Source organism: Triticum aestivum, chromosome 7B (assembly GCF_018294505.1).
Source record: "Triticum aestivum cultivar Chinese Spring chromosome 7B, IWGSC CS RefSeq v2.1, whole genome shotgun sequence".
Lineage (NCBI taxonomy): Eukaryota > Viridiplantae > Streptophyta > Magnoliopsida > Poales > Poaceae > Triticum > Triticum aestivum.
Window position 1 is genome coordinate 700410699 of NC_057813.1, and position 72089 is coordinate 700482787.

A 72089-nucleotide genomic window follows, 5' to 3' on the forward strand; every position below is an offset into this window, starting at 1 on the left:
GCTGCATTCACGTTTAATAGGGCAACATCTAAATCCGTTGAGACGACACCGTATGAACTATGGTTTAGCAGTAAACCTAAGCTGTCGTTTCTTAAAGCTTGGAGTTTCGATGCTTATATGAAAAAAAGGTTTTCAACCTGATAAGCTCGAACCCAAATCGGAGAAGTGCGTCTTCATATAATACCCAAAGGTAACTATTGGGTACACCTTCTATCACAGATCCGAAGGCAAGTTATTCGTTGCTAAGATGGATCCTTTCTAGAGAAGAAGTTTCTCTCGAAAGAAGTGAGTGGGAGGAAAGTAGAACTTGATGAGGTAATTGTACCTTCTTCCTTATTGGGAAGTAGTTCATCACAGAAATCAGTTCCAGTGATTCCTACACCAATTAGTGAGGAAGTTAATAATGATGATCATGAAACTCCAGATCAAGTTGCTACTAAACCTCGTAGGTCTTCCAGAGTAAGATCCACACCAGAGTGGTACGGTAATCATGTTCTGGAAGTCATGTTACTAGACTATGATGAACCTACGAACTATGAGGAAGCGATGATGAGCCCAGATTCCGCGAAATGGCACGAGGCCTAAAATCTGAGATATGATCCATGTATGAGAACAAAGTATGGACTTTGATTGACTTGCTCAATGATCAGCAAGCCGTGTTAAATAAATGGATCTTCAAGAGGAAGACGGACATTGATAGTAGTGTTAGTATCTACTAAGCTCGACTTGTTGCGAAAGGTTTTCGACAAGTTCAAGGGGTTGACTACGATGAGACTTTCTCACCCGTAGCGATGCTTAAGTCTGTCCGAATCATGTTAGCTATTGCTGCATTTCATGATTATGAAATCTGGCAAATGGATGTCAAAACTGCATTCTTGAATGGATTTCTGGAAGAAGAGTTGTATATGATGCAGCCAGAAGGTTTTGTTAATCCAAAAGGTGCTAACAAAATGTGCAAGCTCCAGCGATTCATCAATGGACTGGTGCAAGCATCTCAGAGTTGGAATATACGCTTTGATAAGTTGATCAAAGCATATAGTTTTGTACAGACTTACGGTGAAGCCTGTATTTACAAGAAAGTGAGTGGGAGCACTACAGCATTTCTGATAAGTATATGTGAATGACATATTGTTGATCGGAAATAATGTAGAATTATTCTGCAAAGCATAAAGGAGTGTTTGAAAGGATTTCTTTCAAAGAAAGACCTCGGTGAAGCTGCTTACACATTGAGCATCAAGATCTATATAGATAGATCAAGACGCTTGATAAGTTTTTCAATGACTACATACCTTGATAAATTTTTTGAAGTAGTTCAAAATGGAACAGTCAAAGAAAGAGTTCTTGCCTGTGTTGCAAGGTATGAAATTGAGTAAGACTCAAATCTCGACCACGGCAGAAAATAGAAAGAGAATGAAAGTCATTCCCTATGCATCAGTCATAGGTTCTATAAAAGTATGCCATGCTATGGACCAGAACTATAGTATACTCTGCCCTGGTTTGGCAAGGGAGTACAATAGTGATCTAAGAGTAGATCACTGGACATTGGTCAAAATTATCCTTAGTGGAATAAGGAGATGTTTCTCGATTATGGAGGTGATAAAAGAGTTCATCGTAAAAGTTACATCGATGCAAACTTTTACATTGATCCAGATGACTCTAAGTCTCAATCTAGATATATATTGAAAGTGGGAGCAATTAGCTAGAGTAGCTCCGTACAGAGCATTGTAGACATAGAATATTTGCAAAATACATACGGCTCTGAATGTGACAGACCCGTTGACTAAGCTTCTCTCACGAGAAAAACATGATCACACCTTAGTACTCTTTGGGTGTTGGGCACATAGCTATGTGAACTAGATTATTGACTCTAGTAAACCCTTTGGGTGTTGGTCACATGACGATGTGAATTATGGGTGTTAATCACATACAGATGTGAATATTGGTGTTGAATCACATGATGATGTGAACTAGATTATTGACTCTAGTGCAAGTGGGAGACTGAAGGAAATATGCCCTAGAGGCAATAATAAATTTATTATTTATTTCCTTATATCATGATAAATGTTTATTATTCATGCTAGAATTGTATTAACCGGAAACATAATACATGTGTGAATACATAGACAAACATAGTGTCACTAGTATGCCTCTACTTGACTAGCTCGTTTATCAAAGATGGTTATGTTTCCTAACCATGGACAAAAGAGTTGTCATTTGATTAACGGGATCACATCATTAGGAGAATGATGTGATTGACTTGACCCATTCCGTTAGCTTAGCACTTGATCGTTTAGTATGTTGCTATTGCTTTCTTCATGACTTATACATGTTCCTGTAACTATGAGATTATGCAACTCCCGTTTACCGGAGGAACACTTTGGGTGCTACCAAACGTCACAACGTAACTGGGTGATTATAAAGGAGTACTACAGGTGTCTCCGAAGGTACATGTTGGGTTGGCATAATTCGAGATTAGGTTTTGTCACTCCGATTGTCGGAGAGGTATCTGTGGGCCTTCTCGGTAATACTCATCACCTAAGCCTTGCAAGCATTGTAACTAATGAGTTAGTTATAAGATGATGTGTTACAGAACGAGTAAAGAGACTTGCCGGTAACGAGATTGAACTAGGTATTGGATACCGATGATCAAATCTTGGGCAAGTAACATACCGATGACAAAGGGAACAACGTATGTTGTTATGCGGTTTGACCGATAAAGATCTTCGTAGAATATGTAGGAACCAATATGGGCATCCAGGTTCCGCTATTGGTTATTGACCGATAATAGTTCTAGGTCATGTCTACATAGTTCTCGAACCCGTAGGGTCCGCACGCTTAACGTTACGATGACAGTTTTATTATGAGTTTACAAGTTTTGATGTACCGAAGTTTGTTCGGAGTCTCGGATGTGATCACGGACATGACGAGGAGTCTCGAAATGGTCGAGACATAAAGATTGATATATTGGACGACTATATTCGGACACCGGAAGTGTTCCGGGTGATTTCGGAGAAAACCGGAGTGCCGGAGGGTTACCGGAACCCCTCCCGGAGAGTTAATGGGCCACATGGGCCTTGGTGGGAAGAGAGAGGGGCGGCCAGGAAGGGCCGCGCGCCCCCTCTTCCTCTGGTCCGAATTGGACTAGGAGGGGGGGGGCGGCGCCCCCCTCTTTCCTTCCCCTCCTCTCCCCCTTCCTTCCCCTCCTAGTAGGAGTAGGAAAGGAGGAGTCCTACTCCTACTAGGAGGAGGACTCCTCCTCCTGGCGCGCCCAACAAGGGCCGGCCGGCCTCCCCCCTCCCTCCTTTATATACGGGGGCAGGGGCACCCCATAGACACACAAGTTGATCTACGGATCGTTCCTTAGCCGTGTGCGGTGCCCCCCTCCACCATATTCCACCTCGGTCATATCGTCGCGGAGTTTAGGCGAAGCCCTGTGCCGGTAGAACATCATCATCGTCACCACGCCGTCGTGCTGACGGAACTCATCCCCGAAGCTTTGCTGGATCGGAGCCCGGGGATCGTCATTGAGTTGAACGTGTGCTGAACTCGGAGGTGCCGTACGTTCGGTGCTTGGATCGGTCGGATCGTGAAGACGTACGACTACATCAACCGCGTTGTGCTAACGCTTCCGCTTATGGTCTACGAGGGTACGTGGACAACACTCTCCCCTCTCGTTGCTATGCCATCACCATGATCTTGCGTGTGCGTAGGAAAACTGTTGAAATTACTACGTTCCCCAACATGCCGGCCTCAGAAAGCACCACAATTCATGCTGGCGCACTTGCCAACCGGCCGGCACACATGCCAGCACACAAAAAATGGTGGAACTTAAGGTCAACCACGGCATCACGGCTCCTGTGGTCATGCCGGCACACCTGCCGGCATACAAAAAAGATGGCCCCTCGACGCCATAGATCACTCATCGTTGAACTTGAGCATGTCGGCCTGCATCTTCTCGAACCACGGCCTCTTCCTTGGCGACAAGGCGTTGAGATCCACCTTCATGATCTCCACCCCGGTCATCATGCTTGCAAGAGACACTTCTTTCGCCTTTGTCTTGGCGTTGGCGGCCTCGATCTCTAGCATCTTGGCTTGCTTCTCCGCCTCGAGCTCGAACATCTTGGCTTTCTTCTCGGTGTCAAGATCAAGCCTCCTCCTTTGGATCTCCATGAAAGCATTCATTTGCTACGCCTTGAAACGCCGGCGCTCCTCCTCTCTTGAGTCCTTCTTATTCATCATGCCGTCCATGCTTGCGATCAAGGCGTTGGTGGCCGCATCTCGCTTGTCCTCCTTCTTGGAGTTGGTCTTCCCCTGCGGCCGTGCCGGCTCGCCCTCCCCAACATCCTCCACGATGCCCTTCCCTCCACGTGCCTTGAGCGCGGCATATTGTGCCTTGAACTTCTCTTCGTCCTTGATGACCCGATAGCAATGGGAGAGGTTGAAGCACTCGCCATTGTGTTGAACCTTGAATGCCTCCAAAGCTTGAAATGCCTACAAAATATTTCCATGCAAAATGAAGACGTTTCCTCGTGCCGCCGGACGACGAGCCACCAACCACTGGGTGGCGTTGAGGTCGATGGGCGTGGGCGCAGGCGTGGCAGGCGCGACCACGCTCACGTCGGGTGAGCACTCCTTGGAGAGGCGGGAGGCCTGCGGGGAGACGCGGAAGCCAGGGACCGGGTTGCAAACCGATGCGCGGGGTAAGTCGGGCATCACCATCCGAAGAAATGCCGACGAGCCGGTGCTGGCCGCGGCGACGGCGGCTTGGACGAGGCCATGCTGGCTAGGGTTTACCCCAAGCATGTAGACCGCCTCCCTCGTTGCAGCGGCGACGCGGGCATTGGTGAACTCCTACTGCGCGGCGGCGACAGCGGCGGCCTGCGCAACAGCCTTATCCCTCGCGTCCGCGGCGTGCCTCCGGCCCTTCCTCTTGGCCGACTCCCTTGCCCACTGTTCGGGCATCAGCGCCTTCTTCGGCTTGGCCGCCGCGGCGGTCTTGCGCGGGGCACGAGGCTTGCCCTTCCCGGAGGGGGCGACGGCGCCGGACGAGGCGAGGGAGGCGAGGCCAGCGGCGGCGTCGAGGTCGATGGCGTCCTCCCTAGCTGGTTGGGGGGCGGGGGCGCGGACGGGCAGGAGCGATTTTGGGGAAAATGGAGGGAAATAGTGATGGCTGCCACCGACAGACGGGCCCGAGGAGAGGAGTAGGCGCACGCGCGTCCGTCTCGTGTCTGCGTCGGCGCAAATCCAACTCAAAACTGGGCCTGAAATGGATCGCCCGCGGACGAAAAATGGACGCGCGTCCGTTTGGGTCGACGCGTTGGGCCGCCACTTTTGTTCGCGCCGACCCAAACGGGCACGGGCGGACGAAATGGGTCGCCCCATTGAAGTTGCTCTAACACAAACTCACAAAAAGGAAAAGACGTTGAACAGAAGTGACTGTTTCTTAATTGTCGAACGGGCCACCTTATGTACACATCTTCTTCCTTCGTCATTCATCCATACAAGTAGTAGCCAATTAGCTCACCCTAGCGAGCGAGCAAACCGCAAGATGGGTGACATCAAATATATCATTGCTGCCGAGGCCGACAATGGCGAGCGTACAAGATTCCCGTGCCCAGCCGTGGTGCGCTGCGTGGCGGCCACGGGGGTGACCGTCCTCGCCCTCGCGGTGATTGCGATGGTGATCCATGCCGCGCTGCGCTCCGAAGACATCCGCCTCTCCGTCAACGACGGCTATATCGGGGCGGACAATCTGTTTAGCCAGACCTATGCGCCCAAGTCCAAGACTACCGGCGGAGAGCTTGTCGGAGTAGGCAGGCTTGGTGAAACTCAGCGTCGCACCGTTCCTGTCTCCAACAGAGACTACGGGCCCATCGGCACCATAGGTGCCGGTCTTGGTCTCGGTGGAGAGGGGGACGACCTCCTCCCAGCAACCCCCGTGGGGACTAATTACGGCAATAATGGTGCAACTCAGGTCACGTACCAGCGGGCTAACACGACGAATCTCCGGGTCATCTTGGTCGCCAACAATCCCGGCGGCCGCACCAAGATCGACTGCAACGAGACCACCGTGAGCCTCATCGACGTGCAGTCCCCAACTGCCAGATACGAGATCGGCAGGCTGGAGCTGGGAAACTTCACCGTGCCGCCGCAGACGACTATCACGCTGCAGAGGCGGCTGAAGATCACCGACCCGGTCAAGCTGAGCTACATCTGGGACAACTACGGCTCCGGGGACAGTTTCAGCGTCGTGGTGCGGGTGAGCGCAAGCGTCACGTCCTATCCGCTGGGGAAGAAGACGCAAACCGAAGCGCGGACCTACATGTGCCCGCTGGTCACCGTCGGCATGATAGACTACGAAAAGTACCTTGCCGACGCCGACAGAGACTGCTTCTCTCAGCCGAGTCGGACGCTGGCATCGGCACCCGCTCCGGCACCTGTGCCGGCCAGGTGATCGTTGGACTACGGTCTGCATGTTAAGCTGGCAGAAGGCCAACCACCTAGCTGAATTTCATCAGCAACTTTGTGTTGCGTATGATCTTTCCATTTTAATCCCGCTTGTTTGCTTGCCATGCGTGCACTGTAATTTTTATTTTATTTTTTTGCGGGAAAAAAAAACTGTATGATAGTGTGATTTGTGTAAGTTTCTCCATGTTTTTTTTTTCTTCAACTGTATGATAGTGTGATTTGTGTAAGTGCCTTACTTTTCATCTGGCCGGCCCCTGTTTCAGCACAACACGGGTGTGGGAGAATTAATCATGTATGCATGCACGTACCCATTGTTCAGTATTTGCAGTTTGATAGATGTTTCTTTGTCTGATTTAATCCGGTCTGCGATGGTTACCGATGTACGTGTTCAATTTTTGATTGGAGTAGCTCTCGAGACAAGACTTTTTTTTTGAAACGGAGGCAAAAAATTAACCTCATTAATTAAGGGTTTAGAGTTACTTTTACAAAAGCAAAAAGAAGATTACATGGCCACTACTCACATAATAGTAAAATTAATTATTAAAATAGTGCTATTAGTTATAAAATATTACCTTGACTATAAAATGCACTCTATCAAACGCAATAAAGTGATGTTTAATTGTTTAATATTTAATATGAACGCATCTCAAAATTATTTGGTTAAACCAAATTACTCTAGGTGCAAAAAGAGTTAAAATTGCATGCCTTTGTAGAACAGTAGAAGTCACTTAGATGAATTTCAATATATGTACATGTCGAGGTCATTTTGTTCCTTAAATATCGTGACAGAGAAATCCAAAGCTGATAGAGATTTCTAGAATGCTTCTAAGAACTTCCGGCCTTAAAGTTACTGCAAGGAAGAATAGGACCAGGATCAAATGGGTGCCTGACCTGATCTTGAGTGAACCGAGGAGATGGGATGAGAATTTGGATAGGCACTTGTTTTATCCATATGATGTCGAGGGGATTCTTTGTTTGCGTCTTCAGTCCACAGGGCATTGGTGATTTTGTTTCTTGACACTTTGAGAAGAGTGGGTTGTTCTCGGTTAAAAGCGTGTACAAGCTGGCGCTTACTCTAAAGGAAAATAAAGAAGACGAGGGGAAATATAGTGGTGCTGTGTTGGGGGAGAAAAAAATTGGAATATTATCTGGAAGGCCAATGTTCCTTAGAAGATCCGTATTTTCACGTGCCATGTCCCTACCAATAGCTTGGATGTCCAGGTAAACCGAGTTTTGCACCACCAAGCCACTATTAGTACTTGCTCTATTTGTGGAGAGGAAGATGTATTTTCTTTTCATGCACTAATTACGTGTCCAAAGGCATTTGCGTATGGCCATCAAGGACATATGGGATTTAGGGTGACAAATGATTTGCGTATGGCCATCAAGGACATATGGGACAGGCGACAAATGATGACCAATAATTATCAATGTACTAAACAGAAATTTCTAGTATACAAACTATAAACCATGATTTGTCCTTCAATTGTTGCATTGGTCTTTTTTTAATCGTCAAATATGTTTTTCAGGTTCCTGGATTAAAAAAAATTCCTTGGAGGCATGCTCGCTCTGAACTTGGTCTTGAAATAGCCTCATTCGGATCAGGTCACACTAATGTCGCACAACAACGAAAAGTGCCGCACTATGGAAGCGAAACTCCATATCTGAATTTCCCTCTAGATTTGGTAGTTCGGCCTATCGTTATTGATCTGGATCAGCTGCTAGCTGAATTCAAGAAAGAAAAAGTTTGCTAGCTGAATTCAAAGGACAACCGAACTTATGTGGTAATATTTTACATTAATTTGAACGATTTCACATGGTTGGAGCATTCTTCATCAAAGAAGCGAAATAGGATCAGATCCAAAGGTGAGGTGTGGTAAGCCGGTAACATATGTAGATAGCCGCAGTCGGTCAGTGAGCGCCCGGACAGCTTCTTGCTCCCCAATCTCCACATTCTGGTGCATGGACATCAACACGAAAGCGGCGGAGGATCTGCAACTGCTCCTAGATACATGTCATTTTAGTGTTGAAGCAGGACACCAGACTGATAACTTTATTAACCTTGTATTTGGGGTGGGGGGGGGGGGGGGTCTGGCGAGAAGAATAATCGTTTTTACTATGCTGTGCGTTAAAAGTTCAATTTTCTTTGGGCGATGGTACGTGTTTGTCGGCGGATACAGTTAAAAGATCGGATGCCTCCCTGACCTTTGCAACAAATGTGTTGTTGCAGTATTTTCTGCAAAGAGGTCTAGTTGCAGAAATTATTCGCAATAAAGGCCATGTTACAAAAAAATATATCATTTTTCCCTTTAACCTGTTGCAACAAAAGCCTTTTTGCTACAAGAGTCTTGTTGCAAAAACATGTTGTTGTAGAAGACAAAAATCAATTGCCGATCCCACTCCACGCCATCCAGCAGCAACGTCATACGCAGGCGATGTTGAGCACGACCGAGGGGTGGAGGCTGCCAACGCAATGTGGCGTCTATCTCGCCAGAGTGGCGCAGATCTGGTGGGAGGTGACTCGGATGAGGTCATCGGGCGGCCATGGAGAGGCGACCAATGACCGAGGAGATGGAGCATGAGAGCGGGTCAGGCCCATCGACGAAGGAGAGAAAGGAGGAGGATAGAGGGGAGAGCTGATGAAGGAGGAGAGCATGCTCGTCTACACCGGTGTCGACGTGTCCAGGGGCACGTGTGTCTGGAGGCTGTGGGGATCCAGATCTTACAACAAGCTAGTTCTTGCAGGGGCGAAACTTGCAACAAGGCTCCAGTTGCAAAGTTAGACTGGAAAAAAGATACCTTCGAGTCATCCAATTAAAGAAACATCGGACGGCCATAAAAGTGATGGATGCATGCAGAAAAATCGGTCGGGTGAACAGGAGAGTTTCCATTTTATTTAGCTCGGTTTTTACCCTGCACTCTTTCCTTATCAACGATGCCACGTGGGCGGGTGGTTATGTTGCTGAAGGTTCAGCATATTACTTGGTTCGTGAAAACACAAACATGGTACCCGCAACAGAAAAAAAAAACATGGTACCTGCAAAAAACACACAAACACGGCACATAAGGGAAATTGTTGATGACTTGATGTTGTTTGTAAGAATGTTCGTCGAGTGCTTTGAAGTGCCATTTGTTTTTTCAGAAAACGAAGTGTCATGTTAATGCTATGTGATTTAGACACGGACACGACAATGGCAAGATGGCGGGCTGTCAAAGTGCGAACCCTGACATAAGCTTCAGGAACCAACACTCTGACCGTGAGGAACTATATGCAAAGGGATATATTCCTTCCGTTTCAAAATAGATGACCCAACTTTGACTAACTTTATACCACCCCAGATTGCGAGATCATGGTTCCTGCGACGACCACATTTGGGTCAACATCCAACACCCCGGATCGCTCGTCAGAATGATGTCGCGTGGTATGTGTTGTGTCCATGTGCTACCGTTCTAGTAGGCTTCAACAGCCAATGTCGTGTACAAGAGAGGGCAACCGATGTGTGGTTTTCCTTCACTTCAGGCTTCTAGTTCGATAATCGCCATGCATTTCGTGTGGAAGCTCTAAAGACACCTGTACCGTACTTCATCTGGCAACTACCTACCTCCCCTATGAGCAAGACCTCTTCAGCCAATCCTTGAGCACGGACCGTCAACCACTGCATAGCAGAAATCAGAGACTGGTGGTATCTTAACTAGGCATATAGTAGAGCAGAACAGATCATTCATGTTATCCAGATCAAATCTAATGACAAACAAACTACTTGGGGAAAAGGCAGCATCTAGATATGTCTCCCATACCCTGCCATAGCAACAACGTTGGAGTAAAAAACCATGTCACGCTACAGTGACATTCTAACAATGTGATTTTCAAGTGGTAAATAAATCTCAAGGTTACAGATCTCTGCATATATGAAAATTCTAATCAAGAATAAATTCAAGTAACCATACACAAATATTGACGGCCCTTTGCAAGATCAAAAAATGGATCCCATGTAGTATATATTCGAAATGGCAGGATTTTTGCATTCATTAAGAAAAAAGAGTTACTCAGTTAATTAGGGAAAACCGAGCGAAAATCAGATCGTACAGTTTTTATGGAAAACCGGACGAAATCATCACAACCGCTGAGTGGCACACATAGAAACCCCACGCACACCACTTCAAAGAGGGCCTAGTCGAGACTGCATGCAAGCGTCATCGTCATCACTCCTCCTCTTGAGGCGTCATCGTCATCCCTTAACCGTGAGAAAATGACTCCGACTTCGCCATAGGTGATCGTCGACTCAATCCGCACTGCAGAGGCCGTGTGGAGTTGTATGAAGATCCACATCAAACTCAGCAACCTACGACCATACAACGCAGCTCCGACTCTAAAGAAGAGCTATGAAGGACAAAACCAGGCATGGCTGGCAACACGGAAGATCGCTGAATGGGCTACCTGTAGCCAGTCATCGTATACCACAGGGCCCTGCAGCAGTAGCTTTGACTTCACATCAACAAATAAAATGAGACAATGCCGCGGACACCTCGGAGAAGAGCCGATACCTTAACCATTTCCATGTCGCCGACATCGCTTCCACCATCATCATTGCCACAGAAGTCTCGACTTCACAACCGACACCATCCATCGGCCCCGCTCGCCGATGCAGAGCTCCCAAGATGAAACCCCCGAGAAGGAATACGACGCCTAGGTGCCACCATTGTCCGACCATGGCTCAAGGGTTTTCCCCCGGAGAGGCCGAGATGGCTGGATCCGCACGAGAGGGGTGCAACAATAAACAAGGGTGCCTCCAGAAAGGTCAACGATGGCCACAGCCGCCGCCATCGCTAGTCACAGCACAGGGCCGAGACAGGGTCTTCACCCAAGCTCCCACACCACGTCAGCCGCACATCATCGCACACTGACGCTGGCAAGTCCACCAACCACCAACACCACCACCATCGGAGCTGCCCATCAACGAACAAGAAGCATCGAGATCCGCCGCATCCAATCGCACCTCGCGGAGACCACCGGCGGCCAGCTCCAGAACGAGGCACCAGATCCGTCAACGATGGTCCAGACGCAAAACCACTAGACGCAGCGCAAGTCGTCATGCCCAACCGAGCACCATGCTGACAAGGGACAGAGGAGCACTACCCGAAGCCAGGAACTACCACAACCGCAGCCAAGCATCAGAAGCCCTGACGCGCCCCATATGCGCCATTGCGGCCACGGAAGCCAGATCTGTAGCACCCACCGCCGAAGGCACTCTTTCTCGCCATCTCGGCCCACCAAACCGTGTACCACCAAGGGCGTCCACGCGACACCAGATCATGCAGCCACGCACCTGTCGCGTCGCGTCCCTCATGGACGAATCCACCACCCGAGCCCCTCCGCCACGCACCCGGCCAGGGCAAGAGCACCACGACAGGCCCACCACGCTGGAGCAAGCTATCTGGACCGCACAGCCTCCTGCGCACCCCGCCAAGCCACCCTATATGGCCACACCCGAGCCGCAGGTCACCTCGCCCGCGAAACATGCAATTTTTTAAACTTACTCTCAGCCAAGACATGCATAGGACTAGCTTGGGACTGAAGTTGAGACACTTATTTTGGGACTGAGGGAGTAATATATAGCAAGTCCCAAGACATGCAATTTTTTAAACTTACTCTCAGCCAAAAGATCTCCGGTAACTTAAAAAATAGAGAAACTAATCTCAGATTGCTAGTCTCAACTGATGTAACTACACTGAAGCTGAACAAGAATTACAGCACCCCACTGTGCACACAGCAAAGACCCAGGAAACAACAACAAAAGGAAGAAGAAGAATTGGACCGCCCAAGGTACATAGATTCCGGAGAGAACAAAACGACCTGAAGAAATCAAAGCAAAGGCAAAACATCAATGATTCTTCTGATCAATCAATCAATCCCTTGACCATCTCCAGGAACTTCAGTACATATAGCGAATTCAGTTCAAACTAAGTTGTTTCCAGCATTCCTTCTACCCCAGGAAGACGCTTTGACACGGTGCACTCCAACATAAAGGACACTGAAGAAACTACACTAATAAAGCTATAACATGGCTATCATACTACTGTATTCTGCGAGTCTTCGCAGCTTTCTCCCACATATCAGCAAAGACACTAGGACATGCTATTTTCAGGTGCTGATACCCTGTACTAGTCATCACATCATCCACTCTATCTAAAGAGTTGATAAATCCAATGCAAGCATCTTTGAGCTTGCTGCAATGATGCTGGTCAGCAAGAGCCAACGTGGTCGCCACATTACTGGCCTCAAGAAACTTGCAAAGTTTGCTCTCACACATCAACTTCATCCTCTCCATGCCATATCTGTCCGCAGCCACGAGCAAATGCTTGACCATTTCTTCTTTGTCATCATCATTGAGATCGTCCATGGGATTGGGAGGCAACTCATCTGAGTAGATGAAGTGAAGCAATGCTTTGAAAACAGCAGGCTCCATATCTTTGATGGTTATACTTTGCTCACATTTGTCCCTCATTGGCCCGTAGAGTTCGGCCTTGAAGACCGGCGAGCGCATTGCAAGGACGATCTTGTGGGCAGTGAAAACCTCGTCTTTGACCTTGAAAGACACATCCGATCCCTCCCCCTCCTCCAGCAAACTTCTAAGATTTTCCGACAAGTCCGAAGGAGGCACTTGGATGTGAAAGTTCCTTGTGGTCATTGACATCTGTGCTACCCTTGGCTTGATAACAGTGAGCTCGCACTTAATGAGAAGGACATCGTCGGGGATGTACCAGTGCGAAGACGCTTCGAGGTCGCTCCTCGTCGCGAACGTGGCATAGCCCCAGGACCAGGTTATACTACCAATGGAGCTGCTGAGCAGCACAGGCGCCATTAGTTTTGGCAATGCAAATTGTGCCGGCGACCCTGTAGCCTACTGGACCAGCGTCAGATGGCACAGCGCCAGCACCTCCACATCTCTGTTCATGAGCTCGAGGTAGACTGAGACGTAGTCTCTGTAGGCCTCTGTGACACCGTCGGGGTAGTAGCGGACACACCAGTCGTGGCCCCCGACGGAGAAGGTGGCCGACCGGATGAACTTGCCGACGCCGAAGCCCTTGCACACGCTGTAGCCTTCAATTTTGAACACGTGTTCGCCCCGCTTCCTCTCCGGCGCGCAGGTCGAGGTCGTCGAGATCACGGGATCTTGGATCAGGGATGCCGCCATTGGTGATCTCAATCTGTGCTGGGTGGACAAAGAAATTAATTGCTGCGGATAGGAGATTTTTTTTCTGAGAAATCCGCGGATAGGAGGTGTTAAGGTTAAGGGCGACGTTAGGCGCCGGCGCACCGGCCCAACAGTTGGGCCGGTCACTGCGTGGCCGTTCGATCCGGCGGACATCAACCGTTCGATTCGCCAACCAGTCATCGTCTTCTTCCTGTCGTCAGTTTTCAGATCCGTTCGACACGGGATGTCTCTGCCCTGGCCATTGCATCCGTGCGCCCCGGCGAGGCGAGGCAGCACCCACGTCCTCCTCATCCATGCCGCCGCTCGTCGCAGCACCGTCACCTCGTCCCCGCACCTTCCCTCATGCACCACCATTGTAGCATCACCGTTGCAGCTTGCAACCTCGCCGTCGTAGCCTAGCCCTCATCGGATAGAAGCCTCGCCGTTGCAGCTTGCAACCTTCACCATCATAGTCTCGTCGTCGTCGTTTAACGGCCTCGCCGTTGCAGCTTGCAACCTCGTCGTTGCAGCCTCGCCATTGCAGCCTCCCCGTCGTCGCCGTTGAAGCTTTTTGCAAGGCCGGTTGAAGCTTTCTACGTCGCAGGTTGCAGCTTTGTGCTGTTGGCAGTGACCAAGGTTTTGGTTACCAGTCAAAATTTCAAGATTTCCCATGGTTACCACGTATTTCCGTGCCCCTCGGTAAATCGTCATACCGAGCAAAAAATACCATTTTTTTGAAATTTTTGAATTTAAACACTCGATTTACAGTAAGGTATGTAGGGTCTAATTAATGCAATGAAAGTTGGTTATGGCATGTTGGTAGCAACCTAGTTCCTGTTTTGAGAGGTCTCTGGTTTGAATATTCGTTCATTTTCTTATTTGAATTCAAAATTCAACTATAAAATTCGCTCGAAATATTCTCGGTATTTGTCGGTATTTCTCGGTAACCGTGGTAACCACATTTATCAATCCCCCTCGATAAAATTACCTCATTCGGTAACCAAAACCTTGGCAGTGACTAGCTACAACATCTGTCGTCATGGATGAAGCTTTTTGCGACACCGGTTGAAGCTTTTTGCGACGCTGTTTGAAGCTTTTTTCTGTTGGCAGTGGCCAGCCCCGGCGTCTGTCAACCACTGTTGAAGCTTTTTGTCATGCCGCTTGTAGCTTTTGGAGACGATGGTTGTAGCTTTTTGCTATGACAGTGGCCGGCTCCAGCATATGTCCCCGCTGGTTGAAGCTTTTGCCGCGCCGGTAGTAGCTTCCTTAAATGCAGGTTGCAACACTGGTGGTGTCTCTGGGTGCTTGCTGCTCCGGTGAAATTGCTCCCTGTAGCAAAAACGCGACAGCGCCGGCCATAGCAGCTTGTAGTCGCCTCAAACGTCGTCCGCCCCAAGCTCATAAGCCATGGCCGCCCCTGGCCTATGACTATGAGCTCGCAGGCCATGGCCCCCTGTCGTAGCAGCGAGCAAGAAACCTTGAGATTCTCAGGGTGACGACGCATGCGAGCAGCACGCCATGGAGGAGTTGCGCGTGATGTGAGAGGGGAGGAGTGCTCGCTGGGGCTATGGCAGAGGAGGTGAGGCGGAGCGCTGTGGAAGAAGGACGAGGATAAGGTTGAGATGCGGGGCGGGAGCGTGTGGCGGAGAGGGCGCAGACGCATGTGCACGGTTGGATCACGTTTTCATCCTACGCGCGTCGTGCGTCCGGCCGAATCACTCGGCCGGCGTGCCGTACGCAAGCGTTTCCCTAAGGTTAATCACAATGGTCAACGTGGACGACTCGTGAACCAACCTGTGGTTGGATGGTTAGAGGGACTGTGGTATTTCCAGCCCATCAGGGTTCAAATCCTCGTGCTCGCATTTATTTCTGGATTTATTTCATGATTTCCCGGCGATGTGCATTCAGTGGGAGGAGATGCTCATAGGGATAGGGTGTGCGTGTGTGCGTTCATAGGGGTGAGTGTATGCGCGTGTATATGAGCGCTTGTGTCTGTACTGATGTTCAAAAAAAACGTAGACGACTCCAACTGTGATCAATCACCGTGAGATCAGGGGACAAAGAATGCAGGAGTCCTGGGCTAATGGAAGCAGCTCTCGCCTCAGCCGTGGACCAGCTCATTAGGGCATCTCCAGCCGTTGGCCCTCCAGGGGGCGTCTAAAAGCGCCGCCTGGGGCGAGCCGGCGACACAGTCGGCGCTGGGGGCGGTTTTGCGCCCAGTCGTCGCCCCCAGCCCGCCCCCAGGCGCCGAAATTGGCCCACTTTGCAGCCCAATTTCGGCGAATAAACGGCCCATATGGGCGAGAATAGGCCCATATTCAGCGTGGTTTCGGCGTTCAATTATCAACACACACATATTTCATCACAGAAAAATCAAATACTTCAACAAAATACTACAACAACAAATAGTTCAATACAAATTATATAGTTCAACAAATAAAAACTCGTATTTCATCACGCGGCGTCCCCCTTGAGCCTCCATAGGTGCTCAATCAGATCTTTCTGCAGTTGATGATGCACCTGTGGGTCTCAGATCTCCTAACGCATACTGAGATAGGCAGTCCAAGTTGCCGGTAGCTGGTGATCAACTTCGGGTAGAGGACCCTGCCTGTAGTATGGTTCAGTGTCAAACACTAGGTCTTCTTGCTCGCTCTCGATGATCATGTTGTGCAAGATGACACAGCAAGTCATGATCTCCCACACTTGATCTTTCGACCAGGTCTGAGCGGGGTACCGAACAACAGTGAATCGAGATTGGAGCACACCAAATGCCCGCTCGACATCCTTCCTGCAAGCCTCCTGAACCTTCGCAAACCAGGCGTTCTTGCCTCCTGCCACAGGGTTTGAGATCGTCTTCACAAATGTCGACCATCTCGGATAGATGCCGTCAGCTAGATAGTACCCCTTGTTGTATTGGTGCCCATTGATCTCGAAGTTCACCGGAGGAGAATGGCCCTCAACGAGCTTGGCAAAAACAGGAGAGCACTGCAACACGTTGATGTCATTGTGAGTTCCTGGCATACCAAAGAAGGAGTGCCAAATCCAGAGGTCCTGTGTGGCTACCGCCTCAAGCACCACACTGCAACCGCCTTTGGCGCCTTTGTACATCCCCTGTCAACCAAATGGGCAGTTCTTCCATTTCCAATGCATGCAGTCGATACTTCCAAGCATCCCAGGAAATCCTCTTGCTGCATTCTGGGCTAGGATCCGAGCAGTGTCTTCCGCATTGGGTGTTTTCAAGTATTGTGGCCCAAACACTGCCACCACTGCCCGATAGAACTTGTAGAAACACTCTATGCCGGTGGACTCGGCCATGCGCCCATAGTCGTCGAGTGAATCACTGGGAGCTCCATATGCAAGCATCCTCATCGCTGTCGTGCACTTCTGGATGGAGGTGAATCCAAGAGCGCCAGTTCAATCCATCTTGCACTTGAAGTAGTTGTCGAACTCCCAGATGGAATTCACAATCCTGAGGAAGAGCTTTTGGCTCATCCGATAACGGCGCCGAAATGTTCTCTCGCCATGAAGTGGAGCATCGGCGAAGTAGTCGGAGTAGAGCATGCAGTAGCCGTGCAGACGATGCCGGTTCTTTGCTTTCACCCGCCCCGGCGCCGAGCCACCTCGACGTGGCTTTTCATTGCTCGCCAGCAGCTGGGCGAGGGCGGCGAGCACCATCAGATGCTCTTCTTCCTGGACGTCGGCCGCGGCTTCCTCCTCCAGCAGCGTGGCGAGCTCTTCCTCCTCATCCGAGTCCATCACCGGCACAGTCAAAACGCCGAACACCTTGCGCTCGGTGTGCGTGTACCCGCCGTTAAACCGCGCCTCCGCGGCCGGAAACGGCGGCCGGAAACGCCCAGCTGCTGCGGGAGGGGCTGCCGCGGCGAAGCGCTGCTATTTTCCGGCGGGGAATGGCTATCTAGCGGAGTAGGCCGGCGGCCGTCACCGGGATATAGCTAGTGGTGGCCGAGGGCGCGGGGGTGCGAGGCGAGTCGGGGGAAGAAAACCTTGACTTTTCCCCTGTTGGTGTGGGCCAGGCGTGCTTTTCCCTAGCGCCGGAGCCCCCAACGGCTCCCCACCGTGCCGGGTTCGGCCTGTGACCGCCTGGCGGAAAAAAGATCCGAACCGGCGATTTTCGGCATCCTGGGGGCGCGACTGGGCCGTTTTTTTGGCGCCGGCGCCGAAAAAGTGGCCTGGGGGGGCCTGTTGGGGGCGCGGCTGGAGATGCCCTTAGCCCTGGACTCGTTCGCAACAGGATCTCATGCAGAAGTTTTTCTCCGGGTTTTTTTTTTGTTTTCTTATGTTTTTTCATTGGGTTTCTTCTCCAGTTTTTCTTTTTTTCTTCGTTATAACTTAGTTTGCATTTGTTTTTCACTAGTTTTCCTTCGTTTCTTTCTAGATTTTCACAGATTTTTTACAGCCTTCCTTTTTCTCTTTGTATTTTTTATGGTTTTCTTTGTTCTTTCTCGGGTTTTCTCCGTTTTTTGGGTTTCTTTTTTTGTTTTTTCTTGTTCTTTTTTCTGGTTTTCCTGTTTCCTTTTTCTCTTCGGTCTCCTTTCATGTTTTTTTTATGATTTTCTTTGTTTTTTCCCTTTCTTTTTTCACCACATGTCTATATTTCTTCTACATATTATACATTCTTTGTACACGCCAAGAGACATTTTTTAATACATGATTAAGATTTTTTTTCAAAAAAAATATTATGATGTCTGTTCTTTTTCATACACCGTGTACATTTTTTCTATACAAAAAATATTTTTTAATACAGGGTTAACAATTTTCATACATAAGATTAATATTAAAAGAAATATGTTTTGATGTCTATTTTTCCAACACATCATTTTTCTTATACATCTAATATACATGTTTAAAATTCTATATATACATGTGTTCAAAAAAGCATTATATGTATACATGTTTAACATTGTTTAAAACATATATTTTTCATATCTATTTTCTAATACACGTCTAACATTCTTATACTACTGTATGTTGCGGGTCTTAGCAAAGATAGGACATTCTCTTTTCAGGTGCTCATACCCAGTACTAGTCATCACATCATCCACTCTATCTAAAGAGTCAATAAATCCAATGCAAGCATCTTTGAGCTTGCTACAATGATGCTCGTCGGCAAGAGCTAACGTGGTCGCCACATTCTTGGCCTCAAGAAACTTGCAAAGTTTGCTCTCGCACATCAACTTCATCCTCTTCATGCCATACCTATATGCAACCACGAGAAAATCTTTGACTGTTTCTTCTTTGTCATCATCATTGAGGTCGTCCATGGAAGGCAACTGATCTGAGTAGATGAAGTGTAGCAGTGATTTGAAAACTGAAAGCTTCATATCTTCAGTGGTTATACATTGCTCACATTTGTCCCTCATTGCCCGTAGAGTTCGGCCTTGAAGACCTGCGACCGCATTGCGAGGACAATCTTAGAGCAATTCCAATGGGGGCGACCCGTTTTGTCCGTTTGGGTCATCCGGATATAAAACTTGGCCCAACGGGGCGACCCAAACGAACACAGCGTCCGCCTGCTGTCCGTTTGGTGTCCGCTCGGACCCATATTCGGCTCAAATCTGGGACAATTTAGGTCAAAAGCGGACACTCTTTGTGCCCTCTTCGTCCCCCTCTGTCCGGCTGCATGTGGCTCTTAGCCCACTTGTCATCCACCATCTGTCCCATCCCATCTCTCTCCTCCTTTTCCTCTTTTCTCTCCCACCCACCTGCCCACCCGACTCGAGAGCTGGAGCAGCTCCTGGCCGCGGACGCTCCCCCGCGCACAGCAGCAGAGGACAGGCGGGCTTGTCCTCCTCCGGCGCCGGTGCTCCGCCGTGGTGGGCTCGTGCTCCTCCGGTGCACGTGCCCGGCCGCGCCCGTCGACTCGCCTTGCCCCGGCCTTGCCTCGCCGTGCCCGGCTGCACCCAACCTCGCCTGCGCCTGCGGCGTACGGGACGGCGGCGGGACGTGCAGCTCCTCGCTCGACGACTCAGCCAGCGCGGAGGCCGAGGAGGTGGAGCTCCCGTCCTCGCCACCCCATGCCCGACGCGGCCGTCGACTGCTTCGACCGGTGCGCCGCCGCCAACGAACACGCGTGAAGGCCAAGGAGGTGGAGCTCCTGCTCGAGGTGGCGAGGCGGTGAGCTCGTGCGGGGCCGGAGCTGCAGGGAGGGTGATGTGCGCGGCCGGGGCAAGAGCTGCTGCATCCCCGGCGAGGCGCGGCGGCGAGGCAGGGCGGGAGCTGCAGGCGGGGCGCGGAGCAAGGCGCGGGGCGCTGTGGGCGCAGGGCACGGAGCAAGGCAGGGCGGGAGCTGCGAGCGCGCGACCGGAGCAAGGCAGGGCGGGAGCTGCGAGCGCGCGACCGGAGCAAGGCAGGGCGGGCGCCACGCGCGCGAGCGGGAGCTGCGAGCGCGCGACCGGCGAGGCAGGGCGGGAGCTGCGAGAATGGGCGTCGGCGAGCAGCAAGGCGGGGAGATGGGGCGCGCGCGACGGGCACGTCGAGCTGCGGCTGGGACCTCACGGGCGAAGCGACGGAGGTGAGCTCGCGACGGGCGCCCCCCCACCCCCCCCCCCCCCCCCGCGCGCGCGGGAGCTGCGAGCGCGCGACCGGAGCACGGGTGCGGCAAGCAGCGAGGAGGGCGGTGGGGCGCGCGCGACGGGCACAGCGAGCTGTGGCTGGGACCTCCCGGGCGAAGCGGCGGAGGTGAGCTCGCGAGCGCAGGGCGAGGTGGCGCGGGAGCTCGCCCACCAAGTGTTTGACTTAATGCCGACGCAGACATGCATAAAATGCATCTGGCTTCCGTTAGACGCACCGGCCAATCCAAACGAAAAAACGGATGCGGACGGGTGGACGGGCGATCCAAACAAACAAAAGCAGACAAAATCCATGTCCGTTTAGGTCGCCCCATTGGAGTTGCTCTTATGGGCTATGAAACCCTTATCTTTGACCTTGAAAGACATGGTCGATCCCTCCCCTATCTCCAGCAAACTTTTAAGATTTTCCAACAAGCCCGAAGGAGGAACTTGGATCTCAGAGTTCCTTTTGATAACATTGAGGTCGCACTTAATGAGAAGGATATTGTGCGGGGTGTACCAGGGCAATAATGCTTCGAGTTGGCTCCTCCTGGGGAACGTGGCATAGCCCTAGCTCAAGGCGCTGGTGAGCACCGTAGTCCGTAGGCACTGTTATTGTTGGCAACGCAAATAGCGCTAGCGGCCCTGTGACCTGCTCGACCAGCATTTGCCCTTACCTTATTTTGAAAAGTGGAATATATTAATATCAAGTAGATACTAATTACACTCAGTCTCTGCACCAACAAGATGCCTAAGAACATTCATGATGCACACAGCCAAAAGATATAATAAAAAGAGGGGAAAGGGAAAGACCCTGTCATGATGATCAATCATCCGCAGTAACAACACTCTAACCACCACCAAAGACTGCACCCGGACTAGAAGAAGGTTCTCCAAACGCAACGCCTCTAGGAAGAATGCACAAGGGTTGTCGTTGCCCGATCAAAAATCGTAGGTTTTCAGCGTGGAGAAAGAACGTTTTCCCAAAACAATGCCTTCAACAAGGCCACTGCCAGGCACAATTAATAAAGGCCGGATTTTGGGTTTTCACCTTGGAAATCATGACTCGGTACTCAAAGAAGCACCACCAACAAAGAAGTCCTCCTATGCTGCCGCCCCACTCGCGCAGGCTACTGTTACAAGTCACGTACCACCAAGCTCACAGGAACTAGTGCTCGGTATGGACGGGAACATATCCCGCAAGCCAAGTCTGAACAACTGCATGTGAAGCAAAGTCTTCATCGCATCCAAGACCCTGCTTTCGCCACTTGCAGGTCCCCCAAACACGCCATGGCATTCTTCGCTTGTGTTGATCCCTTGAAAATCGATGAAAACGATAATGAAACAAACTAAACCAATAAAAACTGAGAAAGAAACAAAGTAAACCAAAAGAAAAAGAAAGAAAAAAACCAGTGAAAACAGAAAGAGAAATGAAGAAAACCGGTAACAAAACAAAACCAGATAACCAGTGGAAAATCGGCTCTTTTCTACCTCACCTTGTTCGCGCCCTACCAGTTAACACAAACATGTCTATGACCTAGCGATATGCAGCGCGACCTAACATCCAGGAGACCGCTGTTCGATCCCTGCCTCCTCTCCTTTTCTCTTTTCAATTTCATTTCAGTTTGCGCTAATGGGCCGGTCTGTTACTGTGGACGCTTCAGGAGAGAGCTCCTTCTGTCTCACTATAAGCGAGATATAGCTCTCGCGCGCTGGAGAATCGTCCGATCTCTTCCTGAGCCAGTCGTTCGCAACATGATTGTGTTGCATCTAGGACTTTGCAACATGAACCATGTTGCACTTCGTCGAACCATTTTTCTACTCTTCATATAAATAACTTTTCTATTGCGACTGCCTCTGCTGCTTCCCTTGTTACCACCGCAACATGACCCTTGTTGCCACTACAACATGGGTCATGTTGCAATCCCAGGCCGAGCTTCCACGGACACATGTCACGTGCCTCATGTTGCCCTCGTCCTTTTGCAACATGGGTCATGATCCCGACTGAGATCCTACAGGGACATGCATCACATGCGCAAGGTGCTACACAGCACATCAGAAATCAGTCGGTTGAACGCTAGCCTTTCCTTTATATATTTCTGGTAAAGGAGCCCCATATAGTCCCCTGGTTTCAATCACCAATTCACGACAACAACAGGAGAAGGACAAAACCCAACTCTCCCCAAACACAAGGCTTCTCCCTCAAATGGGGAGCAAGAACTAATCAAAAGAAGACAACTACAATGATGAAAAAGCTTAGACAAAGTTCAGGCAGAACTGCTACCAGCTAGTCCACATTAGGGAAGACATCAGCCTTGCCCCACCACCGTACCTACCTGATGCTTCCCCTCTCCTCATCACCACTGGAGGTGGCTGTCGGCTCACAACCAGGCCGCCGGTGAAGGTGGTGGCGAGGATCTGGTCGCCCATCCTCCCGCGGGGATAGGGGCTCTGGAATCATGCCGGTGGTGGGTCGTCCATGAGTGGCGGTCACTGGTTCTGGTCGTTGGCCTTGGCTGCACGAGCAGTGAGGCCCGCGCCCCCTCCCCCGCGCTGCCCCATACTGCTTGTGTGCTCGTCAGCATGAGATCATCCTCGGTGGTGCCGGTGCGACCGCCTTGGATGTGGATCTATGGCCTATGGGTCGCGAGGCCTCCTGAGGTGTAGCGGCGTCGCCCTGCCTGATGCACTACAACAAAAACGGCTTGTATGGTCGCTTTTTCTGAGACACTATTTGTCTACGTCTCTACGCCCATGAACACTAGAAAGCTAAAGACGCTTCTTAAGACATTTATAGGGCGTCACAAACTTTTGCTTATAATTGGCCATTTAGAAAATAGCTATATAATTTTAGTTAACTTAGAGACGATTTATGAGACGTTTTATATGCGACTATAATCCTTCAGCGTGTGGGTGAGCTCATTGCCGGCCATTTCTCTTTTTAGGCGTGGACTAACAAAGAGTTTTGTGCTAGCTGAAGGTGTTCCCTTCCTCGATTCCAACCTTTTCCCCAACCTAGCGCTAGCTGAAGGCTCTGGCGGCGGCGGCCGGCCCTCTCCTGCCTCTCCCTCGGCCCCTCCCCTCCCCTCCATCCGGCCATCTCACTCCCCTGCCTCGGCCTCCGGCGCCCAGCCCTCTCCTCCGCGACTCCGCCAGGCGCCAGGCCACCAGTCCGCCTCCGGCCTCCCAAGCGCGGAGGCAGCTGATAGCCGGCAGCGCCCTCCAGGCTCCAGCCACAGTCCTCGGGCCTCTTCGGGGTGCGGCGGCAGCACCATCCAGCAGTCCGGCCTCCATTCCTCAATAGCCACAATGTACTGCATCTATTCTTTCCCTCCGTTTCTATTTTCTAAACAAATCTGAAGATTATTCTATGATTGCTTGTAAATTTAAATTGAACTTGATTCATTTGCTGTGTATGATCATAAATGATTGTTGCTTACTAATTACTATGTGATTCATTTGCTGCTTACTATGGAAATTGAAATGTTTGTGCAATGTACATCAGACCCTGACGCCGGTTGGCCCCGGCACAACGCCACTCCCCGCCAACGCCCCTCTCCCTCAACTGCTGACCTCGGCAACAAGCTCACCCACACGCCTCTGCTGCCAGAAGATTGCCCGTAGGTTGTTATTTTCTTTTTTTATATCTCTGCATCATGTGAAACATAGCTCGAATTGAGATATATCACTTGTGTTTTCCCTTTCTATCTTACTGTGATGCAATGTATTATTGCAATTTGAAATTTTTTGTTAAAAATCGGTGAACCTTTTTGGTGGTTGAATGAAAATTGTGTTAAAAACAGTAGTACTGTTTATTAGATAGCACTCATTTATGACATAATATTCTTAAGTCGATCTGGTTAGGGGAACTGCCTACGAATGCCAGAAAAGAATATTCTGCAGTGTGATGCAAAATTTGAATTACCTAAGTTGTGTGTCATCTCTATTTTTCTTGATTTAGCAAAGTGAAACCAGTTGATATTACTTAGATTTTTAGTTACACCAGCTAGCCTTCTGCTGTTTGTCACTTGAATGCAGAAAAAATCAAGCATTGGAGACATCCATTTTTTGTCATCGATGAAAACTTCTTTATGTACTTCACTTCTTCTAGTAAAGACACATCTCGATTTATGTTTTGTAATGTAAGGTGAATGAAGTCGGTAAATCATATTATATAGTTTGAACCTAAGTATCGAATGCATAGTTTAAAATATTCATATAAACCTATGCTTAATGTAAAAGAGCATATGGAAAATTATAAAATGATCTATTTTGTTTTCATTACTACAACTAGCAAAGGCTAATGGATCGAGGTTGGATGAGTAAACCAAGATCAACTACTTATTATAAAGAAGGTGTCGAGCAATTTCTATCTTTTTCCTTCCATGATGTTCCACTCGGTGATAAAATTATCTGTCCCTGTGTAAATTGTGGAAATAAGGCAATGCAGAATTGCGACGAAGTGAAAACCCACCTAAGATGTGATGGTATTCTTCAGGGTTATACAAAATGGGTTTGCCATGGAGAAGAGTATGATTCACCGTCATTTGCATTTGCTCCCATGTCAAATAACAACAACAATTTTCATATTCCGGGTTTTCCAGTGAATTCTGATGTAGAAGGCAGTAAGAGATTGCATGACATTTCTGGGCTCTTAAGTGCCATTTTCCCCATGGCTGACTGTTAGGAAACATAGTAATTTCAAAATTTTCCTACGTACACGCAAGATCATGGTGATGGCATAGCAACGAGAGGAGGAGTGTGTCTTCATACCCTTGAAGATCGCTAAGCGGAAGCGTTTATCAATGTGGTTGATGTAGTCGTACGTCTTCACGATCCGACCGATCCAAGTACCGAACGCACGGCACCTCCAAGTTCTGCACACGTTCAGCTCGATGACGTCCTCGCCTTCTCGATCCAGCAAGACAGGCGAAGTAGTAGATGAGTTCCGGCAGCACGACGGCGTGGTGACGGTGTTGGTGAAGAACAATCTCCGCAGGGCTTCTCCTAAGCACTACAGAAACTATGATGGAGGATAAACTAGAGGGGACGGGGTTGCCGGCACACGGCTTGGTGTTTCTTGATGTGTCTTTGGTGCTAGCCCTGCCCCTCTATTTATATGTTGAGCCTTGGGGTCGAAACTTGGAGTAAAAGCCTCCACAAAGTCGGTTTCACCCGAAAGGCAAGAGTCCTTCTCGGACTCCAGGGCCAGACGCCAGGGTTCCCGGCGTCTGGACCCAGACGCCAGGGACCCTGGCGTCTGGCCCCTGGACTCCGCAAAACTTCCTTTTGCACTTTCCAAAAACCTTGTGGGCTTTCCCTTTTGGCCCAAATAACGTGTTCTCGTTCCCAAACATTTCGGGAAACATCTGGAATCCCTTCCGGTGAATTCCGGAACTCTTTCGGAGATCAAACACTATTATCCCATATATCAAACTTTATCTTCGGACCATTTTGGAGTTCCTCGTCATGTCCATGATCTCATCCGGGACTCCGAACAACATTTGGTTACCAACATACATAACTCATATAATACTATATCGTCAACGAAACGTTAAGCGTGCGGACCCTACGGGTTCGAGAACTATGTAGACATGACCTAGAACTTGTTTTCCGGTCAATAACCAATAGCGGGACCTGGATGCCCATATTGGCTCCCACATATTCTATGAAGATCTTTATCGGTCAAACCGCATAACAACATACGTTGTTCCCTTTGTCATCGGTATGTTTACTTGCCCGAGATTTGATCGTCGGTATCCAATACCTAGTTCAATCTCGTTACCGGCAAGTCTCTTTACTCGTTCTGTAACACATCATCTTATAACTAACTCATTAGTTACAATGCTTGCAAGGCTTAGGTGATGAGTATTACCGAGAGGGCCCAGAGATACCTCTCCGACAATCGGAGTGACAAAACCTAATCTCGAATTATGCCAACCCAACATGTACCTTCGGAGACACCTGTAGTACTCCTTTATAATCACCCAGTTACGTTGTGACGTTTGGTAGCACACAAAGTGTTCTTCCGGTAAACGGGAGTTGCACAATCTCATAGTTGCAGGAACTTTGTATAAGTCATGAAGAAAGCAATAGCAACATACTAAACGATCAAGTGCTAGGCTAACGGAATGGGTCATGTCAATCACATCATTCTTCTAATGATGTGATCCCACTAATCAAATGACAACACATGTCTATGGTTAGGAAACATAACCATCTTTGATTAATGAGCTAGTCAAGTAGAGGCATACTAGTGACTATATGTTTGTCTATGTATTCACACATGTATTATGTTTCCGGTTAATACAATTCTAGCATGAATAATAAACATTTATCATGATATGAGGAAATAAATAATAACTTTATTATTGCCTCTAGGGCATATTTCCTTCACTGACAGCTTCCAATCACTATCAAACGCATCTGATGGGGAACTAGATGGTGTTCAGTCTGAATCTGAGAACTTGGAACCTGGTATGGCTGAGAATGTCAATACAACATCTGCACATGATGATGCAATGAGAGAACAAGACATATACGCTAGTTTCCTCGAGGAACCAAACATAGATTTATACCCTGGATGTGCAACATATTCGAGGTTGTCATTTCTTGTCACTTTATATCACATGAAAGTCTTGCATGGATGGTCACAGGAATCATTCACACAGCTACTTGGTGTATTATCGGTTGCATTTCCTCAGATAAACCTACCCAAGAAATATTATGAGGTGAAAAAAATCATACGCGGATTAGGGCTGGACTATGAGAAAATTCATGCATGCCCAAGAGACTGCATGCTTTTTAGAGGCGAAAGAGCTAACCAGGAGTCTTGCCATGTGTGTGGTGCCTCTCATTGGGTTACCAATGAAAATGAGAAGAAAGATTCGGCAAATGAATCTAAAAAGAAGAAGAAGAAGAAGAAACCAGCCAAGGTGTTGCGATATTTCCCATTGATTCCAAGGCTCCAAAGGTTATTTGCAACCAAGAAGACATCAACTGACATGCGTTGGCATGATGAGGGTCGTACAAAAGATGGATTGCTGCGATGTCCAGCTGATGGAGAGGGTTGGAAAGATCTTGATGGCAGATATCCTAAATTCGCCAAGGATTCCCGTAATACGCGGCTAGGCGTTGGGTCTGATGGGTTTAATCCTTTCCGACTCATGAGTGCAAAACATAGTACTTGGCCAGTGATGCTTATTCCATACAACCTACCACCTTGGATCTGCATGAAGCAAACATCTCTAATTTTATCAATGATTATTCCTGGACCAAGTCCCCCTGGAAATGACATTTGTGTATATTTGCAGCCGTTGGCGGATGAGCTGCAACAACTTTGGAAGGGCATGGATACTTTTGACTCATGTACTCAGGAGAAATTTTCTCTTCGAGCTGCACTATTATCGACTTTAAATGATTTTCCAGCATTAGCTTACCTCTATGGGTGGAGCACCAGCAGTAAATATGCTTGCCCATCTTGTGGTCTTTTCACAAGATCATATTGGCTAAAGAAGAGTAAGAAATTTTGTTATATGGGTCATTGCCGATGGCTACCACAGAATCATGTATTTCGGAGACGAAAGAAGGAGTTTGATAACACTGAAGAGATGGAACTTGCACCTATAACAACGAGTGGTGGCTCAGCTTTGAGAATGTTGCAGGGCAGAGTGTTTGTCTTAGGGAAAAAGATTGTTGTGGCAAAGAAAGGGAAAGGGAAAAAGAAGGGCAAAGACAGTGAAAAAGGAACCGGAGGTCCTGAAAAACAGAAGCATAAAAGAGCGCCTAACAAGAAATCAGGTAGCGTCGCACGTAAACCTGAAAAGAAACCTGAGGATTGTTTCAAAAGGAATTCGATATTCTTTGATTTGGAATACTGGGAGCACAACAAGTTAAGGCACAATCTATATGTAATGCATATTGAGAAAAATGTCTTCGAAAATTTAATTGGAACCTTACTGGATATTGATCCTAAAACAAAGGGTGGCCTTAATGCACGACTTGACTTAGGAGAAATTGGAATTCGATCTTGCCTTCAACCTCATGAAGGTGATAAGGGTAAAACTGAATTGCCGCATGCACCTTTTAATATGTATAAAGAAAAGAAGGAGATTCTTTGTACAGTGGTTAAGAATTGTAGGACACCTGATGGTTGTGCATCAAACTTTTCGAGGTGTGTGAACATGAAAGAATTGACATTGACTGGCCTCAAAAGCCACGACTGCCGTGTTATTCTACAAGACATCCTTCCTATGGCACTTTTACATTGTTATCCCAGTAAAGATGTCATGATAATAGTTGTTGAGCTGGCTAATTTCTTCAAGAAGCTATGCTCCAAAGTGTTAGATGTCTCTGAGCTTGACAAACTGCAAGAGAGTATTGTGAAGACACTTTGTAATATGGAAAAGGTTTTTTCTTCCATCGTTTTTTACTGTCATGGTACATTTAGTTGAAGAAGCTAAACTTGGTGGTCTGGTGCATTACAGGTGGATGTACCCTCTAGAGAGGTATGCATAAACGTCTGATTCTTTGTCAAACAATGTCTATGTTTTGTGTATGTTTACTTACAACTGAACTAACCTCAACTGTAGAAAGCGCGCATTGAAAAAATTTATAGGATAAATCAAGGTTGGGTAGAATCAACTTTACCGGACAAGACTAACCAGGAATTGCATCCTAGCAATTGCGCAAGAACCAAAGAGGGTTGCACTAGTTTATTCTCACCACATGAACACACAATTGCTAAGGTGCGTGTGCATGCGCGCATAAATTTCTGTTATGTTATCAAACAATGTCTATGTTTTCTATAAGTGTACTTACAACTAACTGAACATCAACTGTAGAAAGCACACGATGATCCTGAAGCAAAGAATGGTCATGCTGAAAATAACAATGCGACCAAGCAAGGTGGTGCTGAACCAAGTGTACAACTTCATCGCATCACTAAGCGGGTATATTATATATATATATATATCTGAATGACAATGGTTAGAATAGTTAGTTGGTCTAATTCCATGTGCAATCGTCTCTTTGTGTGTAAAGTGAAATCTTCCATGGTTTGTGATAATGAATGTTTCATTTCTTGAAAAATAGGATAAAATGAAAGTCACCTTGGTTTCATTGAACCCGAGATGCAAAGATAAATTTGTGGTCGAAGGAACTTTAGTGAGTAGAGATATGACATATGTGGTTGGAGGAAACATGCTTCGAGAGCAATATGTAGCGATCTCCGTTTGTGCTGTTTCAAAACTTGGAGATCAGACATTGGTTAGACCATATGGAAAATTGCAAACAGTAAGGGATGCTATTGGTCATGTTATTGCGTGGCATCTATCACATGTAAGTGCACTTCCATGCAATCATCGTATGCTCCAATGCGCGTGCTTAAGGCTTTTTTACTTATGAAGGATCTTTTTGATTTTTAGGTTAAAGAACCGAAATTAACCATTCCTACACAACCTCAAAACAAGCCACCAAACACTGGTATGGTACATCATCAAAACACATTTCTTCTCACAATAGTCCTAAAGCTATGTTCTAAATTTTTCTCTATTATCTTTCTTTTTCAGGGCAGCTCAAGATTTAGAAAAGGAGTGCATTTCAGGAGCCAGGAGCAACTATAGAAGAATTAGTCTTTAGATGGACAAATATTATGTTTCATATACAGATTTTAGCTTTATAGGGAAACTTAGTTCAAGTTTGTATCATCTCTTCTTAATTATTTGCATATTTTATATGAAAATCTTATTTGATTCAGTTGTGAACCTAAGGTGTTTGTTCCTACTAATGAAATTGTATGAATGGGATGGTTGTGTATACAATCGGTGATATGGGTGGATCCCTTCATATAATGATATTTGTTGCTTATGAATGCGATTGGTGATATGGGTGGATGTTGTTATATACAATATTTCTTGATCATTCTGCACAAGCATATGGCATGATAAAGTTACTGGATTTGAAATGGCGAAGTAAAAATTTGGAATAAATCAAATATTATTTAAAGTCAAATTTTATGTGGTTAAAGCTTTTGTATATTTAGAGACGAATATAACGTCTATACATAGAGTTTATAGGAATGGGCCTAGGGCCTATGACAAATCAAATGACCCTGTTAGTACAGACGTACGAGCGCGCCTAACAGAACGACATATCAGAGACACTTTTGAACGTCCAAATATAGCGTGTCATATCTAGAGACGCCTTTGGATGTCCCAATATAGCGTCTTATGCCATGTACAGACGCTTTTGACAGCGTGTCTATATGTTTTGAGACGGTCCGTGGGGAGACGCTCCAAAGAGGCTTTACTAAGTCGACTCTACGATTGCCTAGAGATGAAATAACAAGTCTCTAGCTTTGGAATATGACGTCTCTACATGCAGTTTTTGTTGTAGTGATGATACGTCCATTTTGCATCATTATTTCCTACTATAATTTATCATATTTCAATGATAGATTTCACAATACGATGCAACCCTTAAAATGCAAGGAATACAAAGAGAGGGGGGTTGCCAAACAACTGGAATTCTGGACCTAAAATGCAACAGAAGAAAAAGGAATTCTTTGGAGCTCAAAATGCGGCATGGATTTTTGAAAACTTATTTTAAAGTATATATAGAATTATGGAGCTGATGGATCAGAGCGGACCCATCAGGCAGCCGCATGGCTTGGTGGTGTGCCCTACCCCTTGGGTGCGCCACCTGCCTGTGTGGGGCCCTGATAGCCCGTCTCTCGATGCCATTTTGGCTATAGAATCATAAATACCCTAGACAAAAATCATAAAATGTCATCGGGACTTCTCGCCGCCGTCTGTGAGGCGGAACTTTGGCATGGAACTTTTACTCTCGGGTGGAGCAATTCTGTCAGGGAAACTTCCCTCTGAAAGGTGAAAATCAAGGCCTTCATCATCAACAACACTCTGTTCATCGTGGGGATCATCGTCTTCATCAACATCTTCACCAGCACCATCTGTCTTCAAACCCTAGTTCTTTCTTTGTGTTCATCTTTGTATCAAATCTCATATTGGTATTGTGAGTACTTGTATATGTTGATTACATCTTGTAGTTGATCTTCCGGGCAAGCGTGATGCTCGGATCCTCCACCACCTCCGCCTCTGACGGCTGAGTCTCCTCTGGGTCCATACGTCGGCGGTGGGAGGGAAGAAGAGAGTGTGTGGGGGGGGGGGGGGGGGAGGGCGGTAATTTGGTGGAGAGTGGCCGGATGGAAGAAGAGAGAGGGGGGTTTTGCCGTAAAAATAGTGCGGCCAGCTACAAAAGTGCGGGCTCCGTCTAAGTTTTGGGTGGGATGGGGTCGTACGTGGCCCTTGCCATGTGTTCTTTCTGTACCAATGAGGAGGGGGGGGGGGGGTATGTGACTGAAAGTTCGGGCATGTTACTTGCTGAAATGCACACACACACACACACGGAGTACATAAGGCGATTTTTTTTTTTTTGCGAGGACATAAGGGGAACTGTAGATGTTATTTCGTCAGAATATTATATGAGCATTAAAGTGCCATGTTAGTGCTATGTGATTTATACACTGACAAGACACTAACAAGCCAGTTGGCTGTCAAGACGTGAACTCGACCCTAAGCTTCAGTCGGACTGCAAGGCCGTATATGACATCGAAACTACTAGACGTACGACTACGGCTTATCCGATTTGGTACGATGCAGCATCCGGCCGTAGCTGGACTTCTAATCCAACTCACGTACGGTTTGATCTGCTCCATCGGATAAAATTCGTACGTCAATTGTCGTACGTATAGCACGGTTGATATGACATATATGATACGACATTATAAAATTTGAGCAGTGCTCTGCGCCGGCCCAGTTTTTCGGCCGGTCACATCTGTGGCATGGTAGATTCTATGATTACCCATCGTTAGATCAGGCCCTTTGCTTCTTCTTTTTTTCTTAAACAAAATGGCATCCAAATCAGAGCAACACCGCTGGACATCGGGGATGCTCGAGGCTGGACCATGAACCCCCGCCGCCGGTCGCCGTCCCGTTGAAGCATCACCATCTCGCCGCTAGTCATCGTCCCCGCCGCCGGTTGACGTCCTTGCAGCACCCGTGCTCGTCGGTTCCAGCAGGACCTCGTGGCAACACCCTGTCATCGTTCTGTAGCAATTAGTCGCCACCATCGTAGCACTGCCATGCCGCTGGCCGTAGCTCCCGGTGTTGCCGCTCACACCATCGTCACCATGCCGGCGCCCAGTAGAACCTCTTTTCCTTGCCGATTGAAGCTTTTTCCTTGCCGGTTGAGACATTTTCCATGATTCAAAGTTTTTCTTCCACACCCATTTGAAGCTTCTCCATGGTTGAAACTTACTCCTTTGCCGCTTGAAGCTTACTCCTTTGCCGATTGTAACATTTTCTTCTGCGGGATGCATCTTCCTGGTTTCCGGTAGCAGTCGTTTGCCCCGCCGGCCAAAATATTCACCGTCCCCGATGCAGCAAAATCGGCTGCTGGTTGTAGCTTTTTCGCGGGCGGTTGTAGCTCTGGCACATGAGGTTGCAACTTCCACGCCTCACCGCCCGTCGTCGCGGCCCCGATGCTTACCGTCATCATCCACAGCTTCACCTTCGCCGCTTGCAGCAAAATGGTCAACAAGTTGTAGCTTTTTTGTTTGCCGGTTGTAGCTTTTTTCTTCTGTGAGATGCATCTTCACGGGCGCATGTAGCAAAACTCAACGCCGGTTGTAGCCAGACGAGAAGCCGGTTTGTAGCAATTTGTGATGCTGGTTGTAGCTCGCAGCTCTGGTGATGTCCTCTCCCATCCCATCCCATGCCAGGTGCACCCCATCGTCGCAGCTTCTCGTGCCTTGGGTGTGCCTCGCCGTCGTAGTTACGCAGCTCGTCCACCAGAGCTGGCAAAACTGCTGGAGCTGGAGATGGTGCGCTGGGTGAATAGCCGAACCTGCGGATAAGAGTTGGTCGTCCGCATGGAGAAATCGCCGGCCATGCAGTCAATGACCTCACCGGTGAGATTAGGTTGCAGCGGGTAGGAATTGATGCGGGGATAGGCGGCGGCCTCGCCGACGAGATTGGGCTGCAGCAGGTAGGGGCAATGCGGAGCTCATCTCGCATGGATCCACAGCTGGAGGTTGAAGAAAGAGGAAAGGAGAAGAGCAATTTCACGCGCGGGCCCCACCATCTACACACCTCTTGTGCGGAACTGGTGTTTCATGGGCGCGTGAGCCAGCGTGGCGTTGGAGCCGGCCGAAAGTTCGACCGGCCTGCCGGCTCCAAACGTTTTCCATAAAATTTGGATCCCACGATGACTGTTGGGTGGTTGCCCTCTCTTGCACACAGACACTGGTTGAAGTCTACTATAGACATCTAATACCCCAGATTGCTCGTCAGAAGGGTGTCTTGTCGCCTCACCTTTGTCGACGATTATTGATCTAGAAGCCTGAAGAGAAGAAAAAACACACATTGGTTGCCCTCTCTTGACACAGACACTGGTTGTTGAAGTCTACTACTCCCTCCGTCCCATAATATAAAAGCATTATTGACACTAGCGCATTTTGTATGAAAGCTCAAGACAGAACTGTACCGTAGTTCATCTGGCCACGACTAACCTCTCATCTAAGGGCCCGTTCGGAAGTGCTCTGGATTCCCAAACGAGCCAGCTTCTCCAGGAGCCAGCGCTAGCTAGTTTCTCGCGGGAGCCAGCGATCGTTCGGCAGCAGAAAACGCTTCGCCGTGCCCTGTAGCGAGAAAAACGGTTCGCCGCGCCCTGTAGCGAGAGGAAAACGCGTCCACTCGAAGCACTTCGGGAGGGCATTTCATGTAATATCCACCAACTCCCGCTTCTCGTTTTCCAGAAGCTGGGCGAGCGTAGCTTCTGTTTTTTGCACTGCAGGCCGAGCGGATTCCAGGAGCGGGCTTCTCGAAGCTGTGGCGTTCGGCCAGCTCCTCGCCCGCTTCCGGAGAAGCGCGGAGCCGGAGCACTTCCGAACGGCCCTAAGTCTGACCAAGACCTCTTCAGCCTTTCCGTGAGAATTGTGCTGTACTTCATCTGGCAACGACCGACCTCTCCCACGGCATACAGGAACCACCTCTTCAACCATTCCTTAGCACAGACAGTCAACCACTTGAGACTGATGGTATCTTAACTAAGCATATATAGAACTGATCAGTCAAATCTTGATCATAAACAAACAACTTGGTGACAAAGGCAGGAAGTGGATCCTCTGACTTGCTATAAGGGAAGTCAGGGGAGCTACAGTAGCCTGACTTCCCTTCCCTGAGGTTTCATAAACAGTGCTCTAATACAACGATACAACAGTAATTTGTGTACACTTGCCTCGTCTGTTTTACTCAAGAAGGGTATTGTAGCACCCTGACTTCCTTCCTGTAAGTCAGAGGATCCTCTTCCGCGTCTAAGATATGTCTCCATACCCTGCCATAGCGACGATGTTAGAGCAGAAAACCATGTCCCACTACGGAGACATTCTTACAATGTGATTTTCATGTGGTAACTAAATCTCAAGGTTACAAATCTCTGCATATGTGAAGATTCTAATCAAGAATAAATTCAAGTAACCGTACACAAATGTTGAGAGGCCTTTGCAAGAACTAAAAATTGGATCCAGATAGCATAGATTAAACAACAATTGCTACCATTAAGCAATGGAAAGTAGGAATAAATATTGTACTAAGTAAATCTCTCTTGAGAAAGCAAGTCTCATGCTACCATAGCATGCCAGTTCAAGGCCTACTTACAGATGAGATGTGTCAGCATATCTGTCGTGGAACTATCACGTCAGATGTCCTAGTGAAAGGACTTAGTCGTGGAGCCATCGCAACTAGGAAGCTTGAAGGGGTTAATCAGGACAAGAGACACAAGAGGTTTTATACTAGTTCGGCCCCTTGTGATGAAGGTAAAAGCCTACGTCTAGTTGTGATTGGGATTATGTGTGTCTCGATAACCAGGAAGCAGAATCGATTGACCTAGCTATCGAGTCATTGTTTTCGTACCCTGAACCGCCGTCGGGTCGTCCCCTTATATACTGAGGTCGACGCCCAGCGGCTCTATAGAGTCCCGGTCGGCTTATAGATTGTATCTGGCTCGGTCTCTTAATCTTTCTTGCCTTACAGTATAAGTTACATGATCAAGGCGGTTTAACACTACGGGCCTTAGGTCACCTCTGGGCCGTTGGGCCTTTACTAAGCCGCTGTCTTCAAGCGTGAGCTTCTGTATTCATAAATACTTGTAAATATAACCCAGCTGCTTTTGGCGGGTCATACTAGTAGTTATATCCCCAACATTAGGCCCCAGGCTGATTTGAACTAGTTCATTTCAGTCTTCAATACTTAAGAAAAAGTTCTCCGCCTCTTATTTAAGAAGATTCATATAACCCGCCATGACGTCATCCTTCAAGTTTGTGGTAACCCGCCATGACGTCACCTATCATAAATGTATGCTTTGTCCAACACATCTCAACGGATCTTTGTCTTAATGACCATCCGAAAATCGAGGCGCCTTTGTAGTTGGATAACTATGTTTTTCGGCCTCCTCGTTTTTCGCGCCCACTTCACAGGTTTTTCCTTATAAGTAGGCCCGACTAGGTCTCCTCTCATTCTCCGTTTCGCATCTTCTTCCTCTCGCCCCCATCTGCCACTGGAGCTCCGCCACCGTTGCCACTGCGCCCTTCGTCCTCATCGAGCTTGGCCGCTGCATCGACCTGATCTTGACCAGAGAACAACAACGCTCCTCCTCCGCAGATCCATCGCAGTAAGTTCTTCTCCTTTCCGCGCCGTAGATCTGTATTAGGGTCGGTGCGTTCCTCTGTACAGGCACAGTTCATCCGAGCTTTGCGTTTTTTCCTTGCCATGGCTTTGTCAGATCCAAAAGACCCCATAAATCTGATGCGGTTCATATTCCGCATCCATTTTGATTAACAGTAATCCTTTTTTGCTTGTAAGAAAATCTCATCACAGCACACGAACTTCTCTGCGCTCTGTTTTTAGGTCTAGTAATTTTTCTTTTCTGAACCTTTGTTTGATCCAAAATAATTACTGCAAACTGTGAAACTTGTTTGTCCTATACTTAGGAAAAATCCATAACTTGTTAGACTTGCTGGTCCTAGCGGCTCTGACTGCCGGCTTAAGAAAAGTGATAGACTGACCTTCCCCTGTTAGTTGAAATAACACTGATGGCTTTAAAACACTCATGGCGGCTTACGTAACCCGGATGGAATATCCTTATACCATTAGGCCCCTTCATAAGTCGCCATAGTTTCTTCCAGCAATATTTTTCCTGCCCGGCTTAAATTTGAACCGGCCTTATTTACCTTGCATTTAGGCTTTCAAACATAATGGCGCCCAAGGCACCTACCACTTGCAATTGGGTGAAATCCATTGTCACCGACAGCACCTTAGATGACTTCGTCACAACCGGCTATCTGCCCAAGAAAGGAGTCATGCCTTACCGTGCTCCTCACCCGGACGAAGTAATCCCTCAGCCCAAAGACGGAGAGGTGGTTGTCTTTACCGATCATATGAACCGGGGCTTTACTCCTCCCGGTTCAAAAATTTTCAGAGATGTGCTGAAGTTTTTTGACCTTCACCCACAAGACATCAGACCCAATTCCGTGTCTAACATCTGCAACTTCCAAGTGTTCAGCGAAGTTTACCTTGGTGAAGAGTCAAACTTGTTACTTTTCAGAGAGCTATTTTATTTGAACCGCCAGTGGTCAGAGCTTGGAACTCGGTGGGATTTCAATTCAGCGCCGCAGGGATGCACTTTTCCCTTATGCCAACCCACCAAGCCATCCAAAAGATTGGAACATGACGTGGTTCTACTGCAAAGATACCTCCCCGGCTGACGAGAATCCTCTGCCCGGCTTTCGTGCCCTCCGTCTTGACACCAACCATCATCTGCCAGACAAAATTACTTCCGCAGAACGCAGATCCCTCTCTCCTACTATAGCCAAGATCAAAGCGCTGTTGGTGAACGGGTAGATGGGCATTGACCTGGTTCCAGTCTGGCTTGCCTAGCGGGTTATCACATTAAGCCGCCGCACCGTATTAATGTGTGAATACACTGGCGCCAAGAATGACCCCCTGCGCCACAGCTCTGTTGACTTACCTGCTCATGTTGTTCACGACATGACCAAATCTCTTCTCAATGAGACTCTGGCGGATTGTGGCGAAGTGGGTCTCGCTCCGTTCTGCAAAAACAACCCGGCTCCAAAGGTAGAAACACCGATATAAAAATGTTTACCTTATTTTCTTAATGCTTCATCCATATTCACAATATACTTGATCTTTGCAGGCGGGTGATAAATTTTGGAAAGTTAAATTTGATCATGAAGCGGCTAAAAAAGCCAGAAAAGAAAAGAGAGCCGCCAGGAAAGAAGCTGCCCAAAGGAAGGGCAAGAAAGCTACTGCTCCCGACTTGCTTCGGCTGTTAGACTCTTCTGAGTCAGAGGTAGCCCTTGACTCCCTTGGCTTATTCTTTAATCATCTTATTGACACTGATCATCAGCAGGAGGACACTGGGACAAGCCGTAGCAAGGCTGACGAGGTAACTATCCTTTCCTCCGACTCCGAGCCTTTGCCAAGACAGAAAATCCGCAGAACCGGAAAGTAAGATTTTCTCATCCTCTAGCTCATCACGATCCTCAATTTCTTTTGAAGCGGCAAATTCATGAGAGCCGGAGGCAGACCCGGACTAGCAAGGACGTGGAGCTTTCCTCCGGCTTACCAAATACTCCAAGGAAATGCCGAAACGAGGTTACCTCTATTTTAACTAAGTTTTACCCCTTGGCGGGTCTCTTTCGTCAACCACTCACTTCCCCTGACTCAGATTATCAGGATACTTCCCCTCCCTCCGGCGAGTCATTGCAGTCCAATCTGCCGACTTTCAAGACTGTACCAGGGTATAATAAGCCACTCGCTTTTGTAACTATTGTCATCTTCTTACTTCTGTATTAACCTTTTTATTTGAATGCAGTGGTCAAGCTAAACCCAGCAAGAGCATTAGAAAAAATAAACCAGCTGATGAGAGAGTCGCCACTGATGAGCCGGCTCTGGAAACAACTGTGTCGGAGTCAAGTACTCATGAGCCGCCACAAAAACCAGCACGAGATGTGTCACCTCCTAGTGACCTGCCCACTGACCAAGGCGCTGTTGATTCAGAAATTCCCAAACCTCCCAGTCCAACCCGGATAGCTGATCCTTCCAATGCTGAAGTCGAGATCACCGGGACTGGCCATGCTGACCCGGGGAGGCCAACCGTGCTGGCCAAATGCTCTGCCAAGGAAGAACTATTGGACCAGTGCCGAGTCAAGATGGATGTCACCAATTATGCTCATATGAGTATTGGAGATGTCTTCTCTGGCTACATGAGCCAAGCGCACAATAGCCGGAATCTTGAGATTGATATGGTAGAGTAGATGCACCATAAATTCGAGGTATAACCCGTTTTGTTTTGTTCCTTTATCCTTCAGTATGTTAGCCCCCAAGTCTGCTGCTTAAGATACTTATGATGTAGACTTAGAAATAAATTTGACAACATAACAAAAGAATAAACTTCCGGCTTACCATGTAGTTCCCAAGGGGCGGCTTAACCAATATGGTTGAGCCGGCTCTTTATAGAGAGTCTTATAGGTCTTCTAAACAACGATATGCATTAGCCCCCAAGTGCCAAGTGTTATTGTTTACAAAATGCTTGGGACTTATTGCATATGAATCACCATATAATTAACCGTCATAGAAAAGAAAAACTCTGCAAGACATTAGCCCCCAAGTGCCAAGTATATTGTTGGCAAAGTGCTTGGGACTTTAATACGGCATAAACAACTTACTTGATTGTATACTTGCACAGGCTACCACGAGTCAGCTTGAATCAGAGGTGACCAATTTGAAGAGCCGCCTTGAATTCCAAGAGGCAGAAGTTGAGAAGGCCAATAGTAAGTTCGAGTTCAGTGTTTCTGAACAGGAAAAACTGAAGAAGGACTTTGAAGCTGAAAAGAAAGCCTGGGCGGATGAGAAGACCGCATTGATAAGTCGAGCTGAAAAAGCAGAAACGGCTCTTGAAGAAGTCACCGGAGAATTGTCCGGGTTAAAGCGCCATATTTCACAAATGGTCGCGGCCATCTTCGGTAAGCCGCCTTGCCCTTGTGTTCATATCATAAGCCGTGCAATAGAATATGTGCCAGAATTTAACTTTCCTGAATATGCTTTGTACAGGCCCCAGAAGCACAAATTTAAACCACAACATGCTGACGAAGCTGAAACCCGTGTATACCTTGGTGGAACAATTGTACACCAGGTCACAACGGACCCTTGCTTCAGTGGCCCTATCCAATGAGGTTCCAACCCTCCTCCCACGGGTCTTGAGTAAGATTTCCGTCCTCCCTCAACGGATCAATGAATTGAGGCGGTCAGCTACAAGAGCCAGAGCAATAAACGCTCTAAGCCGGGCTAAGGCCTGGCTACCTGAATTACACCGGAGGATATTGCCATTGGTTACCCAAGTCTCAAAGAAGATGGCACGCCATTTGAGGATGCGGATTTCCTTGCCTGTGTCAAAGAGGTACGCCCTGTGGCGACTTTGATAGCAACTGAAATAGATTATACCATGTACCAGGCGGGTTATGATGAACAAGGACGAAGGATTCCAACACCCGAATATGACGTGACCAGTCTGATTCCCCCAATCCATAAGCATACCTTTGCTCTTGAAGTTGACCCGGCAGTTGATGATGAAGCAGAATTTGAAGCCTTAAACAACATTGACTGGTCATCATCAACCTTCCAGGAAAAGGAGCAGAGCACAAACGTGGAGAGGGCTAACCCGGACGCTTCCGGCCAATACTGAAGGTGAAGCTGTCATGGCGACTTAGTACCTGGTGTAAAAAACAATGCAAACTATTTGGACTTAATAAGTCATGTAATAGGGTAGAGATAACTCTGTTGTGGCCATGCCATCGTGCATGCTTTGATGTTTAACATTTTTAAGCCGCCTTGTTATATTCGTGAACACAGTTGATTGTTGTTGAAAAAATTGTTCTGCAAATAAACTGCTAGGCCAAAAATGTGATCAAACTAATCATATATTAGCTGGTTGATAAAAACACAACTTATAATAAGATTTTCCACTGGCCCCACCGGTTCATATGACCCGGCCGGTAAGGATGAAGATCCGATAATTGGATACCCGGAAAGCACCTTGATGCTTAAGGGCTGGCGACTCATCAGTCGATATTGAACCGGGTTACAGTTACTATATTTACAACTGTAAGTTACTATATTTACAACTGTAAGCTTCAGGAGAAGTCTGGAGTCAAACAATAGGGCTTCCAAAGATAACGTAAATCAAAAAAGAGAAAATAACAATGGCAAGGCTATTGATTTGAATACGACCAGTGAAACGTCCCAGAGGGGTTTAAGCTAGGATTCGAATACGATCATGTAGCCCCCAATGGCTTTGGCATTGCGCCGATCAAGAGGGTACTGACAGCTGTGTTCTCTTTGGTTCGAATACGACCTATGTTTGAACAGGAAGCCCCCTAATGACCTTGAGAGTTTTTTAACGACTCTGATTCGAATACGGTCAAAGTCGGTTCCCAAATGGGGTTAAGCTATGATTCGAATATGATCAAGAAGCCCCCAAGTGAGCTCGGCAGTGTGTCAATCAAAAGGGTATCGACAGCTATGTTCTCTTTGGTTCGAATACGACCTATGTTTGAACAGGAAGCCCCCTAGTGACCATAATTTTGAACAACTAGATTCAAATAGAATCGTAATCCGGATTAGAACAAGCTGAGCCGGATCAAATATGACCCGCCCCCGAACGATCATGTGATAAAAAGATGATAATAATAATGAAAAATTTACCTTGTGAGAAGGGAAAAAGGACAGAGGTCCTGCTTTATTATTTATCATAATATATACATTGGTCAAAATATGTACATCAGTGGATCATATGGCTCAAGTGTAGTAGGGCCGGGGATGAGCAATGTTCCACGACCTCCGGGTCTCTTTCTCCGACTTACGTGATTCTTTGTGCTCTCGAACGTCAATAAGGTAATATGACCCGTTGTTTAAGTTCTTGCTGACCACAAATGGTCCTTCCCAAGGTGGGGATAACTTGTGAGCATCAGTTTGATCCTGGATGAGCCAGAGCACTAGGTCACCTTCCTGAAAAGATCTGGACTTAACTCGGCGGCTGTGGTAACGGCGCAAATCCTGTTGATAAATGGCCGAATGGGCGACTGCCAAGTCTCGATGTTCATCTAACAGATCAAGAGCATCCTGGCGTGCTTGTTCATTGTCTTCCTCCACATAAGCCGCCACACGAGGTGAATCATGACGGATGTCACTAGGGAAAACCGCCTCAGCTCCGTAGACCATGAAGAAAGGCGTATAACCCGTAGATCTGTTAGGAGTAGTGTTGATGCTTCATAACACTGAAGGTAACTCCTCAACCCAACAACCCGGTGTCCGTTGCAAAGGAACAAAGAGCCGGGGCTTAATGCCTTTTAGGATCTCTTGATTGGCTCTCTCGGCTTGACCATTGGACTGAGGGTGAGCCACTGATGAAACATCAAGCCGGATATGCTCACGCTGACAGAACTCCTCCATGGCGCCTTTAGACAGATTAGTGCCATTGTTAGTTATAATGTTGTGTGGAAAACCAAAACGAAATATCACCTTCTTCATGAATTGAACCGTCGTGGCTGCATCACACTTACTGACCGGCTCTGCCTCGACCCACTTTGTAAACTTATCAACTGCCACCAAAAGGTGAGTCTTTTTATCTTTGGATCTCTTGAAAGGCCCAACCATGTCAAGCCCCCAGACCGCAAACGGCCAAGTAATTGGAATCATCCTCAACTCTTGAGCCGGCACATGAGCCCGTCTTGAGAACTTCTGACAACCATCACATTTACTGACCAGATCCTCTGCGTCTGCGTGAGCCGTCAGCCAATAAAACCCATGACGAAAAGCCTTAGCCACAAGAGATTTTGATCCGGCGTGATGACCGCAATCCCCTTCGTAAATCTCACGTAGAATTTCTTGGCCTTCTTCAGGAGAGATGCAACGCTAGAAAGCCCCTATAACACTGCAATGATGTAACTCGCCATTGATAATCGTCATGGACTTAGACCGCCGGGTTATCTGCCTGGCCAAGGTTTCATATTCAGGCAACTCTCCCCGTGTCATATATGCCAGATACGGCACCGTCCAATCTGGGATGATATGAAGAGCCGCCACCAACTGTGCCTCAGGGTCAGGAACAGCCAAATCTTCCTCTGTAGGTAGTTTGACAGAAGGGTTATTCAAAACATCCAAGAAAGTATTAGGCGGCACCGGCTTACCCTGAGATCCCAGCCGGCTTAAGGCGTCAGCCGCCTCGTTCTTTCTACGATCAATGTGTTCCACCTGATAACCCTTGAAGTGCCCTGCAATTGCATCAACCTCCCGGTGATAAGCCACCATGAGAGGGTCCTTTGAGTCCCACTTGCCTGACACTTGCTGAGCCACTAGATCTGAGTCGCCGCAGCACCTTACCCGGCTTAAATTCATCTCTTTAGCCATCCGGAGACCATGGAGCAGGGCTTCATACTCAGCTGCATTGTTAGTACAAGGAAACATCAACCGGAGTACATAACAAAACTTATCACCCCGAGGGGAAGCCAGAATAACTCCAGCCCCCGAGCCTTCCAATTGCCTAGACCCATCAAAATGAATTGTGCAATAGGTATTGTCCGGCTTTTCCTCAGGCATCTGCAATTCTATCCAGTCATTCATGAAATCCACCAATGCTTGAGATTTAATAGCCGTGCGTGGAACATATTTTAAACCATGAGGCCCAAGCTCAATGGCCCATTTGGCGACTCGCCCTGTGGCCTCTCTGTTCTGAATAATATCCCCCAAGGGGGCAGAACTAACCACAGTGATGGGATGGCCCAAGAAGTATTGCTTAATCTTCCGGTTGGCCATAAACACCCCATAGACAAGTTTCTGCCAGTGCAGATATCGCTGCTTGGACTCAATCAGTACCTCACTGATGTAGTAAACCGGCCGCTGAACAGGGTGCTCCTTGCCAGCCTCCTTGCGTTCCACCACAATAGCCACACTGACAGCACGTGTGTTAGCAGACACATATAGGAGCAAGGGCTCCTTATCAATGGGAGCAGCAAGAACCAGCGGCTCAGCCAACTGTCTCTTTAGATTTTCAAAGGCAGTATTGGCGGCATCATTCCAAGTAAAGCTATCCGTCTTCTTCATCATCTGATACAGCGGCATAGCCTTCTCCCCTAACCGGCTTATGAACTGGCTTAAGGCGGCGATACGACCCGCCAAACGCTGGACATCATTAATACACACCGGCTTGGCCAGGGAGGTGATGGCTTTGATCTTCTCCGGGGTAGCTTCGATGCCTCTGTTAGAAACCAGAAAGCCCAAAAGCTTGCCTGCAGGCACACCAAACACACATTTGGCCGGGTTAAGCATCATCTTGTAAACCCGGAGATTATCAAAGTTTTCCTTGAGATCATCGATCAAGGTCTCTTTCTCTCTGGACTTAACCACGATGTCATCCATGTAAGCATGAACATTGCGTCCCAATCTGGTCATGTAGACAATTCTGTACGCATCGCTGGTAAGTCGCCTGGGCACTCTTGAGCCCAAAAGGCATTGAAACATAGCAGAAGGCTCCAAACAGAGTGATGAACACCGTCTTCTCCTTGTCCTTAACAGCCATTTTGATATGATGATAACCAGAGTAAGCATCCAAAAAGCTCAAACGCTCACAACCCGCCGTAGCATTGATGATCTGATCAATACGAGGGAGAGCAAAAGGATCAGCAGACCAAGCTTTGTTTAAGTCCGTGTAATCCACACACACATATGCCAGGTGCCGTTTTTCTGAAGAATAAGCACTGGGTTAGCCAGCCACTCTGGATGAAACACCTCAATGATAAACCCAGCCGCCAAGAGCCGGGCCACTTCTTCACTAATAGCTTTCCTTCTCTCTCATTAAACCGCCGAATAAATTGCTTGACTGGCTTAAACTTTGGATCAATATTAAGAGTGTGCTCAGCGAGTTCTCTCGGTACACCTGGCATGTCAGATGGCTTCCATGAAAAAATGTCCCAATTCTCACGGATGAACTCGATGAGCGCGCCTTCCTATTTGGGATCCAAATTAGTGATGATACTGAATTGCTTGGATGAATCGCCTGGGACAAAATCGACAAGCTTAGTCTCCTCCGCCGACTGGAATTTCATGACCGGCTCATGCTCTGTAGTTGGCTTCTTCAAAGATGTCATATCTGCCGGGTCAACATTGTCCTTGTAGAACTTTAACTCTTCCGTCGCGCAAGCCGACTCAGCATAAGCCGCGTCACCTTCTTCACATTCCAGAGCCACCTTGCGGCTCCCGTGCACCGTAATGGTTCCCTTATAACCCGGCATCTTGAGCTGCAAGTACACATAACATGGCCGTGCCATGAACTTGGCATAAGCCGGCCGCCCAAACAGAGCATGATATGGGCTCTTGATCTGAACTACTTCAAATGTTAACTTCTCGGCTCTGGAATCATAATGCCACCTCCAACTCTATCTTGCTGACCGGATACGCCGACTTACCAGGTACAACTCCATGGAAAACAGTGTTGGACTTCTTAAGGCTCTTATCAGTCAGCCCCATGCGACGGAAGGTCTCATAATAAAGGATATTGATGTTGCTGCCTCCATCCATCAGCACCTTGGTGAACTTGTATCCACCCACTTGAGGGGCCACGACCAGGGCTAAATGACCCGGATTGTCAACCCGGGGAGGGTGATCCTCTCTACTCCATATGATAGGTTGTTCAGACCACCTCAAGTAACGAGGAATTGCTGGCTCAACCGCATTCACGGCCCTCTTATGAAGTTTCTGGTCCCGTTTACACAAGCTGATGGTAAACACATGATATTGCCCACTGTTCAGCTGCTTTGGATTGCTTTGGTATCCGCCTTGCTGCTGCTGTTGACTGCCCTGGCCAGCCTATTTGTTATATCCATCCTGATTTCCCTGGGAATTTTGAAAATTGGGATTTGACCCGCCGCCCGGGCCATGAAAGCCGCCATCACCTGAGCCGCCCGGGCCATTGTTACCATCAAACATGTTGGAATTCTTGAACGCCTTCATAATCATGCAGTCCTTTCACAAATGTGTAGCTGGCTTCTCCTTAGAACCGTGTCTCGGACAAGGTTCATTCAATAACTGCTCAAGTGTGGGTCCTGGCCCGCTGGATCGAGGAGGTGGCCTTCCCTTGCGCCGCTGGTTATGACCCTGCGCATTGGTGTTAGCCAAAAAATCCAAACTACCGTCATCCTTACGTTTGTTACCTCATTGACTTGCCAGGTTGTGCTGAGAGCCCTTGCCGTTGTCATTCCTCTTTCCCTTCCCTGCCTTCTCATCATCAGACTCGGGATCCTTGGTACTATCAGAATCGGCATACTTGACCAGAGCCGCCATTAGCGTGCCCATATCATTGCACTCACGTTTGAGCCGCCCCAGCTTTTGTTTCAGAGGTAAGAAACGGCAATTCTTCTCCAACATTAAGACTGCAGAGCCGGCATCCATCTTATCAGATGAATGTATTATGCCCTTAACCCGGCGTACCCAATGGGTTGTAGACTCACCCTCTTCCTGCTTACAATTCGTCAAGTCCACGATTGACATGGGCTGCTTGCACGTGTCTTTGAAGTTCTGGATGAACCGGGCCTTTAACTCTGCCCATGAACCGATTGAATTAGGTGGCAGGCCTTTCAACCAGGTGCGGGCGGTTCCATCCAACATCATGGTGAAGTACTTAGCCATTGTTGCGTCAGAAACCTCCAACAGCTCCATAGCCATCTTGTAGCTCTCAATCCATGCCCCAGGCTATAAGTCGGCTATGTAATTCGGCACCTTCCTCGGCCCTTTAAAATCATTAGGCAACCGCTCATTACGTAGAGCCGGCACCAGACACGGGACTCCTCCAGTCCGGGTGGTTATACCTGCCTCAACAGAAGTCGTTGGGTAAACCGGATATGGCTGATAAGCCGCCAACTGAGCCGCTTGCTCAGCCACCCGTTCAGCCTCTTGCCGTAGTCTCTCTTGCTCCACCAAGTTAACGGCCTCATGACGCGGCGGGTTACTGCCACCTGGCTGGTCACGGCGTCTAACATTGCTTGATACGACCGCTGAATCCATGTGCCTGCTATAACTCGGGCTACGGCTTGGATGAGGGGTCGAGTGGATCCTGTCTCGGCTGTATGAGTACGCCTCCTACTGTACAAAAGCCGTTTGAAGAAGTTCCCTGAACCGGCGGGTTTCAACTGCAGTCGGAGAGTCGCCATCAATTGGGAGAGCTGCCAATCGGGTTGCGGCCGCTATCATGTTTTCAAATGGGTTGGAGTAATGACCCGGAGGGGTTGGTACGTACGGAGGCGGTGTCATGTTTACACGGGGAGGTCCCATCACCGGTCACTGAAATGGTGCTCCGCCCCGGGTGTCGCAACATGGTCTGGCCCTGTGCGCGGAGGGAGCCATGGCGGGTTGCCTGTCTGCGGGACGAGCCACCGCGGGTTACTGGGCCTTGCTCCTGGCGTGTTAAAAAGGTTTCGAGGGTCATAAAACGGGGGAAGTCGAGACTGGATCTTCTGATGCCTTCTCCTCATGACCTCATTAGCCGCGTTCTGGTCTTGCGTAAGCCGGAAAGCATGCGCCTGGATCTGCTGAGCCTGAACGTCCAGAGCCGCCCGCTCTGCGGTTATCCTAACATCTTCTGCTGCCAGGTCCTCCTTAGCTTGCGCCATATCCAACTTTAACTGTGCCACCTCTGCATCATGACTGGCTTGATCCGCCGGACTGACTACGGTAGTTAAGAGGGTGGTCAATTTGTTGGTGAGATCCATTAACACCTGGGCCGGTGAACGCACAGGACCTCCTGCCCTGGCTTCCGCTGACCCGAAGGTTACCGCTGCTGCAGTTGCGGAGTCTTGGATGGGTTGGGTTCCAGCCATGAAGATCCCGATCCTGCACGACGGCTCAAGACAATCCGGAATACTGCTGCCATCGGAACAGCCGCCGAGCCCGCCATCCTGCAGTTGGTACAACGAATCCGTCTCACCTGTGGACGACTCACCGTCAGAGTAGATGGCCGCCTCACCACCAGAGGCAGATCCTTCAGAGAGCCCACCGTGGATGCATCCCACGAAGGCACGCTTCAGAGCCGGAAGAGCCCAGGCGGGTACTGAGCCGTTTCGATGAGGTCGGTGCAGATGTCCGGTCAGGGCCCGGCTCGCCGATCTTGCCGATAAAGACGTGGATTCCGCCGAAGGGGACCCGGTACCCGTACTCAATTGAGCCGGCCTCGGGGCCCCAGCCTGCGTCGTCAATGTAGAGCTTGCCGCGACGACTCTTGGTTATCAGGCCCACAGCGTCTCCGTTGAGCCCTTCGAAGCTGCCCTTCAAAAACTTAAATCCACCGTGCGCTGGCCCCACGGTGGACGCCAATTGTCGTGGAATTGTCACGTCAGATGTCCTAGTGAAAGGACTTAGTCGTGGAGCCATCGCAACTAGGAAGCTTGAAGGGGTTAATCAGGACATGAGACACGAGAGGTTTTATACTAGTTTGGCCCCTTACGATGAAGGTAAAAGCCTACGTCTAGTTGTGATTGGGATTATGTGTGTCTCGATAACCAGAAAGCAGTATCGCTTGACCTATCTCTCGAGTCGTTGTTTTCGTACCCTGAACCGCCGCCGGGTCGTCCCCTTATATACTGAGGTTGACGCCCAGCGGCTCGACAGAGTCCCGGCCGGCTTATAGATTGTATCCGGCTCGGTCTCTTAATCTTTCTTGCCTTACAGTATAAGTTACATGATCAAGGCGGTTTAACACTACGGGCCTTAGGTCACCTCTGGGCCGTTGGGCCTTTACTAAGCCGCCGTCTTCAAGCGTGAGCTTCTGTCTTCATAAATACTTGTAAGTATAACCCAGCTGCTTTTGGCGGGTCATACTAGTAGTTATATGCCCAACAATATCACTCCGATAACAGGAATCGTTAAGCTTTCTATTCGTACTTAGAGCAATAAACTGAAGTGGTAGCTATTCTACAGCTTATCAAGTGAAATGCTCTCCTTTCACAAGAGGGTGACCAAAATGTGGAATTCAAGAACATAAAACATGACACGGTAAGCAAACGTAAGAAAACAGTGGGTGCTGCCTCGTCAAACTGGTTTTGTAATCTGCACAGGTTTTGCTTCCAAAAGTTCTCTTTTCCGAAGTTCTGCCTGCCTCCAAATAAACAAAAAATAAAATCTGGTAACAAAACGCAAGCCAGCCATTTTACATCGGAACATTGATGCGAACAAGATATTAGTCTTGTGACAAGACTTACTTCCAGTCGCATACTCGCATATAGTTAGGACTTCCGCAGTATAAAAATCGGCACTGATTAATGATTTTGCTGAATAATTTTCTATAGTAACGCTGTTTCCTAATGTTTCACCACAATTCACATTTGATATGGTCATGATAGCTGCTCATTGCTATGAGAAAGCATAAAAGGGAATTTGTAGTGATCTAGCATAGGTTAATAATATATATCATGGCGGCATACAATTTTTTAAACTTACCTCCAGCCAATAGATCCCCGATAACCGATACTTAAGAAATAAAAAAACTAATCTCAGATTGCTACAGCCTCAACTGAAGTAACTACACTGAAGCTGAACAGGTTACACGACCCCACTGCACATGGCAGAGACACGGGAAACAACAACAAAGGGAAGGAAAAGAACTGGACTGCCCAGGTTACATAGATTACGGAGAGAGCGAAACGACCTGAAGAAATCAACGCAAAAGCGAAACAGCAATGATTTTTCTGATCAATCAATCCCTTGACAATCTCCAGGAACTTCAGTGCATATATAAAATTCAGTTCAAACTAAGTTGTTTCCAGCATTCCTTTCGACCCCAGGAAGACGTTTTGGCACGTTCTACTGCAACATAAAGGATACTGAAGTAACTACACTAAAGCTAACCTGTGGCAATCATACTATATTTTGCGAGCCTTGGCGGCTTTCTCCCATATATCAATACAGATAGTAGGACATGCTCTTTTCAGGTGTTGATACCCTGTACTAGTCATCACTTCATCCATTCTGTCCAAAGAGTTGATAAATCCAATGCAGGCATCTTTGAGCTTGCTGCAATGATACTGGTCCGCAAGAGCTAACGTGGCCGCCACAGTCTTGGCATCAAGAAACTTGCAAAGTTTTCTCTCGCACATCAACTTCATCCTTTCCATGGCATACCTATCCGAAGCCACGAGCAAATGCTTGACCATTTCTTCTTTGTCATCATCACCATCAAGGTCGTCCATGGGCGGCAACTCATCTGTGTAGATAAAGTGAAGCAGCGCTTTGAAAACAGCGGGCTCCATGTCTTCAATGGCTATGCTCTGCCCGCACTTGCCCCTCATCGGCCCATAGAGCTCCGCCTTGAAGACCGGCGACCGCATTGCAAGGACGATTTTATGGGCAGTGAAAACCTCATCTTTGACCTTGAAAGACACATCCGATTCCTCCCCCGCCTCTAGCAAACTTCCAAGATTATGCGATAGGTCTGAAGGCGGCACTTGGATGGTCTCAAAGTTCATTCTGGTTTTTGGCATCTGTGCTTCCTTGAGCTTGATAACAAGGAGCTTGCAATTAACGATAAGGACGTCGCGGGGGAAGTTCAAGTACGACCAAGCTTCGAGCATGCTCCTCCCCGCGAAATTGGAATGGCCCCGGTGCGAGGTTTTACCAGGGGAGCGGCTGAACACCACCGGCTCCGTCGGTTTTGTCCACATCAAGCACCCCGACTTCGGTTCGGCTTGCTTGAACAGCGTCAGATCGTACAGCGCCCTCACCTCCACGCCCTCGTCCATGAGCTCGAGGTGGACCGAGATGGAGCCGTTTCTTGCCTCTGTGTCGCCGTCGGGGTAGAAGAGGAGGCGCCAGTCGTGGCCGCCGACGGCGAAGGTGGCCGACGGGATGAAGTTGCCCTTGCCGAGGCCCTTGGACAGGCTGTAGCCGTCGATCCTAAACAAGTGCGCGCCCCCCGCCCTCTCCACGGTGCAGGTCGAGGTCGAGGTCGCCCAGATCTGTGGGCTCTGGGGTGCCGCCATTGCTGGTAGCTTGAACTCTGAACAAGTGCGGCGGGCGGTGGTGTCGATGGGGTCAGGGGGGACGGAGAACGGCTGCGACGAGGCTCGGGAGGCGCCGCAGGGCGACCGGCGACGGGATCGGCGGCCGGCGGCGGTGATGGTGGGGAAAGCGAGGGTTCGGCTGCGCGAGAATGGGTAACTGGGGGGAATTGCTCGGCCCACTCCAGGGCTCCTTCGATTGAAATAAAGTTCAAAAGAATTTGGATAGATAAGAAATTTTCTTCTTCTTTTTTGCAGGAATAGATAAGAAAATTTCGTCGTTTAATTATGATTGAAATATTTTAACCCCGTTTGAGAGAGGGTTTTTCGGACCAACCCATGAAACTCTGTTTGAAATAATAGTTTTTTGTCGGGCTAAACAAATCATATGGAGAGGCGGAAATCCAACTCGGTGCCTAGGCTAATCTGCTACCGGTCAGAAAAAATCAAAACATATACTAGAAAAAAATTTAAAAAATCCAAATTTTTGTGTGTGATAGATAATTTGATGCGTGAGGTCCGTTCTAAATTTCAACTCATTTGGACATCTGAGCGGCTTTCGTCAAAAAAGACAAATCGGGTCAGAACAGTGCATGAAGCCGTGAACTGTAAACTTTCTTACAGACCCCGATTTTGTTTTTTTTTGCCGAGAGCTGTTCAAGTGTCCAAATGAGTTAAAATTTAGAGAAAACCTCACGCATCAAATTATCTACCACGCAAAAAAAATAGTTTTTTGAATTATCTAGTATTTATTTTGAATTTTTTTCCTCAACGCGGGTGCAACTGAGCCCGGGAGCAGAAACGCCGCGTCCATGGAGAGGTGCTTTTTCCATATCAATAGGCGTGTTGGATGAAGGGAAACGACTGAAAGGGTGGAGGGAGCCGTGTAGCCAGCGCCTCAATCCAGCTTCCCTGTCGCTGGAAGGGTTGAGGCGCGGGGAGGAGACACCATTGTTGATGGCATCTCAACTTCTCCTAGTGGCATGTCAGGAAGGCATGCACCCCACCTCGTCGGGTTCCTCGGTGTTGCTTGCTCTTGGTAAACAAATTGTTTCTTGGCTTGTTCATGCTACCGTCTCTATTTCAAGTGTGTTGCTTATGAGATATCTCGTTTGTCGCCATCGACCATTTGGTTGGACGGCCTCCGCGGCTATATTATGCATATCCTTATAAATAGTGAATAGTGAGATAGGAGTTTTGGTTCTTGGTCTCCATAGAGCTCCTTCGGCGCAGTGGCGGAGCTTGGGCCGCATTTTAGGAGGGGTGAATGGGCTTGGGGAGGCAACATCATGCTTAGTCCGGATTTCTTGGATCATATGGGCAATTTACTGATGATTATATGAAAAAACCTCCTGGGCTAGGGGAGCGATGGCCTAGGTTGGTCTCCACAAAGCTTCGCCACTGCTTGAGCAGATCTCCGGCCTACCTCCAGACTTGTTGAGGCCGGAGGAGGAGGCCATGGACAACACGAAGTCGGAGAAGGACGGTGCAGACTAGGCAAATCTGTCTCCTCTAGTTGTGGGCTTCGCCATGCCTGACACACTGGCAGAGTTCGAGGTGGCACAAGCGGAGGAGCCGGCGGAGTAGGAGACCATCCTCAACTCCATCCAGTCGAGGCGGAGGTGGAGGGCAACCGCCGTATCCTCCGCCAGGGTGACGCGGGGCTCGACAAGATCTTTGCCAAGATAGAGTCTGAAAGAACATGCGGTGCCCCCATGTTTGGTTTTGATAATTGATGACAATCTCTATGGACTAATGGTTGCCTTGAGTTATATGTGAATGATTTGTCCATAGGCTTTTCTTGAAGTCCATGTGTTTGTTTCAAGGAGTTTATGAGTTGACCAAGGTGCTATTAGGGAATTATGCAAAGATTGGTCATGTGAGTGTTGAGCTTATTGCAAGCATGACTTGAAGAAGAAGCTTATTGCAAGCATGACTTGAATGAAGAGAGTTGGAAAGATTCAAGGTTGATCAAGACTAAGTCAAGAGTGAATCAAGTTGATCAACTCATAAAGCATAGAAGATGTACCGAGAGGGATCAAGTGATCCCATGGTATGGTAAGCATTGTCCATTACGCTTTGTGTCCTAACCCTTGGTCTATGTGAGAGTTCTATGAGGGGTTAGGTATGTGCCCATGAGATTGCATAAAGAGGAAGATATCATACAACCCATTGAGAGGATGACATGAAGTGGTGATCGTCATCAAGATTGCCGTGTGCAAGTTCAAGTGGAGCATCACGAAGAGATCAAGTGCTTGAAGCTTGCTGTCCATTGTGGTGACAATGGATTTGTGAAGATGTGCGGAAGAGTGGCTCACCCATAGTGGTTCATGGGGGAGCAATCAACTGACCTTCATCGACCCAACGCAATCAAGAAAGGTGGTCCATCTTGAGGAGGACAAGATCGTCATCATCTAGCTCAAGTGGATCATGCACAAGGCAAAGGTTTGCCCTTGATAGGTTTTATATTTTACCGGTCTCATGGTGGTAGTTGGGAGACCAGGTTATAGGATCATTTTCCGTACTATCAAGGGGAGCTCTCGATGAGTAGCTTGATCGTATCGTTCGTAGAGAGCTCAAACTATTGCATCTTTGCATCATCTTTTTTGGTTCTTGTTTGGTTCTTCTCCTTGTGAGATTTGAAGCTTATGGTCATCTTGATGATAAACTCGTGTTCATCGGAAACGGAGTTCACATGCATCTTCTATGATGTTTTCGATGTTGGAGGCTATGCCAGTTCTTCGCTGTTGGATGCTACTCGTCGTCATCTTTCCAAGAAGCTTGAGTTTGCTCAATTCAGAGCTCATATGCAGAAGTTTTTTTTTACCTTGAAGACTGCAGGGCTTACACCCCACATATGCATAAGTTGTGGCAGTTTTGGTTTTCCTTGTTTCCATCTGTTTTCTTGGGCTTCTTTGTAGCACCCCAAGCGGTAGACCCGCTGTCCTGAGCGGTAGCACCGCTTAGCTTACCTAAGCAGCAGTATCGCACGTGGTACCGTTGCTTTCGGGGTTGCGATGTTTTCGTGTCGAGTTGCGCGGCAGTGGGGACGGTAGCATGGGCGGTAGTACCGCTCCCAAGCGGTAGTACCGCCCCTGCACTACCGCTCCACTTCTGCTCCCCTTTCTGTCGTACGTGTTCTCTGTGGTTGTAGCGCGGCTGTGGGGCGGTAGTTCGGCTCATGCACTACAAGCGGTAGTACCGCTCCTTCAGGCGGTAGTACCGCTGGTGCGGCTCTGCTTCACCCAATCTATCCTGCTCTGTCTGCTTAGTGCCCTGAGCTGCAACCCTAGCAGTAGTACCGCTGGGGCGAGCCGTAGTACCGCTCCAGCGGTAGTACCGACTCGTGGTCTCGCACCACTGCACTGCTCTATGTGCACTACCACTCGGGCGGTAGTACCGCTCCCCTGAGCAGTAGTACCGCTCATGTGCGGGCTGAGCACATAACGGTTGGATTCGGGAGACCCTATAAAAGGGGGTCTTCTTCCCCATTGAGCCTTATCCCTTTAGCTTGTGTTCTTCCCCCATTGTTGACCTTCTTCGAGCTTGCTATCTCTCAATCCTTCCATGGATTTTTTCTAGTTTTGGGGAGAAAAGAGAGAGGAGATCTAGATCCACATTTCCACCAATCACTTTCTCCTCTATGTGAGGGGAACCCCTTGGATCTAGATCTTGGAGTTCTTGGTGTTCTCCTTCTTGTTCTTCCTCTCATTTTCCTCCCTAGCATTAGTTGCTTCAGCGGGATTTGGGAGAGAAGTACTTGGGCACTCCGTGTGCCCTTGCCATTGCATTTGGTGCATCGGTTTGAGTTCTCAATGGTGATACGTGGAAGTTACAAGTTGAGAAGCTTATTACTCTTGGGTGCTTGGTACCATTGAGCTTGTTCCTCTTGGGTGCCTTGGTGCCCTAGACGGTTGGTGGTGTTCGGAGCTCAATCATTGTGGTGTAAAGCTCCGGGCAAGCGTCGGGGTCTCCAATTAGGTTGTGGAGATCACCTCGAGCAATTTGACGAGTTCTGGTGACCGCCCCCAAGGGTTGAGAAAGTGTACAGGTTTGGTGACCGCCCCCAAGTGTCTCCATTTGTACGGATTCGGTGACCGCCCTCAAGGGTCCCTTAGTGGAATCACGACATCTTGCATTGTGTGAGGGCGTGAGGAGATTATGGTGGCCCTAGTGGCTTCTTGGGGAGCATTGTGCCTCCACACCACTCCAAACAGAGATTGGCATCCGCAAGGGTGTGAACTTGGGGATACATCGGCGTCTCCGTGTGCCTTGGTTATCTCTTATCCGAGCCCCTTTACTTATGCACTTTACTTTGTGATAGCCATTTTGTTTCTTGCCATATATCTTGCTATCACCTAGGTGTTTATCTTGCTTAGCATAAGTTGTTAGTGCACATAGGTTAGCCTAGTTATTGTAGGTTTTGTTCTTGACAAATTAACAGTTGGGTTTATTCCGCATTTGTTCAAGCCTAAACCATAATTATTTTAAAGCGCCTATTCACCCTCCCCCTCTAGGCGACATCCACGATCTTTCAGAGTCCAACGAGGAGCTCGATCTGCAGCAGGCGGCCATCCCTCCGGAGGGAAGTCCATCTGGCACTGTCAGGTCGTTGTTGACATCTCTGATGACGAGTAGTGTAGGCTAGTTTTAGGTTATCTATGTAGACCCTAGTACATAGATTTTGCGATGCATGCTAATGTTTGGATTTGATGTATGAAATATGAGGTAGTTGGTTGCAATGGAGGAAAAATGAGGGGTGATCGGTCACTGTTCGTGGACGTATAGGAGGTCGGATTTGCCAAGTCTCGTTGTACATGCTCTAAACACTCACTTCCTTATATTCTAATCAATGGAAAAAGCAACTATAAAACTTTGCATTTCTTGCAAACGCAAAAATTTCAGTTAGTACAAAATGCAGATCTAGAAAAAATGGTCACACACCAAGTGACACATGTGGTAAGCAATCCAAACTATTTAGAGAAAAAGTCACACAAAGGCACGCATGCAAAGATTTAGAGTGATGTAGATTTGATTAACACATCCATATTGGAGCTGAGCTATAAATGACACCGCAATTTTGTTAATATTTTTTATATTGATGTACTGTTGTGAATAATGTGCATGCCGCTGCGAATATTATTATTTGTAAATAAATTATTATTGTTGTATGATATGATTTTTTATAAAAACGGAAGATATTAAATATTTTACTCATATGATATTAAAATATTATTATCGTATGGTTGTTTGGATAGCGAGTAATTGCCCTCGGTTTTGACAAAACCTGTTGTAAGAAAATTTTGTAGAAAACCAGTTTTTACTAATAGTCATTTTTCCAAAAGCTCGGTTTTGCATGTTACGAGAACCAGTTTAGAATATTTTTGGGGTAGTTAGAGAAAAGCAAACAGAGTTTTAGTTTGTTACATTGCTAGACGAGTTTGAGAAACAATAGATATCTAAATACTTGTTAACCAAACAACCCCTTAAAGTCTAAGCAAATGGTTCTAAAAACAAACCGAATATTTGTAACGAATAAACGGTTATTATTTTAGTCATATGATATGTAAATGTTGTCTTTGTACTACTACTAAATGTTCAATTACTAATTATTTGAAATGTAAATATGGATGTTGGTTAGGTACTATGGAAAATTTGTTAGTATACTATGGGGACGCCTTACGCGACGGTCCTTTCGGGGTGGATGTGTCCTTGTGCGGGTCGACTACAATTGTAGTGTGAGATATGGTGAACGTGGGTTAGAAGCAGTTAGAAAGTGCCTCCGAGTGGTGTTTGGCCCAGGGATGCAGGGGGGAAATGACAATGGAGGCCTTCGTTGTTGGTGGAGGAAATGATGGGACGGTTGCCCGTTGGGGTTTGCGGCTTGTCACAGGTGATTAATCATGGGGGTTTTACATGAGGTTTGCAAGCAATCCCAATAACTCAATGTTTGGTCAGCTGATGGTGTACGTGGAGTTCATTTCAGTCACTAATATTGCCGGATGTAGTAGCAGGGGTGGTGAGGTCGAGTTGGCCATCGCATCAGCCCCTAGTGTCGGCCCATTGGAACCGACAGGCGACCAGCCTGTGTATGACACATGATATTGGTCTGTGGCCGTTGACATGAGCAAACATGTGGAAGGATTGCCGGAGGCGCTAGATGATGACGATCATTCTTTTGCGCCTTCGGAATCAAGTGAAGAAGAAGATGTTCCTTCTTAGAGGGCGGTTGCGGCAGCACTGCAACCTAGGTTTTTACAGGATATGAGCATCACCAATGAATTTCACTATGTTTCTGGCCTAGAAGCGGAGAGCCTAGAGGTTGGGCATGTTTTCCCAGACAAGAAGTCTGCTTACCAGGCAATAGATAGCTATGCAATTGCCCTCCACCGCCAGCATAGAGTGAAGCAGTCTGATAAAAAAGAGTTGAAGGTCATATGCATCCACTCCGTGAATGGTTGCCATGGAAGAGTTTTCGCTAGACTAAAGCCTGGGGTATGTCAGTCATGGCATATCAAAAAAATAGTGGAGCATAGCTGTGAGCAAACTGGGACTCTTTCAAATCACTGCAATGTGACTGCAAGATATGTGGCACAAAAGATGGAAACGATTGTGCAGGAAAGTCTCAACATTAGTATTAGGGCTTTGCAAAAAGCTGCAGAAGATCAAATTGGCTACCCTATCAGCTACAGCAAGGCTAGGCATGCGAAGGAAAAGATATTCCAGAATTCGTATGGAACCTATGAGAAGGCCTATTCTTATGCCCCCAGAATGCTTCATTAGATAACAAGTGCTAATAGGGGGACTCAAGTTTGGCGGAGAGAATGTCCAAACCCAATGAACCCTGGTGAGCTAATCCTGGACCGTTTATTCTAGGCATTCGCCCAGACTATACAAGACTTCAGGTATTGTCGCCCAGTATTATCAGTTGATGGTACCTTTCTCACTTGAAAGTACAAAGGCACACTATTGGTGGCGATTGCAGCAGATGCAAATAATCAGCTTCTTCCTATTCCATATGCACTGGTCGAGAGCGAGAACAAAGATAGCTGGTTGTGGTTCCTGAGCTGCGTGAAGATGGGTGTCGTGAAAGAGCGTGAAGGTGTTTGCATCATCTCTGATCACAACACTGGATTATTAAGCGCTCTCGACATAATTAAGGGGCCGTCAGAAGAGTGGGGGTGGCCGGATCTATAGGGAAGGTGGTGCATGAAGCATTTGGCAGCAAACTTTTACTCCAAATTCAAAAACAAGGATTGGCTCAAGTTATTCAAGAGGATGTGCATGCAGAAAACTGAAGCCAAAATGAATGTGATATGGGAAGGTATCAATGGTGAGATCGAGCGTGCGGCCTTGCCGCAGAGAGAAGACCGGAGGGGTCGTAGGACACCCATAAATTTGAGCCAGTGGATCCGCGAGAATTTCCCTGATCTGTACAAGTGGGCGCAGGCTCACGACATCGGGGCTCGGTATGGAATAATGACCAGCAACATGTCAAAGGTGTACAATGGTGTTCTCAAAGGGGTGCGAGCCCTGCCTATCACAACCCTAATTGAAGAAACTTGGAACCGGATCCTGTCATACTTTGCAGACAGGGTCACCATCGCCAATGCACAAGTTGAATTGAACAAGCCATGGTCTGAGAAGATGCAAAGACATCTGGACGAGAAAGCAAAGAAGTTCCAAAGCCATGGCTGCAGGAAAGTGAACGCACTTAGAAATAAGTGGGAGGTCAATGTGCGAGCCAAGTACGTTAAGGGTCACCACATAGGGTCAAAAAAGCAAGTTGTCACCCTCGGCCCAACGTCCTGTGAGTGCACTTGTAACAAGCCCAAGCTTGAGGGCTACCCTTGCAGTCATATGCTCCGGGTGGCTGCAGATAAAAAAATCAGTGTCGAGCCATACATATCGCCGTACTTTAACATGTACAATCTGTACAACACTTGAAACGGTGAGTTCTGGGCCTGGGGCATTGATATGAGCTACAAAATGATGTGGTCAGATGGGCCGAAATGGGTTCCGAACGCCGACTTGATGAGAACCATCAAGGAAAGACGTCAGTCTAGGCATCATCACAATGACATGGACCATAGCCAGATGGGAGAACCAAGACGATGTCACGTTTGCAGGTGTCCTGGACATTCACGTAGGGAATGCCCGTATCGAGCCAACAACACTGCATGATGATGTTGATATACCTGTACTCGCTATGTCTACTTATATTTGTACTCGTTATGTGTACTTATATTTAATATAAATTGAATTTCTTTGTATTATCATACTCGCAATGTTAGCTTCAGATAATTAATGTAAATTGCATCTCTTTGTATTTTTAAGTTAATTTTTATTTGCATTTGTATTTATGTCTTCCTCCTAATTTTTATTTGTATGTTTGTGTGCACGTTATGGCTGAAGTGCCAGTGCTTTTGCAGGGGCCCTATGACGCCGGCCACCGTTGCCACCTATTTTTGAACCCAAATAATAATCATGATTATCGGACTTTCAGACTTCGAACCGTAAAAAAAACATGGTCAATACACAAGTCTTTTATTCCTCACCTTGATGCTTATGGACTACGTGGTTTTGCTAGGCTTACATGATGCGAAGACCAATTACGTTCGGACCCATACCTTTTGACATCTCTCGTTGATCGGTGGAGACGTGAAACCCACACTTTTCACTTTTGTTTTGGGGAGATTGCACCTACACTGAGAGATGTTTTTATGATCACTGCTCTACCAATTAGAGGTCAGCCCGTTTTGGGATGACAATGCCAGAATCGCAACGTTTTGGTGGCCCTCGGGGCATCCCACTCGCCTGGCTTCGTGATAACTTTCATATTTTATTTAGCTATATGCTGATTCTGAGATGAGGAAAAGACATATATTTGCGTATTTGTTGCTCGGGACTCTGTTTCCAAAATCACGCGGGACCGATCACCCTTCGGAACAAAGATTTCTTGGCCGTCATAGCAGAGTTCCTGATGTGATCTGTTGCTTCAGAAACTTGGGAGGGACTCCTTTCACTCCATCCATTTTCATTGAAAAAGAATTAACGCGTTAGAAAAAGAAGCGACGACCGCAAATCAGCCCGAGACGACGCGGCGTGCTGCATCAAAACATGTTTGTGGCTGGACCTGAGCTCTCTTGTTGTACTGCATAGTGGCCTCGCCCCATTATACTAGCAGAGTGCTCGTGCGTTGCTACGGGCTATGATATATAAATGAATTAAACAAATGATTAGGGTCGTCTCCAAGTCCGATGCTCATTTCTCTCTTATACGCCTGACCATGTTCGGACATGAAACGGTTGCCTAGCGGGCTTCTCAAAATTCAACCGTCTGGACAATCCATCATACCCCAAATCCAGACCATATGTGTGAAAGGAATATGGTGGTCTGCCATGTTATATTCAACACACTGGCCCAACACAAAAAAAAAACCATCCCACGATGGGCCCTTCTCTTTTTTAGTGGACCCTCCTCTTCTTGCTCGGTATCCCGCTGTAGCGGGACATTGCTCGCTAGAACCCTCTCCTTTAAAACCAAACGATGCCCATATCATCTTCCCCATGACACCCTATCTCCTTCACGCCATATTTCCCCATGGACCGCCAAGGAGGAGTATGCAACCGCCCTGAACCCCCCGCCCCTATTCGTGTCGATCCACCACCGCCTGTTAGGTATATATGCATATATCGGTTGTAGAAATGCATGTTAAATGCATTTTTAAATGTTATAAATAATTCCAAAAAAATTATCGTCTACATCTCTGCAAAAATATGTACGCGACACAAACTTTTGTAAAAATACATCATTTTATTTTGCCTCCACAAAAAAGACAAATTTCAATGGTTGAAAATAGTGTTCCATGAGACAGTTTTTTGTCTTTTTTGCACACGAAAAAAATCCTTCGAAACTTTTGGCGCACACATAGAATGTGAAGCTGTACATGTGCAACAATTTTCAGTTTTTTTTAAACTTAAAAAGGTGTCTTTCGAAGTGGGTGCCATTCGTTCTCAGCGTGCCGACCGGCAGCCCCCGGGTAAACTACCATGTCCCCAAGCTTCCCCTCTCCTTCTTTTCTCTCCTCCCCATGCACCATAGCCTCTTGCCGCCGCTGTCGGGCATGCACCATTGACGATCTCGAGTTCTCAACTTGGCGTTGGCAGCGTTTTAGCTGCGGGTTTCACTGCCATGGCAGTGACCGTTTTAGCACAACACACATACAGGCCATCAACTGGGGAAAACGGTTGATTGGGTGTGAACTTCGGATCGTGCGAGGATTGCTCAGCCGTGATTTCCGTGTGAGATTTAATAGCCTCTGCCTATAATCACGCACCATGATCCTACGCTGCCGTTTTCTTTGTTGAAGCATATGTTCAGGTCCACCTGCCGCCACGTGATTCTCTGTCTCCCATTGCTCTCTCCATAACAACCTTTCCTTATCGTCTGCGTCTTTATCGCGAGTAAAGGATTAGCAAGGTCAGCTCAGGAGTTAGTTGGATTACTGGCCGCACCTGCCTGTGTATATCCTGTATAAATGTATATCTCTGTAGCTGAATATGACTGCTTTCAGTCGTGTTGGTGTGTCCACTTTCTGCACTTCTATTCAGTCGAACAGGAAATAGGAAGTACAAGAGAAACATGGCTTGATCCGAAAATCACGGCACCATTTGACAACAAACTGAATGTCATGTTTTTTTTCATGGTTAATCCGCTAATTATAGCAAGGCCCGAACACAAAAAAACATGGGCTCATGAAAAAAACTACTACGGAAGGTTCATGGCTAACAGCCGCGCACTGCCGCGGCACATCACCGACCTCATCGCTGGCGCTCCCGCATGTCCACCACCTCGCCACAGCACCCGCACACGCAGCCCACCTCGCCGCTGCCCCAGCACGTTGGCGCCGGTGGTGGTTGGCCGGTCCAAATGGTGGCTCGATGAGGGACCGAACCAACCCAGACCGTGTCGCCTTGGTAGCGTCGCCGAGTTCCAGGGTGGTCACCCGGGGACCGATGGTGAAGACGGCGGGCAGGACGAAGGGCAGCTTCTTGGAGCTCTACCAATACCCACGCCTTCTTCACCAACGTTAAGTCCTCGATGCCCCAGCCGGTGATGGCCAGGTACTACGACGCGTACGCGGCGATGAAGCTCGTCGTTGACTGTTCTGCCGGCTGTACCGTTAGGTTTTCTTTCCTTCTTACCTACGTAGGACATAGGAGTATTGACCGATCAAAGGAAATAAATAGAACCTGTTAGTACATATAGCAAAAATGCCCGTGTGATGCAACGGACCTATCAAACTTGTTTTACGTGATCTCAGTTTATGTAATCAATTAATTATGTGATCTCTGTTGTATGTTCTTTCTCTATTCCAAAATTCCACTCATGCGAGTAAGAAGTATTTCACTGTCTTATGCAAGTAGTTCAGTGCATACATATGCTACTTGTTCGTAATTGCAACCTGAATAGAGTAAAAAAATCGGTTCGGTGCATGGATGGATTGATGGGAACACACTGTCTAATGAAAAGGATAAGAATCACATTGGCATGCATAGGTGATTTGAAATTTTAAAAATATAGCATCTACATCTGCGCATCATGAGGAACAATTCCAGAGAAAAAAATTGATCCAGTCAAGTGTATCTTTGGATATTTCATTATCCACTTAGGCCATATTAGTATTACTTCCCACATGGTGCACATCATCCTGATGCATGGGTGTGCCTCGGCCCTTACATTGCAAATGTTATTATTGCAGGAAGAGCACACATTCATAAGCTAACGGTTTCACAATGCGTTCTTGCTGATAGTAATTGAACCAAATGAAACGATGGACAAGCAGATTGATTAAGGAACTCTAGGTAATACTTCATGCCGTAAGCATTGGCTCAAAAGGTCAATTTGTAAGTAACAAAAAAAGGCCTAGAAGAATAGTTTTACCTAAATAAAGTTTACTGCTGCACATGAGCAGATCCACACAAAGCAGAGGGGACGTGGAGCAGGCCGGTAACCAGGGGAAGGAGCAGAGTAGAAGATTTACACCACCGTCTCCACTGGATATGGTGTCTCCGCCGCATCTGTGGAGGCGTCGCGGCTCCGCCTCGGATGGTGCTCGTGGCTATGGTGAAGAGGAGGGGTGACGCATGGGCGAAGAGGCAGGCGGTGCTTGTGGCCAAAAAAGTGGGTCGTTCGAGCTGCGGGAGGGAGGAGGGGATCGCCGGGAGGCAGCGAGATCGTTGGGTGGCGGCGGCGGCGTCCAGGTAGGGAAGTCGAGGTAGGATGCTGTGTTTTTTTAGGGGAATTGTTTGTGAAAATAACGTGCGACGACGACTTAGCGAGCGGATCCCCTTAAAAAAGACATAGCGAGCAGATTCCCTTAAAACTGGTAGGAATGGATACGATTGATGACGTTGATAAATAGTGGTGAATGTTGGCCTAATTTACTATCATCATGCATGGAAACCAATCATCAAGAAAAAGAATACTTCCTATTACTACACTCATAGGAAGCTTCCTAATCTCTGCTACCAAACAGTTTCTGCCCAAACAAGGAAGGAAAGTTATGGACGTGATTCGAAAGGAAACAAACATTATGAAGATTAATTAATTTAGATTTGATCTTTAGAGATTGATTGTGATTGATTCTTTTACATAAAGACATTACTAAATAATTTGCGGCAGTATGGAAAGTTCTGATCCGTTCACTTTTTTTCGTTGTGTGAGAGGGTGAAGTGAAAATAAACGGATGAAGTGGGGGAGGCGACGAAAAAAATCTACGATGGTTAACCTATGAAAAAAACCCGGACGAAAGTGGTGGGAGGTGGGACTAAAAAAAACCTGAAAGCGAGACTACCAACTGCTTCCTTAAGAGTAGAGATCTGTGTAGTCAAGCGACTACACAAGAATTTCGTACGTCGTTGAGCTTAACCCCCGGTCTGCATACCACGCTGCTTGTTTTCTTCGTATTGGTACTTTTTTTTTTTAACTCGTATAGTTTCTGAGATGCATAACCCGTAGGCGGCGACTTTAGCCACAAATACCGGCCAACATAATAAAACTAACTGGGCTCTCGTCAAACTATGTGATTCCTTGGTTGATTTTCTCCCCGCGTGGCAGTAGAAGACATCGTCAAAGTCTTTGCCTCGCTCGTGCTTTTACTTCTTCTGTAATAATCCGGACATAGTGTGATCTGGAATCATCATGAAGTGTGTTGATGACCCTTAAACAGTCCGACGCAAGCATACCACACTGCTCACCAAGCAAAATTTGGAGTACTATTCTGCTTGGGTAACAATTCGCTTTACCTCCTCAAATCATGTAATGCCCTTTATTCTGCTTGGGTAACAATTCGCTTTACCTCCTCAAATCATGTAATGCCCTTTATTCTGCTTGGGTAACAATTCGCTTTACCTCCTCAAATCATGTAATGCCCTTCAACTTATCTAACATATTCAGCTCCTACTATTTAATGGGTAGATCCGTGCTTTGGAACATATTGAAGTTTTCATTTCTCCTCCGGTTTTTCTGGGCCAGTTTCGGTGTGTTTTTCTTGTTTTTGTTTTGCCAGTTTTTGATTCGTTTTATTCTTCTTATTCTTTTTCAGTTTATTATTTTTCTAGTTCCTTTTTAAAAATATATTCATTTTTTGAGTCATGAACCTTTTCATTGCAAACTTCTCCAGATATGTGAACGTTTTAAAAATTCATGAACATATTTAATTCATAATACTTTTAAAATTCTAGACCAATTTATAAAATTCATGAACTTTTCTAAATTAATGAACATTTTTTAAATCCACAACTATTTTTAAATCCATGACCATTTTCAAAATTCATTAATATTTTTAAAATCCATAAAAACTCCATGACCATTTTAAAATTCATGAACTAATTTAAAATTTGTAAGTTTTTTAAACTTGCTTAAAAATGGAAACATTTTTAAAATTTGTGGGCACTTTTGAATTAGCAATTTTTTGTAGAAATCTATGATTTTTTGAATCTGAATTTTTTAATATGACATTTTTTAATTCATGAACATTTTTTAAAATTCACAAACATTATTTTATTAGACAGAACTTTTCAAAATTAATAGAAAAAACCGACCATTTTTTCGAACATAGCAGACCACCACTAGCGGAAAAAAAACAGCGCACAAGTGGGTGGGGCGAACAGGCGAGCCTAATGGGTGGTGGCCCATGTGCCCACCCATGTGCGTTTGACCAACAAGTTGGTGCTTAAGAGCAACTCTAGCAGACCCCACAAAATCTCGATCTACAAAATGCGTTTGCAGTTTCACGAAGATCTCGTTTGCGGGTCGAAAACTAGCACGGCCGAACAGAAACCGTAGATGAAACTGCATAAATTGAAAATATAGTTTAGGGGGAAGTTCATACTACATACTACATATATTTTACATGATGATCAAGCACTGCAAACACTAGTTCATACTACATACTACATCAGTACTAGTACTAGGGGGGTGGGGATCTCACGGCGGCGAGCTCGCGGCCATGGACGGCGCCTCCGAGGAGCTCAATCCTCCTCGCCGGAGCTGCAGAGGTCGATGTACTTCGCCCTCTGCTCCTCGTGGATGCGCCATCACTCAGCGTCCTTCTCCTTGGCGGCGAGGTTGACCGCGACCGCCTGCCGCCACTGGAGGTCTTCGAGCTCCTCGGCGTGCTGCCGGCGCTCCGCCTCCTCGCGCACGCTCCGCTCGGCAATGGCGGCCGCAGCCACGTCGACGTCGACGACGAAGTCCTCCGCCCCGACGACTCCGCGGCTGCCGAGCTCCTCGGGCTCCTCCTTGACGGGGACGAACTCGACGTCCTCCGGCTCCACTGACCACTCCCTCTTCACAGGGAGAAGGCCCGCGCCGGAAGAGGAGGAGCTCCAGGCGTAGGAGAAGGACGTGGCAGAGGACGGGGTATGGTCGTGCCGACGGTCATACTCCTCCGTCTCCCGGAGGCTGAAGCTCGGCGCCGACGAGAGGCCGCGGTTGTCCACTTCCCCACCCCGCGCTTCCTCGCACCGTCCGACCAGACGCGCCGCTCGCGCTCGGGGTCACTTCCGCCGCCGGATCTGCAGCCGGAGCCACGTCCGGAGCTCCATATGCAGCCCCACATGGCGGCTGGAGGCGGAAGGTGGTCGCAGGCGGCTAGAAATGTGGAGAAGAGGGGGGTGCGGAATTGCATGGCTCGGCGGCGGGGGGTAGGTTTTCGACCCGCAAAGGCGCCGCGAAACCGTAGATATAGTGGTCGGGGCGTGCGGTTTGCGGGCCGCGACAAATTTTTTTACGGACCGGGCAAGTATGCGGGCTCTCCTCTGGCCGGAAAATTGAGCCGAACCCGCATACTCGCCGGAATTTTGCAGTTTCGCGTCTTTTGCGTGGTCTAATAGAGTTGCTCTTAGGACATCTACAAGGCTTGAACGCTTAGATGGGAGCATAGAAAGAGAAAAGAAATATTTTTATATTAAGCGTTTGTACTGGAGTTTGAATCTCCAATGCTAGCCGTAAAGTATAGGTGCTACCCAAAATAAAAAAGGAACGGGAAATTTCACTAGCGCCCAATGTCAACTTTTGCTCCAATGCTAACAAAATCCGGATTGAACAGGACTTTATTGAAATGGCTGGGAAATAGATCGTGCACTCGTGGTGCAGGTGCGTAGTGCCTTCACTGTAGGGGGAGACCTCCTATACAGGGAATATCCTATTTGACACTCGTTGCGTCAAAATGTCGGGCAAAACGCACAGGCATCTAGAGGTGAGCGATTTAAATGGGCCGGCCTGTTTAACACGTTTCAGATCCCGGTTTTGGGAACCTTTTAGACTTTCCCGGCTGGTTTTTTCCAATTTTTGAAACCATCTAGAAGGTTCCCTGAACTGTTTTTTTCTTTTTTTTTTTTTCTTTTCTATTTATTCTTTTCTGTTTCTTTCTTTTTCGGTTTCGGTTTAAAAAATGTTTTGAATTCTCAAAAAATGTTCAGGATTCTCAAAAAATGTTCTTGATATTCGGATAATGTTTTTCCTTTTTAGTAAAATGTTCTTGATTTTCAGAAAATGTTCTGAGATTTCAAAAAATGTTCTTCAAATTACGAAAAAAAATCTTCTTTTTTCAGAAAAATGTTCTGGATTTTCAAAAAATGTTCTGGATTTTCAAAAAATGTTAGATATTTCTAAAATTTCAAAATGTTAGGTATTTTCAAACAGATAGTTTCCTTTTTCAAACATATAGTCGGCCGGCCCAATTTTTTTTCCTGTCTAAAAAACAGATAGTTTCTTTTTTCTATTTTTTCTATTTTTTTCTTTTCTGCTTATTTCCTTTTTTTGTCTTTTGAAAATCAAAACGAACAAATGTTGAATTTCTCAATCATTTTTTGAAAACATGAATGTTTCTTAAAACGGAGAACAAATATGAAAACGCAAACAATTTTTTAAAGCACGAACATTTTTTGAATTTTGAGAACAAATTTTAAAACAAAGAATAATTTTGAAAAATCCGGAACAAATTTGGGACCACGAATTGTTTTTTAAAGCACGGACATTTTTTCAATCTTAAGAATATTTTTTTCAAATGTTAGGTATTTTCAAACAGAAAAGAAAAATGTTCTGGATTTTCAAGAAACTACCCCCGACTCCCTGCTGCATAGAGCGGCAGGTAGGAGCTCCCCCTATACAGCGCGGTGTACGCCTGCAATCACTTCCGGAACTTGAAGGGAGCAACTTGGCCCACGGAACATTAGCTCGCACGACTGTTGGGTGGATCGCTCACACGCACGTGATTCTGAAAAAAGGATTGATCACACGTAGGGATGGCACCCGCAGGATTTGTGTATGGGTGGAGCCATCCATATTATACCCGTCCCCTCTGAGCTTACCCATCACCCTTAACTATACCTGTCAATGGGTACAATCTTTTCCCATACCCTTTACCCGACATGATAGGTGGGTACCTGTGGGTTAAATTATTCATATTTGCAAAGCATCAGTTTGAACGACTCATAGTCATAAAAACAACATATAATTATAATCTATAAATAACAATAGATTATAACAACAACAACACACTTTTAAACAACAACATATTTAATAAACAACACTACATTCTCGTAAACAACATCACATAGTCATAAATTTTGAGATCACAAATTCATCACGAAGTGTAGAGATAATTTTGAGTTCGTATAGATTTTATATGGGTACATGGGTATATGGGCCTGGGTTATATGATCCTATACCCATACCCACTCTACCTGATGGGTTTAACATTTCCCTATTTATATATCCATGGATAATGTTTTATCCCATACCCTTATCCTAATAGGGTTTTTACCTGCAGGGTACGTAGATAATGGGTACCCATTGCCATCCCACGCTCCCTGGATGCTACTCGCAGGTAGACATGTGACCACGAACAATGACAGTTGACCAAGACATATGACATGGAATTTTTGGAAATAGTTTATTTAAATTTGTAAATTAGAAAAAGGTTCATGGAATTGAATATATTCTTGGATTCAAGAAAAAGTATACAGGTTTGAAAAAAGTTCACGAGTTCAAAAAAAAAGTCCATGAATTCAAAAAAGATTCAAGAATTGGAAAAAAGTTCGGGAATTTAAAGGAACTACATGCACTAGAAAAAAGGTTCACTAATTTGACAAAAAATCACAAAGTTAAAAAAAAAAGGTTCCCGAATTTGAAAAATAATTTAGTTTGGAAAAGATCACGAATTTAAGAAAAAAATCATAAATTTAGAAAAAATTAATAAATAGCTCATGGCTTGCTGCGAGCCATTGGGACCGAGTCAGGCCCGATACTGTTAATGGCTGCGTTCAGATACGAAATTCGGCCTGGAGCGCAAGCGGTCCAAGCGGCGCCTTTAGCGCCCGTTACAGGCGTTTTCGCTAACGGGCACATACCCCCCCCCCCACCCCCCGTTCGCGCTGGGCTGGCCCATCTGCTCTTTTCTCTCTTCTGTTTTTCGCACAAAAAAAGCGGCTACGGTGAGACTCAAACATAGGACCTGCCGCCTTAAATTAGTTCGCACTTACCATTCGCCACCGATTCTCACGTGACTACTGACATCTTTTCCTTCTATTATTGTCTACTTTTCTTTTTTTTTCTTCTTTAATCTTCTTCATGGTTCAATGTTTTTCTAAAAAATTCGTGACTATTTCTTAAAAGTCGATGAACTTCTTATCAAATTCGATGATCCTTTTGCAAAATTGATGATTATTTCTTCAATTTGATGAACGTTTCTTGAGTTTGATGAAATTTTTTTCAAATTTGATGAACTTTTTTGAAAACTTGATATGAACATTTTCAAAATTGATGAACTTTTCTTCAAATTCAACGAACTTTTTCAAGTTTGATGAACTTTTCTTCAAATTTGATGAATTTTTTTGAAAACATGATATGAAATTTTCTTTAAATTTGATGAACTTTTTTCAAGCCCGGTGAACTTCTTTTAAAATCGATAAATTTTCTTCAAATGTGATGAACTTTTTTCAAGTTTGATGAACTTTTTTCCAAAATTGATGAACTTTTTTCAAACTCGGTGAACTTTTTTATAAATTGATGAGCTTTTCTTCAAATTCGATGAACTTTTTTCAAAAGCGTTGAACTTTTTTCAACATCGATGAAGCTTTTTTTTAAGTATGTGTATTGTTCTTAAAAAATGATGAACGTTTTTAAATTCATGATTTTTTCTAAATAATTCAAACAATGGTGGGCACTGTGCTATAAATAGCGCAGCGGCACTTGTTCTTATAAGGTTGGTGCTTTATATCAGTCAAAACGTGCAGTTGGTGTAGTGGTTAGCGAAACTGGCACGGACATTGAGTGACCTCGGTTCGAATCCTGGGGTTTTTTTTTTACTACAGGTTCGCTGCACAGTACGTTCACGGGCCAACCCAACAGGGCGCTGCCGAACAGGAGCTCTCGTCCAAGCCGGTTATGGTCCGGTGCATATCATAGGTTGCGTTCATGTCAGGTGCCTCCGTAAATGAGCTGGCCCAGCACGTGGAAGGCCACAGGCCAATACCTTATTTTTTTTAATGTTTTCGTGTTTTTGTTTTGTACTCCCTCCGTTCCTAAATATTTGTCTTTCTAGACATTTCAATGGACTACTACATACGGATGTATGTAGACATATTTTAAAATGTAGATTCATTTATTTTGCTCCGTATGTAGTCACTTGTTGAAATGTCTAGAAAGACAAATATTTAGGAACGGAGGGAGTATTTTTTTTAATTTTGAAAAAAATTCCAAATATTATAAATATATATTATAGAAAATACTTTCCAGAAAATATTTAATAATGGTAACTAAGCTTTTAAAAATGTTAAATGTTTATGGAGAAAATATTCGTCATGAACACAAAGTTGTACTAAAGAAATGTCAATTATATGAATGGAAGGGAGTCTATAAGAAATATACAATATGTATGAAAAAAATTGATAATATATTGAAATAATATAAATCAAATATTTGAATAGTATTAATGAAGCATATAAAAAATGGTAAATGTGTATAGAAAATGTTTTACTAGTATATGGGAAAATATATAAAAAACATATACAATGTGTATGAAAAAATATTCAACATGTATTTAAAAATTATTAAACGTCTATTAAAAATGTTAAACATGTAGAAACAATGTTTATTGGTGTATACAGAAAAATTTTATTGTGAAATTTTTTATTGCCACTAAACAATGGCCGTCATGTATTGAAAAATATTCACCATGTATTGAGAATATGTTAAATGTGTATATAGAAAATGTATTAGATACACAAAAAATTTACAATGTGTATGGAAAAGTGCACAATAAAAAAATAGATTTAAAAAATATTCATCATGTTTGTCAAAAATGTTAAACTTGTATATAAAATATATTTCTGATGTATACGAAAATACAGAATGTGTACTGATAAAAAGTTGTCATGTGTTGAACCAAAAAAGAAACCAATGAAAATCGGCAAATAAAACAAATAAACCCAGTAGAAACAAAGAAAACAAAAACTTAAAAAATAGTGCAAAACAATACTACTACTAATAAAACCCAAGGAAAAACAAAGAACATATGAAACCAAGAAAGAAACAAAGAAAATAAAGAAAGTAGGAAATAAAAGAAAGAACCAATGAAAACGAAGGAAGAAACAAAAAAACAAAGAAAAAACAGGAATAAAACAAAGAGAACCGGTGAAAAACAAAGGAAAAACCAAAGAAACATGTGGAGAAACAAAATAACAAAAAGAAACATGAAAGAAAAAAACAGAGAAAAAAGGAGCGAACATAGTTACCAGCGAGCGAGGAAGAGCGCCCGAGCGAGGGAGAGAGCTACGAAACGGGCCAGTCCAATATTGTACAAAACAGAAAAAAAAGCTCCAGGCGAGACAGAAGGTACTCTTGGTAAAGTGAGATATAACTCTAACAGTCCGACAGAGTCTCACCGCAACCTAGCGATGGCGCCGTCGTCACCGTCCTTGTCCATGGCACCTCCACCTCCCCATGGTCGTCGCCGCCTCACCCTATCTATGGCCGGTGCTGCCTCCAGCTCTAGGGAAAAAATCAATGTGTTGATCCCATGCTCTCCGAAGGTATGGTTGAAGTACATAGGAGGAGCATGTCGGCGAGCTCTCCACCGTGTCCTCGGTGTCGCACTCTCCATCACAATCGAATTTGTGATGAACTATGTCATGGACCTATTGTGCTATGTGATGGGAACTATGTAATGAACCTAAGCTATGCTATGTGCCGTGAATTTGAGACCTTCTATTTAGAGTTGCATTATGTATCATGAACTTTCTCATTAGTTGTCCATTTGGTGAATTGTGCAACAAAATTGTCATATCCAGAGAGGTAAAACTTCTGTTCTCCCCCCTGATGAAACCAAGACGCCAGGAACCACGGCGTTTTGCCCTCTGCTCTTCAAGCTCAGACGCCAGGAACTTCGGCGTCTAGACCTCTGCTCCAGACCAGAAAGGAGATAAAGTTTCTGTAAACCCCAGACGCCAGAAGGCATGGCGTCTGGGTCCAGTCCTAGATGCCAGGGACCACGGCGTTTAGACCGTATCCAGAGAGGCAAGGATGTTGTTGCTCGTCTGCACACCTAGACGCCAAGGTTGCTGGCGTTTTGGTCTTATGCAGATAATAAGTCCTTGTGGGCCCACTCCATAACTCATTCTTCAACCTCACAACCCCGAGTTGCTGCCCCCCCCACTCTCTCTCCCACAACCAAACTCCCCGCAAATCTCTCATAAATCGGTCCCATTTGACCGTTGGATCAGAGTCATTTACAACCATTGAGGTAAATCCAATACACCCCCATGATTTGTTTGGTTGAATCCATCACAGTTAGTGGATTATTTCAAACCCTAGCTTTTCCTTTTTTTTGCAAAACCTTTGCAAAAAAAGGGTAGAATAGAGTGTGTTATATGGTGTTGTTAGCTTTAGCCTAATGAATTTAGTTGCTTTAGTATGCATGCTCCTAGTGTTATGCTTACAATTAGGGTTAGGGTTAGGATTAGGATTACCCTAGTTTTTATGCTTATGATTAGTGATAGAGTTACATACTTCTTTAGAATGTTGCATTTAATAATGTTAGGTCATTCTTGTAGGAATGGCACTTAATAATGAAGCAAAGATGGTTTTCATTGA

General features: G+C 46.7%; 3 pseudogenes; all 3 read right to left on the bottom strand.

The window, feature by feature from the left end:
- Positions 1–12784: 12784 nt before the first annotated feature.
- On the bottom strand, positions 12785–13664 carry LOC123156574 (BTB/POZ and MATH domain-containing protein 1-like; annotated as a pseudogene).
- A 4979-nt stretch (positions 13665–18643) lies between these two features.
- Positions 18644–22663, bottom strand: LOC123158513 (BTB/POZ and MATH domain-containing protein 1-like; annotated as a pseudogene).
- Positions 22664–49320: 26657 nt separating this feature from the next.
- Positions 49321–50597, bottom strand: LOC123159593 (BTB/POZ and MATH domain-containing protein 1-like; annotated as a pseudogene).
- Positions 50598–72089: the final 21492 nt, after the last annotated feature.